The 72,089-nt window shown below is 32.1% G+C and overlaps 1 protein-coding gene across 3 annotated transcripts; it reads left to right on the top strand.

Moving 5' to 3' along the window:
* Window positions 1-30,949: 30,949 nt before the first annotated feature.
* LOC110098153 lies at window positions 30,950-61,038 on the top strand. Of its 3 annotated transcripts, none has more exons than XM_020824881.2 (4): window positions 30,950-31,182; window positions 37,675-37,822; window positions 37,917-38,813; window positions 60,943-61,038. In XM_020824881.2, the coding sequence occupies exons 3-4, from the start codon at window positions 37,917-37,919 to the stop codon at window positions 61,003-61,005; spliced, it is 960 nt and encodes a 319-aa protein (XP_020680540.1). In that variant the 5' UTR covers window positions 30,950-31,182; window positions 37,675-37,822; the 3' UTR covers window positions 61,006-61,038. The 3 variants fall into 3 exon arrangements, with proteins under 3 accessions (XP_020680540.1, XP_020680541.1, XP_020680543.1); XM_020824882.2 differs by having other exon boundaries at window positions 30,950-31,186; XM_020824884.2 differs by lacking the exon at window positions 60,943-61,038 and adding an exon at window positions 59,971-60,003.
* Window positions 61,039-72,089: the final 11,051 nt, after the last annotated feature.

Here is a 72,089-nt window from a genome sequence, read left to right as displayed (position 1 = left end):
TTTAACAAAGCCCATTTAGAAAGGGGAAATACGTTTAGGCAAAAACATAATGAACCGATTCATTAAAATTTTAGAAAGCAGTTTATAAAAAAAAAAGATGAGCATACTAGTACGTCTAAAGTCATTCCAAGTACTCACAGAATTATTCTTGGGAATAAGCACAATATAAGTAGAAGTAAAAAACATAGGAATAAAGTTACCATCAAAGAAATAAATAACAATAGAAAAGAGATCATTACCAATAATAAGCCAAGTTTTCTAAAAAAACTTCATCGTGAAGCACTCCATACCAACAACCGACTCACCATTCATACCAAAAATAGTCTCTTTAACCTACTCAAAAGAAGGAAATTTAGACAATCAAGTATTATCTTCATGAGAAATAAGATTAGGTATGATAGAAGGATTGTCTATAATAGAAGGATTAAAGGCTTTATTAAGATGATTATGAAAATGTTAAACAGCTAAATTAGCATTTTCAACACCATCCTTAGTAATTGAGCCATCAACATGATTAATTTTATGAATACAATTAACAACATGTTTTCTCTTAACCAAGGCATAATAATATTTAGTATTATAATCACCTTCAACCAGATGTTTAACAACCGCTTTTTACTTCCAAAAAATTTCCTCCTGAGCTTGTAATTTATAAGGGTCATCTTTAGCCTCTCTCAATAAATAGAAATTAGCTTCAGAAGGCACCAATTGACACTAAGTCTCATACGTATTCACCTTATCTTTTGTAGTTAAAATGTTGGAAATGAGATTCTTAAAAATATTATGAATCTACCAATTTAAAACATGCTTAAGCCTTTTCAGCTTAAACCAAAATCTTCTCATACCAGAAATAGAATTATAAGAATACAAAGGGGCATGGCAATTATCCTTAACAAAGTCCATAAACGAACCATGAAGTAACCACATGTTTTGAAATCTAAATTGAGAAGGAAATCCCTAGCCCTAGCCTTAATTTTAAAAAGAAGGGAGAATGATCAGAATGCATTCTGCTAAGATGCTCAATATTAGTAGACTCAAAAGAATTAAGCCAATAATTATTAAATAAAACCCATCTAACCTTTTCCATAAATGCCCATGATACCAAGTGAAATTACTACCAGAGAAACCAATATCAATGAAATTATAATCCATAATCATACTATTAAAATCATCTATAGAATGATAGATAGGAAGAGAGCCCCCTATGCACTCAGACGAGTTAGCTATAGTATTAAAATCTCCACCAACTAGCCAGGGAAGATTGCAAATACTAATAAAGTGTGTAATTTGTTCCCATAAATTTTTTTTGGTGCAATGAGAAGAAACGACATAAATAAAAGAAGCACAATATTGAAAATTAGAACTATCAATATTATAATGCATAACTTGAGTAAAATTACCAATAATGTCTACCTGAACAAAATCTTTCCAAAAACCTCAAATTTTATTGGCCACATTCGACATAGCATATTTAAATCCCAAAAATTTAGCAGTACCAAGTAACTTTTCAGAGGAGATAAGAGGCTAAAGCAAGACAAGAATCACACATTATAAATTTGGCATAAATTTTTAACTCTAAACTTAGAAGAAGGGCACCCAATGTCTCTAACATTCCAAATAATAGTATTAAACATTAAAATAAAGGGTAATAAGAAATATATGAATGGGAATTTTTGTGTGATTGTAAAATGACATTCCTTTCTTCAAACCACTCCTACCACACGCCTTGTTATAACTTGTATCATTATCATCTCTAGAAAAAATATTTAGCCAACATATTCATATCCTTTGTGTCATTAAAAGCATCACTAAGATAATGATCATTCAAAGGAAGCTTACTTTCATTAATCATACCTGACTGCCCCCTTGAAAGAGGAAATTCTCCTTCGTCATAGAAAACACCGTCTTCCACAGTAGTTTCATTATTCACTACATTACCACCTTTTCTCCTTCACCACATTAGTTCATATAATGTCCTGAACAATCACATCAGTTTGATCAATCTCCTCATCCAAACTAATATTTTTTAACGATCCATTCTCCATAAGAGGCGTAACAGAAAGGGAAACATTATTTAGATTAGTATCAATGCTATGTTCATTCACATTTTGACAAACAATAGGTAAAGAAAGAATAGAGTTAAGGTTAACTTCTTGCTCTTGATTTAAATCATCAAAATTAGTAGGATTCAGCTCAACCTGAATAGAATCCATAATTAAGGATTCATTAATTGGATCTTGCACTTGAGGAACATTACCCACACTACCATCAGGATAATGACCATCAGGATAATGAGTAACATTATCTAGTTCAACTGAAGGTAAATCATTTTTATGCAAAGGTTTCGAGGAATCCTTTTCCTTTCTGGAGGTGCGGGTGTAATTTATAACAAACATTTAAACCATGCCCATGCATCTTATAATGAGAATAAAAAATAGGTAAATTTTCATATTCAACTTTTTGAAAATAACTGCTAAGTTCTGAACCAATCCAGGCCTCATTGGGATGCTTATTCGATATATCAAATTCAACCACCACATGATCTACAGACGGCCATGAAATGGGCGTTCTAGCTTGGTAAGTTTACAACAGTGTACTAAAGATATAAGCCAAACTGAATAATATTTAAGAATTGAAAAATACAATCGTAGATTCAGGAAAGAAATCCAAACAGTGGCTATGGGAAATTCTTCATGCACATCAAAATTAGGTGTTCAATTAAGCAATCTCATTTGACAACCCTGAATGTAGTAGGACCTTCTCAAAAAAATACGACTATAACCAAAATTTCTTCTCAATTGAATCGCAATATTCCTGGAATCCAACAAACCAACTTAAAATAAACTAGACAATTTCATATTCAAAAAGAACTTATGAATGACATTCAGGTTTGGTCACCTAATTATGAACTTGCTGATAAAACTGAGTGCAAAAGGTGTAGTCAGCAAAAGAAAACATAGAATAATCAAGCAATAATGTAAGATAGCCTTTCAAAGAAGAGTGAACAAATGGAAGTTTGGAGGAAAAAGAAGATGAGCTAGATAAAACATCATTAAATAAATGGGACTTACCATTCAAAAGTAAAGCACGGGGAGGGATAGATGACGATGATGTTATCATCTCCCAAAGACCACAAAACCCAAAGACTCAACAATGAAACCTGGTGAAATCATGACCAAAATAAAACCAAAGAAATAGAACGAACAAGAAAATCCATGAAAAACATGCCAAAAATGAAGAAAATAGAGATCAAGAATAAAAGCTCTAGATCACCTTAGAATTGCCTAAGAGTAGAGAGCAGAGAGCCGTTAGAAGTGAGGTTGTTAAACCTTGTTGAATCTTCCTATGGCACACTGAGAGGGGGGGTTTGAATATGTTATTTATAAATTTATATTTTTTAAAACATTCACTTTTTAATAAATATATTAATCAAATACACAAGAGGAAGAAAATATTAAAGAGATAAATGAAATTTATATTTTTTTATTAAAAAATAAAAAAGAAAAATATTTTTGCACATTTGTAATTTAAAATTTTTGTTTTTATTTTTTCTTGCTCAAAAAAATTTGTACAAAGCAATCACAATATTTTTTCCTATATTTATAATAAAATAATAAATAGGAATTAAAAATGTGAAATTAAAATTGCTAAAAAAAAGAAACGAGCAAATCATAAATTTTATTGTGGTTCACTCAACCTTGACCTATATCCACTTCCTTGAGTCCTCCTCTCTAGGTTTTTCACTAAACCTTTTAGTAACTTTCCATTATCTTCCACAGTAAGGTAGAGAAGCTCTTATAAAATCACCTCTACCTTTCCATACTGTGGTTGAAAATTGGAATCCTTCTCACCCTCCTAGTGTGGCAGAGAATCTTGAATCCATTTCACCTACTCGAAGTTATAGAGTTGATGGATCCATTGATGCCAAGATCCTTTTCTCGGAGTTTCCCTAAAGTAAAACAATATCTCCTGGAGGAAGATAGTGAATGTTCATGGAGCAACCACATGTAGAAACCCTCTCACACACTCCATTGATCATACGAGGTTCTTTTATATTGAAACCTCACCTCTCTCTAAAGATAATAGCTCCCTCTTTAACCCTTTCTTATAGAAAAGCTCTTATAGGAAAATTGACAAAAGAATTTCTTCAATGAATTAAGAGGTGTTAAAATACTAAAGGCTCTTAAAATCTTAATTATTTAAGTCAACTAACATTATTTGTACAATACAATCTTGGATCGTATAGTTTGATTAGTTCAAATATCTCTGTTCATTTTCTATAATGAACACACACTAGTAAGATCAGCTTAAGATTCTTGAATAGATTATATAATATGATTAGTTTAAAAACTAGCATTCATTCAGGATAATCTCTATGACAATCAAACATCATCTATGCTGATTTTGTAATACAGTTCATATCATATGGTATGAATAGTTCAATCCTATAATGGTTCATCCAAGATGATCCTTGGGATGATTAAATATCATCTCTATCGATCATCCAAAATAATCACAATCATCTAATACGATCATGATCCTACCATACATTCAACTATTATGAATTAAACTTAATTTAATTATTGAATTACAAGGATTAGTTTAGGAAAAAATTCAAACATCATATATTATGAACTATTTCATACAATATGATTAATTCATAAATTAAAATTAAAATAATTTACCAAAATTAGAATGGTTTCTAGGGTATCTAATTTAAACTGATTATTCTATACGATTAGGTTTGTACATTATGATTAGTTTAATAGTTTTAATCTCTCAATTAGTTATTTTAATTTATTATTTGATATACAGACCATACATCATTATCATGATCTTATAGTATGAACTTAAAAAAAAATTAAATTTAAAATTTTCACTCCATCGTATGTGTGTGCATGTTTGTTAATCAAACATACACCTTTTATAGACTTGAAAAACATTAAACCAATTATTCCCAGTCTTGATCCTTTATTGATACATGATGTTTATATACCTGAAATATTGGTGTGTATAAGAAAATATGCAATAAAAATATGAAGAACAATATAGTAGAAATCCAATAATGTCTTTTATCATTAAATTCACAAGCTTGGTTTTCTAGATTGCAATAATCTCCCCCATTTTTATGGAAAATAATGTTGGTTGAAGTTCAATTTTATTTTATTTTGCTACTAAGATCTCCCCTTTGTAAGTAATATCTATAAGAAGATAGTGAGAATTTTTTAATTCTTAAAATTTAATAATTAATATAATAAGGCAGAAAATCAATATAAGAGAAAATAAAAAATTAAACTAAAATAAATAGATATATAACCTACCAACACCCTACTCCCCCTTTCAACGTCACCAAAATGATGAACTAAAAACTAAAGCAACAAACAAAATAATTATAAATAACAATAACAAACAAACTCAAACAACAAAATAGGTTACAATAAAATACACAATCCTAGAAGTAGGAGGGCCACTGATTAGGTGGTGGTGGTGGTGGCTGAAGGTACAAGTGAAGGGCCAAAAAAGGTCACTAAATAAGGTTTAATCTGACTGGTCTAGTGTTTGATCTAGTGGTGGTGCTACTAGACTTCCCATGTTGTTGTTAGTATTACTGCTAGATCTACTACTGGGGCAGCTCGTGCTATATCCTGAATGCTCATAGTGATAGTGAAGCCACTCCTAATGCCAAATAGTCTCTTTAGCATGTGTATTCTAGTTTATCTCCATAAAATTAAGTCTCTCCACTATTGAGTCATAGGCTTATGACTGGTAAGCAGGTGCTGGAAATGGTACTAGTGTTGACGATTCTCCCTCTTCCTCATCAAATTCATGTCCTTCTTCAATCTCATCCCCTTGATATTGATGAAAGAGAACACAGAATGAACTATCAATATAAAAGATAATGAATATGTTTTATAGTCTAGGATACATCATCTGGTATATTTGATCTAAGATAAATAATAATGGTCTTAAAGCTAGATTTTACCTATATTGGACTCCTAGTAGTCAAATGAAAGTATGATTTTTTTAAAATAGCCAATAATCATGTGGGCTTCATTAAGCTTTGTTCTAGATAATATCAAATACTTGACAATTTATAAAAGTGGAGTAATGTTGACTTGATCTCTTACCTTAGGTAAAATGGAGGTTAAAGGACATGATGGATGACACATGCATTCTGAGTGTGTGAGTGGATAAGTGGCTGTGTTAATTTAAAGAGGTAGGGAATATGTCTTCTAGTATAAGATACATAATCTGGTATTTCTTATCTAAAATAAAGGCAATAATGTGACCTAAAGCTAGATTTTGCCTACATCGAACTCCTAGTAATCAAATGAAAGTAATATTTTTAAAATAGTTAATAATAATGTGGAATTCATTTAACTCTATGCTATATAATATAAAATAGGTGATGATCTATAAAAGTGGAGTAATATTACATTGATCTCTATATTTAGGTAAAATTGAGGTTGAAAAACATGATGGATGACACATCCATTTTGAGTGTGTGAATGGATAAGTGGCTAGTGTTAATTTAAGGAGGTATTTATAAGGGTTAGATTTATGATAGACTAAAAATAATCTCACCTAAAGGATAGGCTATGGGGTTGGAACCCTATCATAAAAACATATAAATAATGAACAAGATCATGTTGGGTGATTTCTATGGGACAACTTACAAACATAGGATTGCATATTAGTTTATTCAACATTGACTCATAAGCTTACAATAAAATTTGTATAGAAGTTCAAAATTAAAAAAGGATAGTGAGACTAAAAAGAAACCAAAGTGTAGTGGATGCAAAGAGTTTTAGAACCTAATAGTTGAGAATTATTGCAACTCAAGAATCCATATTGAGAGTATGATTTTTTATGATAGAAAAATATTATTATTTTGTTATTTTTAATTTTTCTCCAAGCATGTAATGGATATTTTTTGTTTGCTTTTTGTGTGTATAAATATTTCAAGGAAATTATACTCCAGACTACTGAAGACTTCAAGATAGAGTAGATTAGGTTATTATGCAATAAAGTCTATAAATCTTTATTTTTTATTTTCTAGTCTGAGAGAGTGTGATTGTAATTCAGTAATTGTACACATACACACATGGAGAGAGAGTTAAAACTTAAAATTTTAAAAGTAATCATACTGTAAGACTTTCAATCATATTGTATGATTTGTCATTATTTTTCCTCCAAAATGCAGCTAATAAAATCATGGCTTGTATTTTTTAAATGTTCTTACTATATGATGTTAGTTCATATAGATGGATGATAGTGTATGAAATCGGGTTAATACTAGTTCATCCCAAATGAATTCATTTATTTTTATACTAGTCATAATGTATAATGTTAGTTCATACAGACGACCGATAGCGTATGAAATTGGGTTCATTCCAGTTTGTCCAAAATAAATTCATTCATTTTTAGTATTATTCATACTATATGATGTTAGTTCGTATAGACGACTAACTGTGTACAAGGTTAAGTTTGTGCACATTCATACCACATGAATCATAATTTGTATTAAATGTTTATATTGTATGATGATAGTTTGTGCAGATGATTGACAGTGCATGAAATAAGATTTATACCATATCATACTAGACAAACACATTAAGTTTTTTAATAATTCGTACAGTACAATGTCAGGTGATATAAAAGACTGATAGTGTAAAAAATAAGTTTTTTATAGGATCGTACCAAGATATTTAAATGGTTACTACAAAAGACCCATGTTTGTATTGTACTATTTGAAGTCAATTCACTTATAATTTTATTTTTTTTTTGGATATTTTTTCTTGTAATTCTATATAAAGAGTCCTAAAAACTGACACACAAGATCTTTGCTATAAATTTCTCTTGAGAGTGGCCATTAAGTTTGAGTATTTGGGAAAGATTATGAGAATGAAGTGTGAGAGATCTAAAAAGGGGGAGTTGTGAGTGATGCATAAGGTTGCCCAAAGCAATGATCTCTTTGCCTTCTTTTAATTCTACCCATCTCCTCTAGAAACATTTGAGAGAAGATTTTTAACACTATATCAAGCTTCTCTGCCATCACCAGGAGGGTGAAAAAGGATGTGACGATTCTCTACCTTCACCAGGAGGGTGAAAAAGGACGTGATTGTATAGTGCCATCACTTGGAGGGAGTAAAAGTCATCAATTTTCTCCCGCTCTGGGTTGGTGGAAGAGAGTTTGTAAGGTCTTCCCTGTCCTTCTATGGAAGCAAAAGGAGAATCATTATGATTTAGTGTAATACTTGGAGAAGTAGTCTCTAGGGAGTAAATATAGGTCTACTTTGGACCAAACCATTATAAATTTGGTGTTTAGCTGTTCACCTTAATTTTTCTGTATTTTTATTTTTCTACACTTTAAAGTTTTGTGGTTAAAAAATATTTTGAGGTAAACATATCTAAGAAAATACATATTTGAGGATCATTACTTAAGTTTTCTATAAATAGTTTTAAAAATTCAAAGAAATTTTTAAATGAATCAATTAATCCAAAAAACAATTAACCCCCCCCCCCCCTTCTTGGTTAGCCTTGGGACAGTTCAATGAGGTCTAATAACCTATATGAACTTTTAGGTGGTATAAGAGCATATTTAAAAAATTAAGGTTTAGAATACTTTTTAAAAAAGTGATCATGACTACATTTGGAAACCGAAAAGCTCCTGAAAGATTTTCTATTACTAGACCACTTTTATTCCATAACATCCCTATCAATTTTTGGAAAACTCTTATGTCTACTTTTTTAAATCACTTGACTATTGCATGTGGAAATTAATATAGGAAGGTTACACTAGACCCACTAGAGGTGTTGATGGCATTACAATTGAAAAATCATTCATTGATGGGACATTAGAAAAAAAACATAGCACAACTAAATGCAAAATATTTAAATAGTTTTTTATGTGCATTGAAACCAGAAGACTATATGTGTGTTTCTGCTTACAAAATTGGAAAATAAATCTGGGATAGATTTAGCATAACTTATGAAGGGACAAATGAGGTTAAACAATCTAGGTTGAATATTTTATTACATTACTACAAACTATTTTACATGAAACTGAATGAGTCAATATATGATATGTATACACGATTTACTCATATTATTAAATCAATGTATGCTTTAGGTAGAGAACAAACTAATTCATAAAAAATTAATAAAATCCTATATTGTTTATTAATTTCTTATGATGTAAAGATAACTGCCATAACAGAGTCAAAAGATCTGAATGTATATTCTATTGATAATCTTCTCGGATCACAAATTATTTATGAGCAATGAGAGAATCAAAGATAGATTGATGCAGGTGAAAAGTAGAAAGAGAAGAATATAGCTTTAAAAGTGGATAATTTAGAAAGTGATCAATCAATGCCTAAGGATGAAGAAGATATTACACTCATGAATAGGAAATTCAAAAGTTTCCTTAGAAGAAAGCAACAGAGACGTCAGAATTGGAATAAAGGTAAGTTCAATAAAAATGTAAAAGTTTTTAATGAAGTTATTTCTTATGAATGCAGAAAGCATGGACATCTAAAGAATGGTTGCCTAAATCTTAAAGCAAATCCTAGCAATGAGAAAGTTGAGAAGAAAATAAACATTAGGAAGGGAAAAAAATGCAAAGAGCTTTCTAGACTAACTCAGCTTCTGACTCTTCAGAAATAGAAGTAGAAGAGGAAGTGCAAAATTTATGCTTAATGGCAGATAAACTTGATCATTTAGATCAAGAGGAGGTATGTGACTTATCCTACGATGAACTATTTAAAGTTTCCAAGAAAATTTATAATATGTATAGGAAGCTAAAAAAGTTGGATGCTAATCTTAACCTCAAGCAATTGAATTTACAAAAAGAATATGAAAATCTTAGGAAAGATCATTCATCTATAGATAGAAACCACAAGACTTTATTGGATGAATTTGATCATTTGAATAAGAAACATGATTCTTTGAAAAAATCATATACTAAACATGAAAATGATTTTAAGGTATTTATTGCTAAATCAGATCAAAGAGTACATGAGTTGAATGTTGACAATTCAGTTTTAAAAAGTGCAAACTCATATCTTAAAGAAAAAATGAAAGATCTTAAAGAAGATAAGATAACTTCCACACTTGAACAATTTTATAATCCTAATCAAAAGCATATATCTTCAAAATCTAAGAAAATACATTATAAAGCACATATATTTGTAAATCCTTTTCCTAGTGTTAAATGCTTTTCATGTGGAATGATGGGGCATATTTCCCATTCTTGCACTATTTAGAGTAAAAAACATTTAGTATGAAGACCTAAGGTTCATAAATCACAATAGATCAAATATGCATCTAGAATATCATTGTCAAGAGGTGAACCCAAATTTATTTGGGTTTCCAAGTCTAACATTTGATAATTTTATAGGCAAGCTCTCATACATGCCCTCATGAGATCATTTGGTACCTAGACAGTGAATGTTCAAAACATATAATTGGAGATAAAATTCAATTCATATCACTTGAGGCCAGGGCAGGAGGCAAAGTGACACTAGGAGATAATACCACTAGGAGAGTGGTAGGTATATGTATGATTAACAATAAGAATAATTTCTTTATTAAAAATATTTTATTGGTTTAAGGATTAAAACATAACTCGTTAAGTATTAGTCATCTTTGTGATGGAGATTTTAACCTTAAATTTTTACCAACAAGATATATTATAAGAAATAATGGAGTTGATTTGTTGCATGGAAATAGCATTAACAATGTATACATGCTTGATTTAAATTATGTTAAACTTCTAATACTTTTCGTCTCAAAACTATCACTAATGAATCTTTGTTATATAGCATAGAAGGCTTTGTCATGCAAGCATGAAAAATCTTAAAAAGATTACCTAAAAAGAATTGGTTAGAGGAATACCCAAATTAGAATTCACTAAAGATACATGTATGATGCATGTCAATTAGGAAAATAAGTCAATACCTTCTTTCATTTAATTAAGTATCTTAGAACTAGCAAACCATTAGAAGTCATTCACATGAGTCTTTTTGGACCATTTAGCACTATAACTCTCGGAGGAAAGTTTTTTGATATGTAATTATCAATGATTATTAAATAATCACTTGGATTAGATTCTTATCACATAAGAGTGAATTATTTAATGAATTTAGAATTTTTCTTCTTAGATTCAGAGGAAGCTAGGTTGTGAAATTCTTTCAATTCATAGTGATCATGGAGAAGAATTAAAAAATGAAAAATTTAAAGTTTTTTTATAAAGAGAAAGAAATAGATCACAAATTTTTATATCTTTAATAGAATGGGGTAGTTGAAAGGAAGAACAGAACTTTGATAGAAGCTGCTAGAGCCTTCATAGCTGAATATTTACTATCAAAATACATTTGGACTGAAGCGGTTGATACGGTTTGTTAAGTTTTAAATAGGGTGAATAAGTTGAACAAGACAACCTATGAACTTCTTAAGGGAAGAACATCAAATCTCTCACATCTACATGTCTTTAGATGTAAAGTGTTTATTCATAATAATGGTAAAACCCTTTTAGGAAAATTTAATCCTAAATCCGAGGATAGAATTTTTCTAGGATATTCATGTTTTGGTAAATCCTATAGAGTTTTTAACAAAAAGACTTTGGATGTTGAGGAAACCAATCACATAGTTTTTATGAGTATAATATTTTTAGAGTGTCTAAGTTGGATGAAGAAGATGTTGAAGGGACAAATGAGGTTAAATAAACTAGGTTGAATTTTTTATTACATGACTACAATCTATTTTGCATGAAACTAAATGAGTCAATATATGATATGTATACATATTTTACTCAAATTGTTACCTCATTGAATGCTTTAGGTATATAACTAACTAATTTAGAAAAAGTTAATAAAATCTCATGCTATTTATGTATTTATTACGATGTAAAGATAACTACCATAAATGAGTCAAAAGATCTGAATGTATATTATATTAACAATCTACTTGGATCACTGATCACTTACGAGCAAGGAGAGAATCAAAGATAGATTGATATAGGTGATAAGAGAAAAGAGAAGAATATAAATTTGAAAGCGGATGTTTTAGAAAGTGATCAATCAATGCCTACGGATGAAGAATATATTACACTCATGACTAAGCAATTCAAAAGTTTCCTTAGAAGAAAGCAATAGAGACGTCAGGATTGGAATAATGGTAAGTTCAATAAAAATATAAAAGTTTCTAATGAAGTCATTTATTATGAATGTAGAAATCATGGACATCTAAAGATTGATTGCCTAAATTTCAAAGAAAATCCTAGCAAGGAGAAAGTTAAGGAGAAAATAAGTATTAGGAAGGGAAAGAAAAGAATGTCAAGAGCTTTCTAGACTGAGTCAGCTTTCGACTCTTCAAAAATAAAAGTAGATGAGAAATTCACAAATTTGTGCTTAATGGTAGATAAACATGATCATTCAGATCAAGAAGATGTATGCGACTTATCCTATGATGAACTATTTAAAGTTTCTGAGAAAATTCATAATACATATAAGAAGCTTAAAAAATTGCATGCTAATCTTAACCTTGAGAATTTAAATTTTCAAAAAGAATATGAAAATCTTAGGAAAGATCATGCATCTATGCATCTATAGATAGAAACCACAAGGCTTTATTTGATGAATTTGATTATTTGAATAAGAAGCATGATTCTTCAAAAAAAATCATATAGTAAACTTGAAAATGATTTTAAGGTGTTTATTGCTGAATCAAATCAAAGAGAACATGAGTTGAAAGTTGACAATTCAGTTTTTAAAACTGTAAACTCACATCTTAAAGAAAAAATCAAAGATCTTAAAGAAGATAAGACAACTTCCACACTTGAAGAATTTTATAATCCTAATCAAAAGCATATAACTTCAAAATCTAAGAAAATACATTATAAAGCACATAGATTTGTAAATCATTTTCCTAGTGTTAAAAGCTTTCATGTGGAATGATGGGGCATATTTTCCATTCTTGCACTATTTAGAGTAAAACACATTTAGTGTGGAGACCTAAGGTGCATAAATTACATATATAAAACATGCATCTAGATTATCATTGTCAAGAAGTAAACCCAAATTTATTTGTGTTCCCAAGTCTAACATTTGATAATTTTGTAGACAAGCTCTCATACAAGCCCTCATGAGATCATTTGGTACCTGAACAGTGAATGTTCAAAACATATAATTGGAGATACAACTCAATTCATATCACTTGAGACTAGGGCTGGAGGCAAACTGACACTAGGAGATAATACCATTAGTAGAGTAGTAGGTATAGATATGATTAATAATAAGAATAATTTCTTTATTGAAAATATTATATTGGTTGAAGGAAAAAAGCATAACTTGTTAAGTATTAGTCTGCTTTGTAATGGAGGTTTTAACCTTAAAGTTTTACCAACAAGCTGTATTATAAGAATAAATGGAGTTTATTTGTTGCATGGAAATAGAGTTAACAATGAATACATGCTTTATTTAAATTATGTTGAATCTTCTAATGCTTTTTTTCTGAAAACTATCACTAATGAATATTTTTTATGTCATAGAAGACTTTGTCATACAAACATGAAATCTTAGGAAGATTACCTAAAATGAATTGGTTAGAGGAATACCCAAATTAGACTTCACTAAAGATCACTTATATGATGCATGTCAATTAGGAAAATAAGTCAAGTCCTCATTTAATTCAATTAAGTATCTCAGACTAGCAAACCATTATAAGTCATTCACATGGATCTTTTTGAATCAGTTAGCACTGTAAGTCTAAGAGGGAATATTTTTTGGTATGTAATTGTCAATGATTATTCAATAATCACTTAGATTAGATTCTTATCACATAAGAGTGAATTATTAAATGAATTTAGAAATTTTTCTACATGGACTCAGAGGAAGTTAGGTTTTGGAATTCTTTCAATTCAAAGTAATCATGGAGAAGAATTTGAAAATTAAAAATTTAAAGTTTTCTGTAAAAAGCAAGGAATATATCACAACTTTTTTGCTCCTATGACCCCTTAATATAATGGGGTAGTTGAAAGGAAGAACAGAACTTTGATAGAAGCCGCTAGAGCTATATTGGCTAAATATTCACTTTCAAAATACAATTGAGCTGATGCGGTTAGTATAGCTTGTTATGTTTTGAATAGAATGAATATTAGATTGAGGAGATTAATCCTGTAGTTTTTTTATAAATCTAATATTTCTAGAGGGTCTAAGTTGGAAGAAGAAAATGTTGAAGAAAAAACTCAAGGAATTGAAAATTTCAATCTTAAAGAAATGATTGAAATAGAAAAAGCTTTGCCTAGAGAATAGAAATATTCTAAAAGTCATATTAAGGATGTGAACCAAGTGAAGGTGTTATAACTAGGCATGGACATAGCAAAGAAGTGAACTACACAGCCTTTATTTCATTGAATATAAACCAAGCACTTTCTGATGAATTTTGGATTTTGGCCATGTAGTAAGAATTAAATCAATTTTTTAAAAATAATATTTTGGAGTTGATTGAAAGACCTAAAAATCATAGCGTTGTTAAAACTGAGTAGGTTTTCAAAAATAAGATGAATGATTTAGGTGTATTGGTTAGAAATATAGCAAGATTAGAGGCCTAGGGGTACAATCAAATAAAATAAATTAATTTTGAGGAAACATTTTCCCCTATAGCTAGACTTGAAGCGATAAGGGTGCTACTAAACTATTCCTATTTTAAATATTTTAAATTATTTCATGTGGATGTTAAAAATGTCTTTCTTAATATGGTGATACCAAAGGATATTTATGTTATACCTAGGGCATGGTATGATAAGCAAATCACATTCCTACTAGAAAGATTATTTTTTAAATGAAGTGTGGATACCACTCTCTTCTTAAATAAAATAGAATATGATATACTCATTTTTTAAAAAAGTATTCATGATATCTTATTTGGATCCAATAATAAAAATCTTTGTAATAATTTTTCAAAAATAATGAGTAATGAATTTGAAATGAGTTTGATGGTAGATTAGGGTTACATTCTCGGATTTAGCATAAATTAGAAATAGGATGGCATATTTTTTAGTTAGTTAAAATATGTTAAGGACATCCTTAAGAAATATAAAATGGATAGAACTAACCCAATAAATACACCAATGAGTTCCTCGACGCTAATAGACAAGGAATTTAAAGGAAAATATATTGATCAAAAGAAATTTGGAGGAATAATTAGATCATTACTTTACTTAATTACTAGTAGATCGAATATCATGTTTAGTGTTTATCTTTGTACTAGATTTCAAGCTGATCCAAAGAAATCCCATTTGACTGCTATTAAAAGAAATTTGATATATCTTTTAGGAACTCAAAACTTAGAGATATGGTATCATAGGCAAAGCTCTTCTTTTGAAATCATTGGATATTTTGATTCATAGTTTGCAAGATGTAGGGTTGATTGAAAAGGAACTTCTAGAACTGATCAATTCAATAAAAACTCTTTAATTTCCTGGTCTAGTAGAAAATAAAATTTAGTATCCCTTTCTGTTGTTGAAGTAGAATACATTGCCTTAAATAGTTGTGTGGAATAGGTTCTTTGGTTAAAATAATAATTTACATATTTAAGATTTTTAATTGGCACTATTCTAATTTTTTGTGATAAGACAAGTGTCATATATATTTCAAAGAATCTTTTTCAACACCCTAGAAAGCATATAGATGTAAAGCATCACGTCATTAGAGACCATGTCACTAAAGATGAATTGAGCTACATCTTGTAGCTACTAAAAATCAACTTGTAGATATTTTCATAAAACCATTTGCATTTGAAATGTTTAGCACCTTAAGAACCAGATTGGATGTTATGGCTATTAATGCTTGATAATTGAAATTTTGTAAATTAAATTTCTAATGCATCTTTTTGTTGATGTTCATGTTTTTTTTTTATTAATAGTGATTTTTTTTTAATTTGTTTTTTGTATTTTCTCTACTTCGATTTATTTTCTCTTTTATGGTATTATTCTTTTTCTTTTTGTGTCTCATGGAACATATTAATTTGCTTTAATTTTGGACAACAATCATGATTATTTTTGTATGATCATGTTGCCAATTTCTGTGCGGATGAACCTAACTATCATGTATGATCATCATTGCTTGATCGTCTCAAATGAACACATGTTTGTCCCTATGATTATTTTGGTAAAAAAGATACTCAAAATGACTTCTCAAAAAATATAGTTTATGAGAAGTTATTTCATTCTTGACCGTTTCCATTAATATATATGAAAATGTTTTTGTCCCATATGAAATCATAATTGTGCGTACGCACGTAATATCGAAATATATGATCAAGCCTGATTCTTGAAATTGGAAGCTATCAGTTGAGTTTTTCTTAACAATATCTTTAAATCTCAAATCAGTTTGTGTTCAAAACTCTCTAAATTGAAAGTAGTAGTAACAAGTGGGCTCGACTTTGTAGAGGCTCGTCATTCATTCAAATCAACTAGATGATAACTTCCTTTCTAAAGAAAATGAAGAAGCCCACCTCATCTTCTTATCCAATAAGATATCAACTTTTCTGTAATGGGACTTTTTTGATTCTACTCAATTTTCCTTCATCCTCACCTTAATCTATGCATTCCATTATCAAATCTTTTATTATTTCCTTAATAATCTGAGAATGAGAGAAAATCATACCAAAATGTCTTCATGTCTCTTTAAAGCGTGTAGAAATCACTAAGGAGGATTTAGGCACTTTCTTGCATCTTAGAATTGAAGGGGTAGCACACATTATGAGTTCAAGAGCTAATTTCAACTGGTTTACCATAAATCAAACCCTTAAGGTATACCTTCAATTTATAACTTGTCATATGTACATTCTTTGAACCAAAATGTCAGGATCATCCAATATGTTTTAAGAACATCCATTATTCCTAAAGATGATGATTGTATCAACTCACTCATTTATTTTCTATTGTCACATATCTTATAATGTCAAACACTCCAATTGATGAAGCTCAATTGATTATAAACTACATCAATAATCTTACTGTCATTAGACTTCCAACCACTAAAAGGAAAAAGAATGTGGCTTTAGGACACTTGATCGCCTATATTGGAAAAGAAATATAATTTGATTCATCCAGACCCACCAAATAATCTTCTAATCTATTTCACTGATGCTTCCTTTCGTACTCTCTTTCACCAGGATTAAGGGGATGAGGGAGATGAAATTGGAGAAGGAGAAGCACCTACTCCTGCACCAGTACCTATACATGTTCTTAGACCTGAACATCATTTCTATAAAGAAATGGTCCAAAGATTTGATCATCTTGAGTCTCTTGTTGATCAACAATTTGATTATATCGAGACTCGCATGGACCAGCAGGATACTATATACAACGAAGATATGGGTTGGGTTAGAGGACATTTTGAATCTATTAAAACTTAAGTAGCTATCATGAATAGCTATTTGATAATGTTTAATCCTCCTCAGCCACCTCCAGATCAAAATCCTCTAGCATTTTAGTTTTTATTTTATGTTGTAGTTGATATATATATTTTGTTTCTTTCTGGTATTCATGTGATGACTTTACGAATTTTGTATTTCTATATTGGTTGTATTTGCTTTATATGTTTAATGAAATGCTTGTCTTGGGTTGGTATTAATCCTCTTAAATTTTCTTTTGATTTTTTTTGTTCAAATTACTAATATTGATCTAAGAGAAAATTTTAAAATATTATGCACTGCAACTTAATTTCCTAGAAAAATTATTTTTCCCTTCCCAAACTTTAAATAAATTTACAAATAAAATATAGATAATTAGATCATTTCAATGTTCTAATATATATGTATCCTATAGTTATAATTATTGCAAAATTAGTGACTTATCATTTTTTTTTCTTATTCAATGTGTTAATTTTATACTTAATAATAAAATTTTATTTTGTGGATTATTCTTCTTTATACAAGAAAGGTTTTTCTTTTGTTCAGAAGATAATCAAACAAGCTATAATTTACTAAGTTAGATTTCTATTTAATTAATTTTGTGATGATTATTCTATTTGATATTTTTGCTTATTTGAGTGAACATTAAACTCATTCAAATTTTCTTATCTCAATTATTCTTTAATTTGAAAATTGAGTCCTTTTTTCCATCATGACTTTAATGTTGTATGTGCAAATAGGTCATAATTCTCTTCTTCATCATCTATTAGATTTATCTATAGCAACTTTTTTTTCAGGGGATTTTTTTTATGACAAAAAAGGGGAGGTTATTGTCTGTGTTTGTGTGAAGTCATTTGATTTGTTTTTTTATTTTTCTTTAGGTTTGTGTTTTTATTTTTTTTTTAATTATTTTAAGTTTGTTTAGAATTTATGTTCTCAAGGGGAGGTTGTTTATGGTTTGGGTTTTCTTATGTTTTCTTGTGATTCGTGTGTTTGATTGTTTTGTGTTTATTTATAAAAACCAAAATTCTTTTATTTTTTTAATTCGTGTAGTAGTTTATTTTGTGTTTGTTTATTAAAACCAAAATTAAAAAGAAGGACAAAATTTTAATGATCCCCATAGTTTTTATTTTTAAATTCATTGATGTGGAGTTTAGGAGAAAATAACTTTATTTGTAATTCAAACAATACATTTTCTATTTGTTATTTATGTGTATTAACATTTCAGAAAAATCATACTCCAAACTGCTAAAGACTTTAAGATAGAGCACATTAGGATGTCATGAAATAAAGTATATAAACCTTTATTTTTTATTTTCTTGAGTTTGAGAGAGTGATTATAATTGGGTAACCGGGCATCCACACAGGGGGAGAGTCAAAACTTAAAACTTTAAAACTAATTATATTATACAACTTTAAATCGTACTATATAATTTGTCATGATTTTTCCACTAAGATGTAGTTAATAAAATTATGACTTATATTTTTGAATTGTTCATACTGTACGATGTTAGTTCATATAAATGACTAATACTGTATGAAAATGGGTTTATACCAATTCATCCCAAATGAATTCATTTGTTTTAATACTATTCATATTGTATGATGTTAGTTCAAACGGATGATTGATAGCATATAAAATTAGGTTTGAACCAGTTCATCCTAAATGAATTCATTTGTTTTTAGTACTGTACAATGTTAATTCAAACAGATGTCTAACAATGTACAAAATTGAGTTCATCTATGTTTGTACCAGGAAAAGTATGATTTGTATTAATTATTCATATTGTATTATGTTAGTTTGTATAGATGATTGATAGTATACAAAATAAGATTCGTACCATATCATTCCAGACAAACACATTCAATTTTGAACTATTCGTATATTAATGTAAGGTCATTCAAATGACTAACAGTGTACGAAATAAGTTTTGTATAGGATCGCAATAGGATTTTTGAACTATTCGTACAGACGATCCACGACTGTATTGTATGATCTGAAGTAGGTTCACTTGAAATTTTTACTTTTTTAGATGGTTTTTCTTATGTTTATATATATGAAGTCCTAAAAATTGACACTCAAGACCTTTGCTGCAAATTTCTCTTGAGAGTGGCCATTGAGTGTGAGTGTTTGGGAGAGATTGTGAGAGTGAAGATGAGAGATCTAGTAAGAGGGAGTTGTGAGCTATTCATAAGGTTACCCAAAGTGAGGATCTCTTTGTCTTCTTCTAATTTCTATCAATCTCCTCTAGAAACTTTCGAGAGAAGATTTTCAACATTATGTCGAGGTTCTCTACCTTCACCAAGAGGGTGAAAAAGGATGTAATATTTCTTTGCCTTCACCAAGAGGGTGAAAATGATGTGACGGTATGCTGCCATCACTAGAGGGTGTAAAAAGTGTCAGTTCTTTGCAGCACCAGGTTGTTAGAAGAGAGTTTATAAGGGTTTCTCTACCTTCCTATGGGATCAAAAGGAGACTCACTTTGATTTAGTGCAATACCTGGAGAAGGAGTCTCAAAGGAGTGGACGTAGCTCTAATTTGGACTGAACCACTATAAATTTAGTGTTCTTCCATTCACTTTAATTTTTTTGTATTTTTATTTTCTACACTTTAATGTTTTGTGGTTGAAAAATCTTTTGAGATAAATATATCTAAACAATAGCATATTCATGGATTATTGCTTAAGTTTTCTAAAAATGGTTTTTGAAAATTTAAGAAATTTTTTAAATAACCAATTTACCCCCTCTTGCCTACTCTTGGAGTAGTTCAATAAGGTCTAATAAACTACACAAACTTTTAAGAATGTTTTCTAAAATATTGGATGGCATGATTCATGCTTCTTTGTATCACGGATAGGATGACTCATCCTCAAATGTTTAGAAATGGTCATTCACATGATGATGAGAGGAACTGCCTGTTAACATATCAGATTACTTTCGACTTGCCATTTAGGAGCGCTAAGGATTAAAACAAATTAAGGCTAAGCGAAGTTGGTGTGATTCAAAAGTTTTGGCTCTCCCTTCATTTTAAAGTTTTCAATTGATCATATTGTATGATCTGAATCGCACTTGGAGATTAGAAAATGTCAAGTCATCCTCAATGATTTGTAAAAAAAAAGTGGTCAAATCGTATAGTACATATGAAATCATACTAAACAATCTTCGTAAAAGTGATCATCCCAAGGAGTCATCTAGTATGACCTTTGATAAAAAGGTTCAGTATGAATAGATGTTCATATAGTATGAAGTCACATTTAATTTCAAACTGAGCAATTTAATTTGTCTAATGGCTACTGACACATGTATCATACATTATAAAGAGGTGATTATATAGTACGAATGGCAAAAATTTATTTACTTTGGGTCGTTGATCTAATGGAAGGTGAGGATGTCAGGTTTAGTGCAGATTGTATAGTATGAAGTGGTTCATAAAGTATGATTATAATTTTTTTTCTTTTTTATTTCAAAATTTTTGTTTGTGTGTGATGATAAAAGATAACTTCTTTTAACAAGCTAATTAAACAAAAAAATAAACATAAAACTTAAGCAAAGCCAAATAAGAGAAAAAATAAAAAGCATATGCTAATAAAAAATAACTCTTTTATCCCAAATTGTTTAAACATGAATGTCAGTGATACCTAGTTTACTCCTTAGTGTGCTAAAAGTGTCATAATTTATTTGTTTTGGGAAAATATTAACCAATTGATTTTCAGGCGCTATATGATGCAATTCTATGTCTCCCTTGGCCACATGATATATAAAAAAATGATGTTTAATGTCTATATACTTTGTGCAGGAATGTTAAATTGCATTGTTTGACATGTATATAGCACTAGTGTTATCGCACATGATTTGTATAGTGCCTATATATAGTCCAAGGTCAACAAAATTATTATTTTATACATAAAACATAAGAACACAACTTCCTATAGTTATGTATTCCACCTCTTCGGTGGATAGGTCTTCTGAATTGTATTTTCTACCAGATTAAAAAACTAATGATTTCCCTATGAATTAGCAAGTGTCATAAGTGCTTTTCCTATCTATTCTATATCTTACAATGATTGAGTCTTAATACCCTATAATTTCAAATAAAGAATTATGCCAGGGATATCACATACCTAAGATTTGGGTGCCCAAAAGGTATCTAATAATTATTTTAATTACAGTCATATGAAATTCTTTGAGATCATCTTGGAATCTAGCATATATACAAACACTAAACATTATATCTAAGATATTAGCAATAACATATAAAAGTGATCCTTTTATCCCCCTATACTTTGTTGATCAACTAATTTTCCATTTACATCCTTGTCTAATTGAATAGTTGAGCCCATTGGTGTATTTATTCTTTTAGTACCTTTTATACCGCATATACTTACTTTAACTAAGAAAGGTACCATCTTCATTTTACTTCACATGAAATCCATGAAAATATGTAGCACTCCTATCATACTCATTTCAACCTTTACCCAAATTTTTTGAAAAAACATTACAAAGATGTTCATTTATTGATCTAAATAATATATCATCTATACATATTTGAATAATGAGTAAGCCATCTCTTACTTTCTTAAGGAACATGGTGGTGTCTATACTACCCTTAACAGCTAATCTATCTAGGAGCAATATATTAAGCCTTTCATACCATGTCCTAAGTACTTGCTTTAACCCATATAGAGAGTTTTAAGTTTATACATATGATTAAGAAAGGTTGAATTTTTAAATTTTGGGATCTCTATATAAACATCTTAACAATCACATTTGGAAAAGCACTTTTTACATTCATCTAATATAAGTTAAAGCCTTTAATGCATGCAAAAGTTAACAATAGTCTGATGGCTTCTAATCTAGCTATAGTAGTAAAGGTCTCCTCAAAATTAATACCTTCAATTTAATTATACCCCTTAACTACTAACCTAGCCTTATTCCTAACCAATACTCAAGAATCATTCATCTTATTCTTAAATACTCACTTGGTACCTACTACACTTTGGTCCTTAGGTTTGCAAACTATCTCTCAAACATTATTTCTAATAAATTGGTTTAACTCTTCTTGTCTAGCTATGATCCATAATTCATCAGTTAAGGCTTGGTCTATATTTGTGGTTTTTCCTTAGAGATAAATGCTTAACAACTAATCTCATTCCTAAGTCCATCTCGGGTTATAACCCCTACTGATGGATCTCCCAGGACCAGGATGAGCTCCCTATAGAGGCTACATGAGTATCTCCATTCTCAAGGCAATGGAACCTAAGGTTATTCTCTATCACCTAGTTTCATAAACTCTACACCTTTGTAATATCTGTGTCATCATCATCTCCTAAACTAGGCTCACCTAAATTTATCAGATTCATTACAAACAATATGGTTGGAATCCTCTAAAATTAAGGTCCTCCTATTGAAGATTTTTTAGTCTTTTCCTACAAAGGAATAACCTTTGAAGTCTCCTTTATCAGACATTGAATCAAACTTTCCTAGAGAAGATTTACCATTTATGAGGACAAATTATATACAAACAAAGACATGAAAATGAGAAAGATACATTGTCCAACCCTTAAGCAACTCATAAAGTGTCTTATTTAATTTTGGATCTAATTTTCACCCTATTCACAATATAACATGTAGTATTTATTATTTCAAACCAAAAGTATCTAAGGTGATAATAATTAGCTAGCATAGCCCTAGCAGCTTCCATTAATAATTTATTTTTCCTTTCAGCTATATCGTTTTGCTGAGGTGTCCTAAGGGCAAAAACATTTTACTCAATTCTAAAATCCTTACAAAAATATTCAAATATCTCTTTTTCAAATTCTCCAACATGATCATTATAGATTATAGAAATCATAAATCCTACCTTTCTTTGAATCCATGTGGAGAATGCTTAAATTCTTTAAAATACTCTTTTTTGTGTGTTAAAAATTTAAACCAAGTCAATCTAGAAAAATCATTTACAACCACATATCCAAAGGTTTTTCCACCTAAGCTAGCTATAGTGACAGGACCAAACAAATCCATATACAAGATTTTTAGTGGTTTATTGGTGGTGATGTCCTTAATGAAATGAGGAGAAAACCTAATTTGTTTTTGTAATTGGCAAAAATCATAGAGATGGTCCTTAAAAAAGTTTAACTTTGGTATGCTTCTAACTAGGTCTTTTTGAGTAATCTTTCTAAGTGATTTCATGCTTGCATGACATAGTTACATATTCCATAGCCATGATTCATCAACATTAGTTTTAAAATAAAGAGTATCTAAATTATTAATACAAGATAGAGCAAGCATGCAAACATTATTTACTCTTTTCCTTTCAAAACCATTTTATCATTTAAACTAATCATGCTTTTAGTAGCAAAAAAAATTTGATATCAAAATCCTTATCACAAAGCTAGCAAATACTAAGCAAATTGTGTTTTAAACTATATACTAAAATATTATTTTTCAATAATAAAAATATTTAGCTTGTCAATCATACATGAGCCCACCACTTTCCTAGTGGTGTTATCACCTAATGTTACCTTGCCTCCTGTCCTAGCCTCCAATGTCATGAATTTCTTCAAATCTCCTTTCATATGTCTTAAACACTCACTATTTAGACAAGCTCTCAATAGGCCTTTTGTGAGAGCATCCCTATAAAATCAATTAGTAGCTAGATTTAGGAACCTAAGTGAGTTTTGATTCTACCTTATACTTTAATGAATGAGTGAAATACATGCTATGTGGTGATGCAAATGATTTAGACCTCTATATAAGATATAATCTATGATGTATAGTGAAAATCTTGGCAAGTTGTCCTACCATGCCACATGAATAACACCTAACATTTGGTTATGCCTCTACTTAGATATATATGATGCAAATTATTTCTTTTGTTGTGGCTTTTATGCTAGTGTAGGTTGAGGCTTTTGTGTTAATACTAGAAGTGGTGTGTAATTTAGAAGTGCACAAACTTTCTTTTTTAAATATTCATTTACACTCTTGAAACTTTCAATTTCAAATATTAATGCATGCTCACTAGAGTACATTTCTAATGTAGCTGTCTCTAATTTTTGGATGCTTTTTCTATCTCAAGATGTTCAAATTTCAAGAATTCATGTAACTTTTTTAATTCAATATGCTTCTTAATTAATTCATCAAATTAATATATTAGAGATGCATGCTCCATAGCTAAATTAGAATGTTCAGCTCCAAGGCTACCATATTCCCTAACTATAATATTATGATCCCTTTTTAAAACAAAAAAAAAAACAAAAAAAAAATCCATTTTCAATATTAGCATGCAAAATTTTTAGCTTTCTATATAAGTCATAGATTTTTGAGAATCAATAAATATCTCATTATAGGATAATTCACATACATCATCTTGATCGGAGTTAACAATTGAGTCATTGGCCATTAAACATTAGTTTCTTACCTCCTCTTCAGGTTCTTGTTCGGATGAGTCTGAAGCTGAGTCCACCTAGAAAGCTTTATGCATTATCTACTTACTATTTTAAAGTTATATTTTTCTTCACCCTTCTCCTTAGAGGGTTCCCCTTTGAGGGTTGATATTTTAGGTTTGGACAATACAACCTTAAGTACCTTGGCTTCTTATACTCAATACATATAACATTAGATTAATTCTTATGGAATTTACCTTATTTACCTTTGCCCTTATCAAAATGAAACCTTTATTTCCAACTTAAGAAGATTTTGAATTGTCTCGTCATTAGGGCTACTTCATCATCTTTTTTGATCTAAAATTGTTACTACTTAAGTCACTTGTCTTCAGTGCAATGGACTTCTCCTTTTGTTTGTCACCAACATCCTGTAATATTTAACTCATGTTTCATTCCAATGCAATAAGTGAACCTAGTAAGTTGCCAATAGAGTTAATATCTAGATTTTTTGATTCAGTAATAGCAATGACTTTTGCATCATAACTATTAAGCAAATAATGAAGTATTTTATTACCATTTTATGAGTTTGATAATTCCCTTCCTAGAGCATGAAAGGATGTCATTATTTTAGTGAACCTAGTATACATGTTAGAAACTTATTCACTAGGTTTCATGTGGAAGAGTTCAAATTCATATAGTAAAATGTTTAAATGAGATTTTTGGAATTTATTGGTTCCTTTGTAAGTAATGCACAATCAATCCCAAATATCTTTTCCTAGTTATAAAAGTAGAGACTGTCTTGTAATTCTTAGATTTAAGTGCATAAAAGAAATAATTTAAGCATTTGGTATTATGTTAGGCTAAGTCTCATTCATCTACACTCCATTCAATGAATTGAATATCAATTTTAACCCCATTAAGTATTAATGATGGTACAAAATAATGATATTGAATCAAGTGCCATATTCTAAAATCAATAGACTATAAAAAAGTTAAAATTCTTATTTTCTAAAAATCAAATAGAATATTATTGAAAAATGGTGGATTAGTTATTGAATAACCCTCTGATGTATTTCTATTTCCAAAATGTGTCATGGATCTTTTCTCAAAGATTTTTAAATAACTAATTAAGAGACCTAATTGATACCAAATAAAAGTTTAAATGTGGTTGTTAAACCTTATTTAATTTCCCAATACCACACAAAGAAGTGAGGGGGGGGGGGGGGGGGGGGGGGGGGGGGTGGCGAGGGGGTGAATTGGTTATTTAAAAATTTCTTTTATTAGCCTTTTCTTTTTAAAAAAGATGTTAACCAAATACACAAGTGGAAGCAAATATCAAAGAACCAAGTGAAATTTGAATTTTAGATTTAATTGAAAAAGGATTAAAAATATTTTTATTCTTTTTATTTTTAAGATTTTTTTTTTATTTTTTCTTGCTCAATAAAATTAGTCCAAATAAATCACAATACTTTTATCCTAGATTTGTAAGAAAATAAATATTCAATAATTAAAAATGTGAAAAGTAAAACTTCTAAAGAAAAAGAAATAAACTTGCCAAAAATTTTATAGCAGTTTAGTCAATCTTGACCTACGTACAGTCCTCAAAGTCATGATCTCTAGGTATTGCACTAAACCTTTTAGTGACACTCCTTTAGCTCCCAAAATAAGATAGAGAATCCCTTACAAAATAACTTCCACCCTTCTATGATGCGATTGAGAACCTAAATCCTTTTTACCCTCTTGGTGTGGTAGAGAACTTGAAATCCTTTTCATTTCTTGGTGAGGCATATAACCTTAAATCCCAGCCCAATGAAATAAAGTATCCAGATCTTTTGACACCACAAGCCTTTTCTTTGAGTTACGCTTAACCAAAATAATAACTTTTGGAGGAAGATGGTAAATGTTCATGGAGAAACCATCTGTAGAACCTCTCTTACACACTTCCTTCATCTCACAAGAATCTTATCTCTTAAAACCTCACCTTTTTCTTACAAGATCAAAGCTTCATCTTCAAACACTTTCGTATAGAAAAACTCTCACATATAATTTGACACAACAGGCTCCAAAAACCATTATTTTTCAAGTCAATCGATAGTGTTCATATAGTATGATCTTGACCAGTTCAAATATCAATGAATGAAATCTATTATGATTAATTCAAGATTACTAATTAGATCATACAGTACAAATTATAGATAGTCTAATATGATTAGTTACAGTCACTTATTGCTCGTAAAAAAATCAGTGATTAAAGCAAATTGTTAATAGAATAAACAGTTAGGTCTATTGATTCAGTTATGATTGTTATCTTTGCATCATAAATGATATGTAAACAATATAGAATTTTATTAACTTTTTCAAAATTAATTAGTCCTTACCTAAAGCATGTAATTAAGTGACTATCTGTATAAAATGAGTATACATGTCAGTTATTGATTCATTTAGTTTCATGCAAAAATGTTCATAGTCATATAATAAAATATTCAATCTTTACTATTTCACTTCATTAGTCCCTTCATATGTTATGCAAAGTCTATCCCAAATTTCTTTTCCAGTTCTATAGGTTGAAATACACATATAGTCCTCAGATTTAAGGCCATAGACAAAACTATTTAAGAATTTAGTATTTAACTGAGCTAATTCCTTTTCCTTTATTGTCCAATCAATAAATGGTGTTTCAATTCTAATAATATCAAACAGTCTAGTGGGTCTACTGTAGCCTTTATGTACTAAAATCCACATGTGATGGTCAAGAAATTGAAGAAAAGTAGACATGGGTTTTCCAAAAATTGAAAGGAATGTTATTAAACAATTCTAGTCTTGTGGTCAAATATCCTTCTAGAGTTATAGTTTCCAAAAGTAGCAATGATCATTTTTCAAAAAGTTGTCTAATCCTTAATTTTTAAAAGTAGTCTCTAATACCACTTAAAAGTTTGAATAGTTTGTTAGACCTAATAGATTTATCCCAAGGCTAACCAAGAGGGGGGGGGGGTGAATTGGTAATTTAAAAAATTCTCTTAAATTTTCATAAAATCGATTTAAGATTTTTAGCAGAACAATAAATTTCACAAAAAAAATTGTTTAACCACTAAAAGTATGTGCAAAAAATAAAAAGCACTAAAAAATAAATGCAAAAGAACACCAATTTTATAGTGGTTCGGTTCAACTAGACCTAAGTCCACTCCGTGAAGACTCATTCAGGTATTGCACTATACTAAAGTGACTCTCATTTTTCTCCCACAACAAGTTGGAGAAGCCCTTGCAATAACCTCTCTTCCATCAAACCCTGGTGCAGTAGAGTACCGACATCCTTTCTCACCCTCCTGGTGATGGCAGAGTACTAACTTCCTTTCTCACCCACTTGGTGACTATATAGTACCAACATTCTTTCTCAACCTCCTAATGACTGTAGAGTACAAACATCCTTTCTTACCCTCCTAGGATGCCAGAGTACCTACATCCTTTCCCACCGTCTTGGTCCATATCTCCAAAAATATTCTCTCAAGAGTCTTCAAAGAAGTAGGGTAAAGATTTGAAGAACATACAAAGAGATCCTCACCTTTGAGCAACCTTGTGAACCCTTCCAAATCTCCACTTGCAAGATCTCTCAACCCTCACTCCCAAACACTCTCCCAAAACACTCTCTCTATCACTCCTAAGAGAAAATTTATAAAAGTAGTAGGATAGTCAGTTTTTAGGACTTTAAAATATAAAAGACCAGAAAAAACGTCCAAAAACTAAAAATTTCAAGTTGAACGTACTTGGATCGTATAGTAAAATCATACTTCATACTTACAAATAGTTTAAAAAATCCTTCTATGATCATGTATGAACTGATTTTGTACTCTATCCATCATATGTACGAACTGACATTATACTGTACAAACAGTTCAAAAATGAATTGGTTCGTCTGATACAATTCTGTATGAATGCATTTCATACATTAGTCATCATTTGTATGATTTCAAAATCATACATTCCATACTATAAAATCAAATTATGCTTCATATGATACGAATATGGACGAATCCATTTTGTACTCTGGAAGTTGTCTGTATGAATATAACTTTGTAAAGTACGAACAATTTTAAAAAATTATCTATTTGTGTGGGATAAATTGGTATGCACTCATTTCATACTCTTAACGTCTTCTGCATGAACTCCACTTCATACAGTACGATCAGTTAAAAAATGGTGAGTTTGTTCGAGATAAACTAATACGTATTCATTTCATACTTTGGATGTTGTATGTATGAATCCAACTTCGTACAGTACGAACATTTCAAAAGAAAATTTCCAAGTCATGATTCGATTAACTTTGTTTTGGAGGAACATATATGTCAAATTGTTCAGTATGATTCAAGAATCGTACAATATAATTAGTTTTAAAAATAAAAGTATTGAGTCATCCCCTTAGTGTGTGAGTGCACTGTTACCCAATTACAATCATACTCTTTTAGACTCAAGAAAAATAAAAAAAAAGTATAGACTTCAATTTCAAGAAACCCTAATCTAATCTGTCTTGAAGTCTTCGACAGTCTAGATTATGATTTTCCTGAAATATTAGTACATATCAATAATACAAACAAAATATAGCTAATATATATTAGGAGAAATAGTAATCAACAAAATAATATTTTGGTATATTCAAAAACTCACATGATATAAAAACATAGTTTTAAAATTTAAGATGCAACAACATGAACTTCAGAAAATTTGAAATTTAAATTCTCACTCCCTCATGTGTGAGTGTATGGTTGCTAAATTGGCATACAATATTTATAAAATATTTGACTAAAAAAGATAAAAAAATAAATTAATAAAAATATAGGCTCTTCTAAAACATCAAACCTATTCTACTTAGTATTAAGTCTTGATTCGTTGTTGCTGCATGGTATATGATTTACCTAAAATATTCATGTGCATAAGACAAATATGCAAAAATAATATAAAAAGAAATAAAAATTTAATAATATTTGTTATCATCAAAATTACAATCTTGAGCTCTTGGATTATAACAATTATATCTTGAATTCTAATAATTATTAAAATAGTATCATTCAAATTCTTATCTATAATCACATCTCCACCATTTTAAGTATGACTCATACTAGAATATCATAGTAAAAATTCTTAACTATTAATTTTTTTAGCATTCTCTCAAACCTATTTAATTTTATGAATGTACATAATATTTTCTTTCTATGAATTATAATATATATTAATTTCATTAATTTTCCTGCAAGGAAATCTATATTCCAACTTCCTATCTTAAGTTTAGGTTCATGGATTAACTTTTTTCCCCATATTCATCCCTGTTGTGAGAACCCTTACCTATTTAACACTACACTTGAGCACTGATGCAAAAGCTCTTGTACTTTTCTTGTTGTATTCAAGCTATACATCGCATAGCTTCCAGGGAATACCCTAGTATTAATATAATATATTAAATGATTCATATCATAATTATTCCAAGTGTTGTCTCTCACTCTTAGGGGCATGAGAGTGACTTTCCTCATCTAAAAGCCCTTCAAATTCATCAGTTGTCCCTCCAACAACTGGAATAATAGCAACAATTATCCCCTTCATCCCTATAGTAGGGTCTGATGACCAGATCCCCTATGTCAGTTCTCTTTTTCTTTAACAGAGAATCATCAGTAAGTTTCTCCAAGTCTATTGATGCTCACCATATTATCCAATAATGGCCTTACTCGACATAGGCTCTTCCTAAGGCCTACAAACCAAAAATAGCCCACGCTCTCTTAAAGGTAGGCTTTTCACTCTGGATGAATACGGACTGCCGAAGAAAAGGAGATGGGGAATAGATTTTGCGTTTCGATGGAAAATGGAGTTGTGCTGAACGTGATATAGCGAAAATGGTTCCACCAAAAATAATTTTTTTTTTTAATTTTGCCGTTTTAAAAATGAAGAATCAGTACCAAGCCTGAATTATGCACTGCGCTCATTGAACCCAAAAAAAAATAAAAATCTCCATCTAACAACACAGTTATTTTGATCATGCAATGCACCAAACAGCAAGCAGCAAACCCTTTTCACTGCAAAGCCCATCGCAATCACGTCAATTTCTTTTAAAACTGTTTATCTCGTGCTAATTCCATTATAATTTATGAAATTATTAAATTTGTTTCTGACCCCTCCTCTCTCTCACTCTCTCTCTCTCTCGCTCGCTCTCTCTGTTTCTCGCGTGCCATCGCTCTCTTCCTCTAAACGCTCTCGCGTTCGGACGAAGACTTCTCTGCTATGGTTATGGTATATCCATCCGCCGCTCAGTTCTTTCTGCTCTGTGCTCTATTATCCACCTCTCCGCTTATCGTCCTCAAGAATACCGGGCAAGCTTCATTCAGGACACCAGTGCTTGGTAGGTAGCCATCTCGTCCCATGCCGTTCTTTCCGCTATAGTGGGCTGGGTCTAGCTTTAAGCCTCCAGTTTCTTGCTTTTTTCGACTCTTGCAACCCTACCGTCGGCCTTGACTGACGCTTCATCATTTCTTTCTTCAACCACTAGATACTCCCACTCCCCTAACCCTGTCCGCCCCTACCCCGTTTTTTCTTCGCGCTCTGCATGTCAAAGTTGAAAATAGAATTCTTACTTGTAGATTTTATTCCATTAAATCTATGGATATCATAATTACTCTGCAACTGTGAGATTTTTTTCCGGTGTAAACTAGTTTCGATGCAGGAGGTGGTTGGGTTTTGAGCAAGTTTAATTGTGTAGTGAGATATTTGCGCTACCTGAATTGTTATTTATATCAACTTCTTTTAAACTCACGTCTTAGTGATTGGTTACATTTTAGATCAGCCTTGAGCTTTTGCTATTCCCTGATTTGTTTCCGTCCAATAAAGTCGGATTTGGGCTATTCGATTCTGTATTTATTTGTAATTGTAGTTAGTTAGAGACATTTTACAACCGTAGAGCGCATGTTTTTGAATTCGAAGTTCATTTTGGATTCAATGTGAGTATTCTTCTCCAAACATATTTTTACGGGCAGAAATATGACAAAATGCCATAATTTTTTGTCCTTCACATAAGACATACCTTGATATTAGTGACACGTATGTTTGATTGCATAAATAACAATGTTGTACTTCATTTTTACGATAACAACAACAACAACAACAACAACAACAACAACAAGCCTTTATCCTATTATTTGGGGTTGGCTACAAGAATACTTTTTCTCCGTTGTCATGTTAAGAGTTAAATTCTCATTTAAATATAATAAAGAAATGTTATTTCTAATATTTTTTAACCAAATTTTTTTAGTTATACCTCTACCTTTCTTAATATAAGACAAATCTAATACATCTATTTTTCTAACCGGGTCATCTGAAGGCCGCCACTTTATGTGACCAAATCATGTAAGGCGACTCTCTCTAATATTATTTTCAGCTAGAGGTACTCCAACCTTTTCACATATATGATCATTTAATGTTCTATCTCTTAGAGTAAAGCCACTCATTCACTTGAGCATCTTCATCTCTACAACACTTAACTTAATATTATGCTTTTCTCTTTCAAAAAGCATTGTAGGTATAACCACCATCTTATAGGATTTTCCCTTAAGTTTTAGGAGGACTTTTCTATCACACAACAAGCCCCATGCATTCCTCCACTTCAACCATCCAACTTGAATTCTATTAATAATATCCTTTTTTATGTTTTTTTGATGTTTATGGGAAGATTTTGAGAGCACATGTTTGACATTTTTTTTAAAGGATATAATTATATCTTAAATATTATTTCTTATATATTGGGCATAAGGCTAGTTATAGGCTTATAAACTCTACAGAAGATAGACTCAAACTTGAGACCTCTACCCTTAGAACCATGGAGCATACGATTTGTTCCAAAACATTTGGGTAGTGTGTGGCATTTATTGATTGCACAAACTTGGATTGTGTTATTGGGCCAATACCATCAAATATGCCAAATAATATATTCGATAGAAGAATATACTACTGCTCGGTATAAGTGCAATGAATTTCATTAGAACAACATGAAGTGATATTGATGCTATCAAATATTCTGTATTTTTATTGAACATTAGTATGTTTTTTTCTTTTGTTTTTTTAGCTATCCAATGATGGAAAAGCATTCAATGATCATGGTAGGTTGTGCTTGGGGCTTGGTAGACCTTTGGTTTGCTGGCTCGATTGGTCCTTGGCTGCTGCTGGTTCACGGGTTGGCTTATGGTCTACGGTTTTGGAGCCTATGGTGATGTGTGGAAGAGGATGGTTTATTGGAGTTGAGCTTAATTTCTAAAGTTGCTAGCTCATTAATGATGAGCTGAAGTTTAGTAGCTCATTAATGTTCTAAAGTAAGCTCATAAGTTGGATTCATTATTGGAGTGGTCTTGTCCCTTCTGCTCCCCTTTTCCTCTTTAAAATTTATCCTTGTCTCATGGGATTCCGTGGCTATTTTTTGGGCTTCCTGTGCTGGTTGTTTTCCGTGCCTTGGCTCCTTGGTTTCCCCGTTGGCTGCTGCTTTCGTGCTGGGTGGCCTTTTTGTGTCTTTTGGCGCCTTGGTTCTGTGCGGGCCTCTTTGCTGGCATGTAGATGTTGACTCACAATACATATTTCTTATGATTTAGTCCTTAATTTGAGAGCTTCTACATGCAACTCATGTAGCCATGATATGAGTATTTATTTTTATTTTGAAAATTTATCTTATTTTGGATAAGCCTTGCAATTTTGCTAAGAAACAAGTGTTATCCCATGGTTGATTTTTTAAGATTGTTTAAATTTTAAGTTGTAGATTTTTTTTTTTGTCCAATGAGCCTATCATATAAAGCATATCCAAGCCATTTCCACACAAATCAAGTGAAGAAACTTTGGAAAAAAAACATATATTTCTAGTGCCCAAGTGAAATAAACAGTCAATCACATGCATATAAAAATCAAGTTACTTGATTGGGCTAAGCATATAAACTTTGGCTTTGAGGCCAAACAGAAGAAACTCTTATTTTATTTTGATATAATAGAAAGAACTAAGGTCTTTGGACCTAAAGTTAGAGGATTATTTACTTGATTAGGGATCAAGTAAATGAAGGTGATGAGCAATGTTTAAAATTGCGTATTCGGGTATTGAGGCGTTTTTCATTCGTGAGGCGAGGCGTAAGCCTCAAGGCGTTTTGAGGCGTAAGCCTCAAAATCAAAAGATTGCGTAAACATAAAATTAGAAATTTTTTAAATACTAATGAGTGAATAATATAAAACATAAAAAATCATAAGATATGAAGTGAAATCAAAATATCTCAATAATAAGACAACATGAAATATAGTTCAACTCAAAATTCTATCTTTCCCAAATCCCAATATTCTTTTCATTAACATATAATTCCAATTTCTAAAAATAAATAACAATGACATATCACATAACAACTCATAAATCATCAGAACTGTCATCACTAAGGGGTTCTTCATTTGAATCATCATTATGATGAACTGCTCTTTCCCCTTCCTCCTCTCCTATAGAGTCCAATGTCGAGCATTTACTTCAAGATTTATGTAAGTTTTAATATATATAGCGTGAGGCGTAAGCCTCATACCAGTGAGGCGAGGCGGGCCTTAAGGCGGGCCTCAACCAAGTTGAGGCCGAAGCCTCATAACAAAAACTCGAGGCGTAAGCATCGAGGCGTTTTTTACTAGAATTGCGCAAAGGCGGGCCTCAAGGCGAGCCTCATATTGCGCAATTTTAAACCATGGTGATGAGAGACCTAAAGCTTTGGAGCTAAGGTGATGAAAGATTCCTATAATTTTTAGTCTAAGGGAAAATATGATACAATTTGAAGTTTTTGTACAAAGGGTTGGGGAATTTCCTTTTGTCTTGGAGCTATGGAAAATAGAGTGTAACCTATAACTTGGAGACTATGGGGGTTAAGGGGGTTTTCAAGGATTTTGGGACCATAAGAATGAGGGATGGTTTGTATCTTTGATGTTACAAATCAATGACGTGTCTTTCAATTTTGTGCTCAAGGGAATGCATATTTGATTTGCTTAATTTGGGTAAAGCTAATGCAGTTGACGATCAGGACATAGAGATGTAGTTTTTGCAATCAATCATAAGAGCTCTTTGAACTTTTATATTCAAAGAGAGAGATTCATTTGCTTAATTTGGGCTAAGCAAATGAAAGAGACGAGGATTTTGGTTCTATGTTTAAAGGCAAGTATTATTCATTAATTTTGGCTCAACGAATGGGATGGGCAACCTAGGATTTATCTAAGATTGTGGTAGTTCCTAGGAGATCCTAGAGTTCATGCAATGATGTTTGAAATCTTGGGAGGCTCCAAAGTATCATACATGAGGGAGGAGGGCTTTTGAAGGAGGGTTCTTAATTTTTTTAGAATGATTTAAAATAATTTAAAATGATTATCATATGTATGACTTTAGGAAAATTTTAGGATCAAGTTGGCATGATCTATGAATCCTAGATGTGCATGAAGATGACTTGTAATTTTTGTTTAGGAGTTTTAGAAATTAGAGCACATAATTATCATAATCCTAAATTTCTAAAATAAAGTTGATTGATTTCACCTACTATAGGACTTACAACATAGCTTTGATGGTCTATGAGAATGCTACATGATGTAAAATTCCTATATCATTAAGTTACTTTTGCTTTAACTTGTGATTTACTACGAGAGGGATGCACATTGCATGAATCAAAGCCTAGGCATCGTGGTTCAAGTTGGAATTAAATGTTGACTCCTAACCCAAGGTTTGACTGTAGGCAAAGGTTCGGGACGCAATATGAATGTGATTTCATGCATTATAAGGTCATTGGAAACGAGCCCAATAACCTGGCACACATCACCACCCTCTTTAAGCTCTCAAATAGGAGCAACCCATGGAAAATCATCAGATTTTCATGGTTTTGTGGAGAGGACAACAGACACATGGGATTTTGGGGATCATGGAACAAATTTTCTAGGGACCTAAGGGCTTGAGGAGTGTCATACATACATCCACAATGGTCAGGAGACCTAAAGCTTCCTAAGTTTTAGACATATACCTCATCAAAGCTCGTCCGATGGTTCCAACCATAACACCTTTATCATTAAGAGATAAATGCGACTGAATCTGGGAACAATCGTTGTTTGGGTTGCTCTGGACGTCGCTTTCGTCGTTACCTCACTGGAATTGATATGAGAGGAAGGAGAAGATCTTTGATTTTTTTTTTTATCATGAAAAGGAGAAGCTGTAGTAGCTCCTCTTGATTTCGGACGACGAAAATGGTAGCTCCTTTCCTCTATCCCCTTGCGCTCCACTTTTCGGCCTTGGTTCCATCCAAACTTACCCCTAACGCTTAGGTCCTTGATTTGACCTCCCGAGACTGGGAAGGAGCGCTTGTAGAAGAACATGCATGTGAATAGAAGCCCAGAAACGGAGACTTCAGCGAGCTGCTTAATATCCCTCGGCTTCATCTAGAAGAAATGAACCCTAGTCACTCTCTTCTGTTCGATTGGCCTAGGAACACATGCCAAGAGTAGGTGATTGGTCATCTTTTTGTCCTAGGAATCACATGAAAACAAAAGGTTTGATCTCTTTGTTTAGTCCTAGTATGCACGCATGAAAGTCACTGATCTCTATAGATGCTACACGTAGGAGGAAGTCCTTGGTTGTCTCACTCAAGTTCTTTTTTTTTTGGGAGATGAAGAAGAGAAACAAATGACCTCATTCCCTCATATCTAGACTCCTTGAGTTGTCGTAAATTCCAGAATTCTCGGGATTTGTAGGGGGAGGTAGATCACGTTGGTTAAGATAATCTCAGCCAATGATACAATTTTTTGATTTGGGAACATGCAAAGTCAAAAATAAGACTAGGGTTGAACCAAATGAGCCGGATTTTGTTGAATTTGAGTTCAATCCATGCTCAATTAGTTTCAATTGAGTTTAAAATTGAGTCGGTTTGAATTGGATTTGACCAAATGAGCTGATTTTGACTCAATTTGAGTTCGTGTTCTAATCGACTTTAGTATAATTGGCTTGATTGGGTTCGATCTAGTTGATCGAGCCCAACTTGACCCAATTAATCTCAATTTGGCTCGATTCGAGTCGAGTCGGCACGAATATTCGGTCAAGACAAGTCTTGGATCTTGTTTTGCAAAGTGCAATTCATGATGATGCCATCTCAAATTTTGATTTTGTGTTATGATGAAAGTGCTCTGTTTGTGCTATATCAATGCATTAGTTAGCTTTTGCATTACTGGGATATAATCTTAGAGATGAAATAAATATTCCTTTCAAAAGTTGCAATACTGAAATAACTATTAAATTTATTGTTAGTTGGCTATATATATATATTTAAATTATGACCATTATCCATAATTGTTTCTTACCACACCATTCTGGCTTTTTATAATTAATTTTTGATTAAGTATTTATATGAAGTTAAATAATCTGTTTATTTAGATCATCCCAAGTTTCTCGGAAACATACTTTAAAATTTAGCGTTGTGGATAAGAATAAAAACTGAGGTCTCCGTAATATATGTTGAATGGAGATTCTTGACTTGGAAATAATTGGAATTTTAACTGAGCAGAATTTTGCTTCGACTTACTCTGAGTCTGGCTTGTTTCTGGTTTTCCATGTATCAAAATTTGTGTTGCCATGCATACATGAATCAGACTTCTATTTATATTCACCCATTCACTAGTCTTCTGTATAATAATTATTGTCTTTCATGTTCTCGTGCTTATGTGTAACCAACTAATTTTGTAATAAGAGAATCTTGAAGAGGGGCTTTGAATCAGTTTCTGTTGTAATAAGTTCTGACTGACATATTTCCTTGCATTTGATGCTTTTTATTTCATGAGAAGCTCATTATCCTAGCTGTTTGAAACTTTGAAGGGTAAGGCAGATATAATCAGTTTCGTTTATTGCAACGTTGAAGCACAGCCAAGTGTTAGAATTTGTGTCGACTGTCAACAAAGGCTTTCGTATTTGTGATTTGCTATCGACTTACTTGATCTACTCTGCAGCTTCAGCACGTTTGATCGTCAGTAATTCAGCCTGAGTTTCATGAAGCTTTTAAGTCTCATTAGTCTCGAAATCTATATTTTTCATGACCTTTTTCCTACCATATTACACAGATGGATACTAGCGAACAAGAAAGTAACGGAAATCATTCAGCAGAGCCATTTGATGATGATTCACACTCTTCATGTTTGCCCGAAAATTGTGATATATATGATGAATCGTTTCCATTTCCTCGTGTAGGAGAGCAGTATCAGGTTGAAATCCCACCAGCAGAAGCAAAATCAGTGCTGTTTCAGATCTCATATGATGATGCCAAAATGCCTGCCATTGATAAATTTGGAGTAGGATTAGCAATTCCAGTTAATTGGGTTCAGTGTGCAGTTGATAATATCAAGATCAGATATGAAAAAGAGGAATCTTCCAATGTGGGTATTGTTGGCATGAAAGGATCAGCACATTTACTTGACACTAGCAGTACTCAAGTTGATTGTAAGTTCAACCCCAGTGGATCTGCTCTTGAAAACCCAGAACTTGCTGGCAAACTTCTTCAGAGATTTGCATGCAATGTTGAATTTCTCAACTCATTACATCAGGATATTCATGTTGCACCTCCAGCAAATCATATGGTGGGTGATAAGGGTCAGAAGCCTTCTTGTTTGTCTTTTCTGCAGAATAGGAATCTTGGGGACTTTTATCCATTGCCTGGTTTGTCAACTCTATCTTGGAGTGATGCAGAAAAGCAAAGTTTCCTTCTTGGCCTTTATATATTTGGAAAAAATCTCGTTCAGGTAAAGAAATTTATGGAGACTAAAAGGATGGGCGATGTATTATCATTCTATTATGGAAAATTTTATAGGTCTGATGAATATCATAGATGGTCAGAGTGTAGAAAAATAAGAAACAGGAGACATATACATGGCCAACGCATTTTTAGAGGATGGAGGCAGCAAGAACTCCTATCACGTATTTTAAATACCACATGCAAGGAACATCAAGATGCTTTACTTGAGGTATATTCTTTCCTTTCTTGATATAGATTTTGAGACGACCATTATTTTAAGAAAATTTTAAGATGTAATTGGCTATTACCTATGCTATGCTTCCTTGTAAATAATATTTTCATTAATAAAGCATGGATACTGACGTGAGACGCTAATATAGTGACATCACCTAGCCAAAAATAATTTATTTTATAAAATTTTAATATAAAATGTGTAATAAAAAAACATGTGTCAATTATTTTAATAGAAAGTATCAAAAAATTAAGTATAATATCATAAATATCATATTAAAAGCTTAAGAATAAAAAAAAGGATACTAATAATAATTTAATTGCAATTACATATAAATCTTTCATTAATTATAATTAATTGTCAACAAGCCAAATTGTCATGACATCATGCATCGTTTGCAATTTTTATGGAAGAAACAAATTTCTAGTTATTTCTAGAAAAATAATAAAAAGGTGAGCATGCATTTTGGTGGAAGAAGTATGTGATAAAAATTATAAAACCTTAACCACTCAGGCCTCTGGCTTAACTCTCCAAGGGTTTTACCTATAATACTGATATGGCAGCAGAGGAGACAGAAAAGGGTGGGGCGGACCTGGCAAGAACCAAGGTGGAGATTTGGGCCCCCTTGTGGGGCTCAATAAAAAATTAATTTATTATGTTAGGAGAGGAATTAAAGGGCGGATAAATTAGAAAAGATTTTCTAATTGAATTTAAGAGGGAAAGATTTCCTAATTAAATTTAAATCAAGTGGGAAATATTTCCAAATTGAATTTAAATTAAAAAAGGAAAATTAATAAGGAAACAAATATGTTTTTTAGGCAATTTGACAGCTTATTTATGGAGGGATCTAGGGTTTATTTTGGGGCATGCATGTCTTGAGTTTGTTGTAGTTTTCTGTGGTTTTTCTTTTGTGAGGACTTCCTAGTGGCGATTAGGTTGTTTGGGAGAGTCGATCCACCTCTCTAATTGTAAATCGCTTGTATCTTTTATTTCTTGTTGTGTTATTAATAAAAATTAGCCTCTATTCCCACTAAATATGCTATTTTTGGCTTGCTTTTTGTGGATTTCTTTGGTTACTGAAATTGACTCTAAGGCATATTAAATTGGTATCAGAGTCGTGTCTTCGACCAAGATCTCAAGTTCTCGCTGAATTCTGTTGCATGTCTCCTCCATTTTGGCTGTTTTTGGCTTTTTAAAGACTATCTCGTCGTTTTCTGTTGTTTGATTTTGTTGGTTGTAACCTGGATCCATAAATGATAGCAAAGAAGATGGAGGCTGTGGAAGGAGAGATGGAACAATTCAGGGCTGAGATGCACGAAAAATATTCCGGGATATAAGGGAGGTTCACAACGGTGGAAGGGAGACTATCATCCATGGAAAATCGAATTGAGAATTAATTCGAGAGCATGAAATGCATGATAAAGAAGTTGATCGAGATGCAATTGAAGGCTTCACTTGCTACTCTTAGGGATGATTGGAAGGGAAAGAAAGTTCTGGAGGAGGATGTGAAGTGGACCACCCTGGGGAAACCCAAGGGGAGGTGCATCAGGGTATCCGGAAGAACGGGCAGCGAGAGGAGGGGAGACCTACCCCTTTTAGAGAACATTCGGGTAGTAAGAAAAATGGACAAGAGAAGCCATGTTTGGGCCGAACCATGGGGTCCAAATCCGCCAAGGGAAGAAGAAAGAGAATTGCACCACCACTACACGGTAGGAACCAATGGAGGAAGAAACCATTGGGGGATGGATGCAAGATCAAGGAAGCTAAAGATGCCAGTATTTGAAGGGAAAGATGCTCAAGGTTGCGTGCACCATGTGGAGCATTACTATGTCATCAATGGTCTGATAAAGGAGAAAAAACTCATGGTGGCAGGACCATGTTTAGAAAAAAAAGCCCTAGCTTGGTTTCTATGGAGAGAAGCTACGTATCCGATCTATTCCTAGGGAGAATTTAAAGATTGTTTGTTGGAACGTTTTTGAGACTTTCGGCAAGCGGACCTCCATGAGCAATTCTATGCCTTGACTCAAGAGGGGGCCATGATGGAGTATTGGGAAAAGTTCGAAAAGATTCTTCAAAATCTTGCTATTAGTGTCAAAGATTCTTCAAAATCTAATCTTTTTATTTGCGTGTAATCTTGTGTAACTAACTTAGCTTTATTTCTAGTAATACTTTCCGAGTCATCTAGCTTTTTTTATTGACCCATTTAGTTCTAATTATATTTTGATTATAGCGTGTTGGGACTAGCTCCCAAACATTAATTCTTATAAATTGATTAAATTTCTCTTCCATAATAATTATCTAAAAATTATCTTGTAAATCTCATTTATATTTATAGGTGCAATTTTTGAGAGAAATGCTGAATGTTCTATCTCTTCCCTAATGTTTCTTGTAGTCCTAATATCTTGAGAAAGGTCATGAATCATTAATTTTGTTGGTAATTTTTATTATATCTTCATTCATTTTTTTTTGAAGACTAAGCAATAAAGCTTTATTGAAAAAAGGAAAGCAAGTAACTATCTACTACAATCATCCGACTCCTTTTTCAACAATTTGATGAAATAAGGAGGGACATCACTCAAGCTCAAATCGTTCCACAAAAAGGAACCAAAGCAAGCATAGTTAGCACAAAGATCCGCTAACTTATTACTTTCCATATTAACATGTTTAAAAATAACATAATCAAAAGCTTTAAAAAAAGAAATGTCATTTTCTTCGTTACCTCCTTTATTCACGAAATCCTTGATGAAGTTGATCACATTCATGTTGTCTCCTTCCACGATAAGTCCTTTATAGTTTGTCATCCAATCCTTGAATATTAGTTTAAGAGCAAGGATAGATTGAAGTTCAACAGCAGAAGCATCCCAATGAATCATAGGCTCTCCGAAAGCCAATAAAAATCTCCCATGATGATCTCTAAAGACCCTCCTACTCCGGCCTTGTAAGAATTGTGAAGAGCAGCATCTATATTCACTTTAATCCAATCAAGTGGAGGAGAATGCCAAGAATTCAGCAACCAATGTGGTTGATTAACACTCTCTATACTTGAATTTGCGCAGCCATTATTGTTGAAAACTGCTGAATTACACACTGCTTGAGAAGCAGTCATTACCGCATTGATTTTTCTTCCTTCATGAATATAAATATTCCTTGCCTTCCAAGATTGGAATATAGAATTACAAAACAGAGTTTTCATCCATGAATTTTGCAAATCCAGCCATAAGAAGCAATCTTCCATGGAGCTAAAATATGGAATCCCAAAACCCCATTTGTTTAAAACAGCCACAACTTCTTTTATCTTTTTGCAACGGAATATGATGTGCACATTATTCTCCACTTCATCACATCCTCTAGGACATTTATCATAACCTTGCATCCTCCTGTAGCAAAGAAAATGATAAGTTGGAATTGCATTGTTGATCAATCTCCACCAAAAAACCTTCACCCTTGGATTGATCTTCATTTTCTCAAATCGTATCCACATAACATTTTCTGTTTTTTCAGCATTCATTGCTTCAGAAGCTAGTGCATAAATAGTTTTCCCTGATAGCTTGTAGATGAGCTCAAAATTATCCTCACCGTTACATAAAACAGTAGGGTTATCAGATTAATTATATCATCTCCAAAATATTCTTTCATCTTCTGAATGTTCCATGCTCTGTTCTTTATAAAATTCTCCACCATTAAATTATTACATTCCATTGGTTTGATAAAAGTAGGCCAAAGCTGGAAGCTTTTATCCACAACCCAAACATCTTCATATGCATTTATTGTTTTTCCATCTCCTACTGTTCTTCTGATAATTGGCTTCAAGTATTTGAATCCATTGCAAAGTATTTTCCATGCAACCGAGACATTTCTTCTCCCAGAATCCTCTGCCATATTACTCCCATATTTCGGAAATAAAACTTTATGTAGTAAAGATTCTTTCTCTTGAATATATCTCCATGCAAGCTTAGATCTCAACGGCCCAGCTTTATTAGAACAAGAACTAATGCCCATACCTCCATATCTTTTAGGTTTGCACAAAATATCCCAATTAACATAGTGAAGACCTGCATTTCCATCACATTTGTTCCATATATATCCTCTACATAGTTTGTCAATTTCTAACAGCACTTGTTTGGGAACCAATGAGTTTGTAGAATGAAAAGTAGGATAAGATAAAAGCACTGATTTAACCAAAGATATTCTTCCAGCAAGAGAGATGAGTTTACCTCCCCAAACACCAAGCATGCTCATCACTTTATCAATAAGAAATTGATAATCATATTTATAAATCCTTCTTAGCATCACTTTGATTCCCAAATACATGAACTCCTTTATTTCTCTGAACTTCATTTTTTTACAAATCTTTTTCTTCAACCTTGTCTTCACAGAAAGTCCAAAAAGAATACAAGATTTCTGTAAATTCATTCTTTGCCCCGTCCAACCACAGAAATCCATAAGAATCTTTTTAACAATTTTGATAGATTTTAATTGTGCATTAGAAAAGACAATAATGTCATCGGCGTACAAAAGATGAGAAACTTTTGGTCCATTTGGAGAAATTCCAATACCAATAGTATTTCCATTAAGAAAGAATGCATTGGAGAGAAGTTGAGTACACATAACAAATAAAAAGGGAGAAAGAGGACAACCTTGACGAAATCCACATTTTGCTTCAATCTTCTTGGAATAAGATCCATTGATGAGAATAGAAAATTTGGGCTCCATGACTCATTCAATAATCAAGTTAGCCAAATTGATAGGGAATTTAAAGTAATCAAGAATTTTAACCAAGGTTTGCCACCCCATAGAATCATATGCTTGCTCCATATCTATCTTGAATGCTACCATTCCTTTTGAAGATTTAGAATGTCTAAACCTGTGAAATATTTCTTGTGCCACTAGAAAGAGTGATCTCCGTTTCAAGAAAGCCACTTGTTCTACCGAAATAATTTTTGGAATGACCAATAAAATTCTATTGAGGATTTAGCCACTATCTTATAGACCGAATTACATAGGCTAATTGGTCTATAGTTTGAAGGAGATATAGGAGCTTTGACTTTAGGAATCAAAACAATATTGGTGGCTTTCCAAGATTCATCCATCTTACCATATTTAAAGAAATGATTAACTGCTTCCCACATGTCCATTTTTATAATATGCCAATAGTGTTTAAAAAAAGAGTATGACATACCATCTTGACCCGGAGCAATGTTCTTCCCTAGCATCTTGATAACACCCTCCAATTCATTAAAAGTAAACTCCTTGCTCAACAATTCTCTATCTTCACTGTTCAAGGTAGATATTGAAGCCGGCCAATTCTCTAGATCACATTTCTTTTTTTCCCATTTCTTGCTGAAATATTGAAACAACACCTCTTCAACGTCTTTTTGTTCTTCTACCAAAATGCCTTGTTCATTTCTGATTTTATGGATGAAGTTGATATTTCTTCTTCCACTAGCATACGTTTGAAAGAATTTGGAATTTGTGTCTCCTTCCACCCACCACTTGATTTTAGAACGTTGTTTCCACCAGGAATCTAGTCGAGCCATTACAGAATTAAGTTCTTCCAACTTGACTTTAAGCTCCCACTGAATTTGATCCGGGATGAATCCATCTGTTGATTCCATCTCCTGCAGTTTTAATATATCTGTTTTAAGTTCATCCTTTGATAAATTCAAAGATTTGAATTTGGCTTTACTCCAATAATGAAGGTTCTTCAAAGTTCTCTTAAGCTTTTGATTTAAAACCTGAGATGGATTTCCTGAAGCTTTCCTTTCCCATGAATTATTTACTATTGCTATTGAAGTAGGTATTGTAGTCCACATTTCTTCAAACCGTAAAGGTTTCTTCTTTGTTGTTATAAGATCCAACAAGTTCAACAAGATCGGACAGTGATCCGATGCCATTCTTGCCAAATGCCTCACAACCAATCTATTTGAAGAAAAGGCTTTAGAATTGACTAGGCATCAATCCAATTTTTCAAGAATTTTCTCAGCTCCCTTCTTGTTGTTACACCAAGCAAACTTTGGCCCCACATATGTCACTTCATGCAAATCATTTCCCATGATAAAAGACTTCATCTCTTTAGGTCCCAAGCCAAATACAAAGTCTCTTCCTCCCTTTTTTTCTTGCTTGGATAAAAGACAATTAAAATCCCCCCCTATCACCATAGGGAGGTCTTCAATCAAATGATGCTCCAATCTCTCCCATAGAGTCCTTCTCTTGTAAACATCTTTGTTCCCATAAATGGTAGCAATTCTCCAAGTGCCTTTATTAATAATTTCCAAATCTCCAATTAGCATTTGAGTTGAAGCTTCCAGCAATTTAAAAGTTGCCAAACTTTGTCTCCAGATAACTAAAATACCTCCAGATAGTCCTTCTGAAGGAACATGATAAAAGTCCCAACCATCCCCTACAATGGAATTCACAATATTTTTATCCACCACCATCAATTTAGTTTCAACTAAACCAAGAAAAAATAACCCAAACTCCTTAATGAAATCCTTTGCAAATAGAGAAGCTTTAGATTTCTTTGTTCCTTACAATTCCAAAAACCGATTGAAGACATTAATTGTCTAAGGGGAAGAGATTCCCCGCCCTGGTTTCGATTTCATTGTCCCCATTCCTGCTCCTTGGATTAATTCTTATAGGACCTAAGCTTTTTAATTGCTTAGAACCTTTTTTCTTAGATTTGCTTGAACCTGCCTCTGTCTTGTTGGTTTGGACTTCCAAATTGCTATCATTGATCTCAACTTTTTTTACATTAGAAATTGGAATTAAATATGTAGCCGAGATTGCTACAGATATATCATCTACTACTTCAACAATTTCTCCTCCTTCTCTCAGATTGAGTAGAACATTAAACTTGTTGAGATTGCACCCTTCATTTTTTTGAATAATTAAACAATTCCTGCCAGTTTCTACCAGATCTTCATTACTCTTGCTATTAGGCTCCTCTGCATTTACTGAAATCTTATCATCTTTACTTTTACCAGCAACATTTGAATCAACAAAATCCTGAATCTTTGAATGATCTCCTTCTTTCACATCAGATTTATTTTTAACTGTAAATACTTGCCTTGGTTTGTACTGGAATTTGAAATTCCCATTCTTTCCATTTCTCCCATTTTTCCTCCCATAATCCACGTGAACCCATGGCCCATATACACCTTTATTATCAACATCCTTGATTTTGAAATTCTCTTTATCTTCTGATCCCTCTACAGCTTCTATTCTTGTAGAATTATAAGATCTATTAACTGGCATTTCTTCAAAATCTTTTGAAGTATGTACAGGTTCCTCCTTGCATACCTGACAAAATTTCTCCACATGGACAATCCTTCCACATTTAAAGCAAAATGATGGTAGCTTTTCATAACATATTTTTTGATAAAATTTTCCCAATTCTCGTTCAACCCATACTCCTAAAGGAAGTTGGCCTTCAAGATTAAGCCTTACACAAACACTGGCATATTCCCGCCGCCCCCATTGAAACATATTTTCATTGATAAGGAAAGGAACACCAACCTTTGAAGCTATCCTGCAAACATTGATCTTATCCCAGCATTGCAAAGGTAGATTAGGAAGCCTAATCCATATTGGAGCAGTTAATCCTTTCAAAGATGAAGGATTGAAATCAGGAGACCATTTGTCCAAGCCAATAATGCTTCCACTTACGAACCATGGACCATTCTTCAAAACTGCCTCCATAGCCTCTTGTTCTTCAAAGGCACATAATACCCATCCACTGCCAAGTAGCGTCATATGGATCCTACCAAACTGGTTCCATTACTTCCTCAATTCCATACTAATGACATGGTATGGAATGAAATCCCGAAACACTTTGACTATTAGAGCTTTCCTTAATCTGTCAGAGTTTTCCAATTCATTTTGCTTATGCAGCTTCACAATCCCATCTTCAGAAAAATCCTTTCCATAATCAAAATCAACTGTTTTGAAATTAGGCTTCAATTTCCATGCATTTACTACTGGTTTGTCCCGATGATTAGCCATGAATAGCTCCTTTTCTTCATTGGAATTGCAATTACCCTGCATTGCTGACTCACAAATCCAGACATTTTCCAGATCATCCTTCTTCTTTTGAGTTTGAACAATAGCATCTTCTTCTCTGATTTTCTCAGATATATTTTTAGCAGCACCTGTTTGTGATGTTTCAATATTTTCTTGAACTTAACCACTTCAGAAGAAGAATTCTTAACAGATTCCAGAATAATTCCAGTTTCTTCATATTCTCGGTTTCTGCAAATTGATGAATCCTCATTACAAGACTTGTTTGTATCATCAAACAATACATTTTTCCCTTTGCCAATACAATCATAATGGATTTTAGGAGATAAGAGACCTCCTTCCCTGATCATTAGAGGTTTAGCAGATTTAAACCTCATCTTCGTCTCACGTTCAAACAGATTGTTCGCATCGCCAAAAGCCGGAGGCGAAACACCCTGGTTGTTGCGAGGAAGGATCTTCAATGTCGTCGTAGCAGGAATACGACTGTCGCCAGAGCCAGAAGAATTCCGGCGTACCTCCGCCGCCATCGGAGGCGAGCTAAAGATGCGGGAAACAAAATATTCAAATTTCCGAAAGCTTCTCTCTCTAGAAAAGTGGAGCCTCTCTCTCTAGGGGGTTTTTCCTAAGTTGCGAGAAAGGATCTTCAATTATCTTCATTCATTAGGTAATGAATTATCCTCATTTTCTTTCAAAATTTTTTTCTTTGTGTTTTCAATATTATCATCATTCAAGTCAATTATTATAAAATTTATTGGGTTTTCATAAAAAATGACATGACTGGATTCTTCAAGAATTAGCTTTAAAGATTGTTGTTGATGCTAAGATTATTAATATTATAAGTGCTTATCCTCAAGTAGGTTTGGATATGATTTCAAAATTAAAATTTTTGAAAGAATTAGAAGAATCAATACGAAAGATATCTCTTAAAGAATTTTTTTAAGGAGATTTAAATGTCCATGTTGGTAGAGAGTTAGATGATTTTAAAAATATTTATGGTGTCTATGGGCTTGGAGCGACTAATAAAGGTGGTAAGTTCATATTAGATTTTTATTTTGTAATTGCCAATACTTTATTTAAGAAAAGAGATGAGCATTCCATCACTTAGAAGAATGAATATAGTAAAACTCATATTTATTATTTTCGTATAAGAAAAATATATCGTTTAGAGTGCAAAGATTGTATAGTTATTCTAAGTAAACTTATATACCCAACATCGCTTATTAGTTTTGAAATTTAAGATGAAGGGGCAGAAAAAAATAAAGTAAAATGTTGTTCTAGGATTATATGAGTTCATTTAAAGAATATTAACAAAATTTATTTTGAGAGTAATATACTAGATGTTAAGATTTTGTCTTTGCATGAGGAAGCTAATGTTATGTAAGAAAAAGTAGCTAGTATTATTAAGAATATTATAAAAAATGTACTTGAAATATCACCAAATAGTAAATATAGTTTGTGGTAGAATCAAAATATACCAAAAAAGATAAAAATTAAGAAGATTTTTTATAAAAATTGGTTTAGATAGAAAAATTTTAATAATTGAGAATGATTTAAAGAGGTTCATAAGGAGTCTAAGAAAGCAATATGAGATGCAAATATTTTAATTTTTAATCATTTATATAGTAGAATAGATATTAAGGTTGGTGAAATATATATGTATAAGTTAGCCAAACATAGAGATAAGTGTAGTAAAGATTTAGTTCAAGTGAAGTGTGTTAAGGATGAAGATAAAAAAGTGCTTATCTATGATGCACGGACACTCCGTTTTAAGAGGCAGTGCAGTGTCGGACACGGACACGCGCCCGACACGGCGGGGACATGTGTCCGACACGTTTTGATCGTGTCCAGACTGTTTTTAAGAAAACTTAAGTCGGACACGCGTGTCCGGCTATTCATAACTTAAAAAAAAAATTAAAAATAGATAAGCACCGGTTCGAGCGAAAGCACCGCAGTCTTCCCGAGTCCGCCCTAATCCCTCTTTTGCATTCATTCGAGTGAAAGCATCGCAGTCTTCACGCGACTCGCGAGCAGCAGCACCCGCGCATCGCCGCATCCAGTTTCCGCACCGTCGCCGAACCATCGGTTGGAAAAAAAAATCCGTAAGTTAGATTTCGAAATTTTTTTGCCATTCTTCATTTCTCTCATTTTTTTTGTCATTCTTCATTTCTTTAAGTTAGATTTAGAAATTTTTTTTGCCATTCTTCATTTCTCTCATTTTTTTTGCCATTCTTCATTTCTGTAAGTTAGATTTCGAAACTTGGTTGTTTTAGTTTTTTTTTTTTTATTTTGATTTTGGTTAACAAGAACAAAAGAAAGGTAGAGAGTTTACAACTTGCAACCCTATTCTATTTGTTTTTACCTAAATCTCCACTTTTAGTGTTTTGTGAGGCCAAACAATGATGTTTTCAATTTTTACCTAAATCTTTGTTTTTACCTAAATCTTCATTTACTGTTTGTGAATTTCTATGTCCTAAATACACCTGTGGTTGATCAAGGTTTTGCAATGCCTCAGCTTGGATAGTTTTTGAATGTATAAAAATGCTCATTTCTTTCTGAAACATGTAGATTAGCTCATCATTGTAGGAAACAAGCAACTCACTCTTATTAGAATAAGCTAGCCCTATAATATGAACGTTGGTAGAGCCAATCAGATGGCGAGGGCGAAGTTGTTAACAGGTTGGTCTAAACCCTTTCTTTGTTTTTACATTATCATTGTACTAAACATCTTTATGTTATAAGCTAAACAAGTTATCATGACTTTGATTTAATATTGTTTGCTATTTTTAATATAATATTACCTTAATTTTTATATATTTTATTAAAAATTATTATGCCGTGTCCACGCCGCACCCGTGTCCTATATTTTTAAAAAATGCCGTGTCCCGTGTCCGTGTCCGTGTCCGTGTCGTGTCCGTGTCGCCGTGTCCGTGTCCGTGCATCATAGGTGCTTATATTAGAAGAGGATATTCAACAAAGATGGATAAGATATTTTTATAAACTCTTCAATGAATATTATGAGAATGCGATTGACTTTAGTGACCTTATCACCCTAAATGAAAATAAAGATTTTTATTTTGATCTATGTATTAATTAAACTGAAGTTAGAGATGCTTTAAATAAAATAAAGTATGAAAAAGTTGTTGAACCTAATGATATTCCAGTAGAGGTGTGGAAATGCTTAGGAGATGAAGGAATTTCTTGCATTACTAAACTTTTTGATATTATTTTGAAGACTAAAATAATGCCAGATGAGTGGAGAATGAGTGTGTTGATTCCTACTTTTAAGAAAAAAGGTGATGCAAAAAATTGTGTAAATTATATATTAATTAAGTTAACGTGTCATACTTTAAAACTATGGGAGAGAGTCATGCAGCATAGATTGCGGAGTGATAATAATGTTTCTCAAAATCAATTTGGATTCAAGTTGGGTAGGCCAACTATGGAAGCGATACATTTATTTATAGGTTTGATTATAGCTTCGATTGAGAATTATAGAGAGAATAAGGAGGATCTATATATGGTATTTATTGATTTAATGAAAACATATGATAAAGTTCCAACATAAGTGTTATGAAGAGTTCTAGAAAAGAAAGGGGCTAATAATGCTTATATTCAAGCCATCAAGAATATATGCTGGAGCTGTTACTTGTGTTCAAACACAGGGTTGTTTGACCAAGTATTTTCTATTTTAGTTGAATTATATCAAAGATAAACCTTAAGCCTATATCTTTTTTCTTTAGTCATGGATGTTCTCACTTGACATTTGTAAGAGATTATACTCAGGTGTATGCTTTTTGTTGATGATATTTTTCTTGTTGATAAGACTTGAGAGGGAGTTGAAGGTAAAGTTGAATTACGGAGGTCAACCTTAGAGTCTAAAGGCTTTCTTTTGAGTAGACTAAAATTGAATATATAGAGTGTAATTTTAGTTATAATAGTTATTATGGATGGATTGTTACATTGGGTGATCAGGTCATTAATAAGAGTACACATTTTAGATATCTTTGTTCCATTGTTCAGAGTTATGGTGAAATAGAAGGGGATATTATTAGTAGAATTCATATTTGATGGTTGAAGTGGAGGAATGCATCGGGCTTATTATGTGATAGAAAAGTCTCCCTCGAACTTTAATGAAATATTTTTTAAGATGGTGGTTGGATTTGCAATGATTTATGGTGCAAAATGTTAGTCATTAAAAGAGAAGCATAATATTACATTAAGTGTTTTAGAGATGGGGATGCTTAGGTGGATGAGCATTTTTAATCTTAGAATCAGGATACAAAATGAGCATATATGTGAAAATGTTGAAATAGCTCTAGTGGAAGTTGTTGTATTAAATTTGACTTATGTTATGAAAGGTAGAGGTAGACCTAAAAAGACTTGGTTATAAAATATTAGAAATGACCTTTCTTTATTAGATTTAAATGAGAATTTAAGATTTATTACGGCACAATGGAGAAAAATGTTTCATGTAGCCAACCCTACGTAGTGGGATAATGGCTTGATGTTGTATTACAATAAATGTATGTATTTACAACATAACGAACAATATTAATTGCATCTACCACCCAAAAAAAAATTAGAAAGACTATATTCATTTATCACTGATTTTTATAATTCTATAAATGCATGATTCTTTCTTTCAACTACATTTTGTTGGGGAGTCCTAGAGGATGAAAAATTATACCTAATTCTATTTTCATCACAACAATTTTCAAAATTTTTATTATTTTTTATCATGATCTGTTTGAATTCTACGAGTAGCAATCAAAAGGGATGTCTTTTTTTACAACAATAGTTATATCAAATATTAGTGTTTGCATATGGTTTAACATTATGTTTATGTGACATATAAAAAGAACTTTTATTTGATTTATGTGACATATAAAAAAATATATTTTTTATTATTTTATTTGATGAAGCATTAAATTGAATATGTGATTTCATACATAATTTTAGTCTTGCTTTGGATAAAATATTTTATCTTTTAAATTTATAAATAATTATAGAATGATCCAAAAAAAATTATTTTTAGTTTTTAAATCATCACACTCATTTTTTAAATCATTGATATGCATATCTAAATTTTTATGTCTTTTTTTTTTAAATTTTATATTTTCTCTTTAATTTTTAATATTCATTAACCAATTCATTAAATGTATCATCTAATTTTTTATAGGATATATCATTACATACCTCTTGAGAATCATAATCAAATTCTCCTATTCTCATAAGATACATTTTGACCTCTTTATTTGAAGAACTTGATTCATCTTAATTTTGGTTGACCTATGGAGCATTCTTCTTCTTCTTGAAATGCTTCTTATTTCTTTTTTGTCATTTATTCTTTCCACATCCTTCTCTTTCTTCTTTGAATCAATAATTTTGGATAATCTCCTTTTACATGTCCAGACTTCTTATTCCTTCACTTAGAGGAAAATTTCTTAGCTTGAAATTTACATTTTTAAAATTTTTTGTACCTTTGATTTTTCTTCCTAAGGTTCTAAGTCTTCTTGAAAGAATGGTCATCTCATCACTATTTTCATTAGAGCTTGAGGAACTAGACTCATCATTAACTGGTTGACTAGTAAGGTAATGGTTTTGTCTTTTTATTTCTCTTTCTTAGAAGAGCTATCCAACTTATCCCATTGAACTATAATCTATTTTTTGTGCTATCAGAAAACTCAAATGTTGATCAAGTGGATGAGTAGATAAATCTTTAACCTCACTAATTATAATAACTTTAAAATTACATTTTTTTGGGAAGATATCGAAGAATCTTATAGACTAAGTTTTGAATCTTATATGTTATTCTCGGAGAATTTAATGGGTTAATTATTTTCATAAATCAAGTATACATATCAGAAATAGATTAAAAAAAAAGACATACGAAATAACTTTTTTTTTTTTACATACGAAATAACTTATATTTATGAACAAGCCTATATATGTGAGCATCTCTAGCCTCACTAGTACCTACATATGTTATAATTAATTTATCCCAAATTTATTTTGCTGAACTTAACAAAAATGTTTTCAGGTAATTATCTAAATGAAGTGCACAATGCAAAGTATTACACGTAATAGAATTTAACTCATCTAACTCTCTCCTTAATGCAGTCTATTAATCAAAAAGTTTTTCAATTTTAATTCAATTTATTTCTTTGGTGGATGTATGATATTGACACATATGTCACACACGAGAGTCTTGTCTTCTTCAAAATGTGCTAAATCTATTCTTCTAGTAATCAAAAGGAACATCATATAATAATGACGGTCGATGAGTGGATTGTCCTTCGGAGGCAAACTTTTAAGAAAATCATATGTCATAATTTAAAAGTAAATCTATTACAGGGTGTTAAGCCTAAATAAAGAGTCAAGATTTTGATACCAATTGTTGGATGACTATGACAAAGCAAAAGGAGAGGGTGGTCAATTGGAGTTTGAAAATTTTATTAAAACATTAATATAATTTTGATCTTAATTATTAAGAGAATAAACAAACTCAATTTTAAAGTAATGATAAAAAAATAGATGCAATTAAAGAAAGTAACAAGCACAATATTTTTACATGGTTCGGTTTGGATTTCAATTTGACCTATGTTCATGTTAGCTAACTCTTGGGTTATAATCCACTAATTATATACCTAAGTACTGTCCTTCATTGATGAGTACAATCCAATTTAAGTCATCTTATGGATTGTGATGAATGTTTATACATATAGTGTATACTTTACTCTATAGATTTTTTTAAATTTGATTACATAGATTAATCATATTGTATATATTTCATGTTGTAGCATGGGAGATTCATAAGGTATTACTATATATATATATATATATATATATATATATATGGTGGATATATTAAATTTTAAAAAATATGCATACAATATTTTGAAGGAATTAGATTTAGATGGTAAATCTAGGTTAAAAGTAAAAAAATTTGTTTGCTAGCTTTATAGATAAGAAAGTTTTAAATATTAAAAAAATTAATCCAAGCTTCTTAACTAATATTTCACCAAATAATAAATATTTTCATGAAAAGTATAAGTTGAATACTATTTGAATAACAAAGAAATATTTAGTAAAAGAAAATGAACTCAATAACATCAAGAGAAGTTACACGATTTAGTTCGTTGAAGCTTTTAAATCGAGGATTTGATCTTGCAAATGTAAATAGTACTTGGAATAATGCTCGAAGTTTCTCGTCTTAAGATTTAGCATGAAAAGAAAGAAAGAGAGAGAATATGTTGGAATTTTCATGTTTTGAGCAGCTCTCACATTAAGAGAATGATAGGTATTTATAGAAAAAATGCAAGTAAAAATAAATTGAAAGAAAACTAATAATCTACCATTGCTTTGTAAATTAATAATATAATATTTAATTACGAATTTATTTACATTAAAAAAAATATAAGTTTCAAATGCTCGATCACATGGACAAGTCAAAAAATCTTCATATACTTTAAAAATAATACATAAATGGTCATTTTGTAATTTTTAAATCTGGTAATATTTGAAAGATTATGGTAAATTCAAAATATAGCTGCAAAGTGGGTCGTGTAAGCTATCAATTTGTATCTATATAATCTAAAAAGGTATTCAAATGATAATTTGGTTGTAATTCAAATATAATAATAATAATATTATTAAAATAAAACTTATGTATATTTTAATCTATTTAATACTATATTAAATATTAATGCAATATTATAATGTAAATCAGATAAAATCATTTTTATATCAATAAATTTTTATAAAACAAATCATATGACATTGAGTGCTGGGCTCGATCAAGGCCTAGAAGTGGTCGAGAATTGCATTTCAAGCTTACAGAGATTGTGAGTTATACTTTTCAGATAATTTGTGGTCATCCAAAGACTAGGAGCTTCTATTTTGAAGCTCTCTTTTAATGATATTAGAGATTTTGTAATAAGTGAGACATACCTGGAAGCATATGTAGGTGGACTTGAAAAACCAGAAGAATTCTAAGAACCTAACGAAGTAAGAGGGTCAAAAGAGTTTAAAGAAGAACCTATCGAAGAAGGTTCCACCTATTTGTTACAAAAACAACAATAATATTAATCCTTTATCCCACTACGTGGGCTCGATTACATAAAAAGTTTTCTCCACTATGCCCTATTAAGTGTCAAATTCTCATTTAAATCTAATAAAAAATTTCATTTCTAATGCTTTTTAACGAACTCATTTTTGGTATACCTCTATCTTTATTAACATAGACCGGATCTACTATATCGACGCTCATAATCAGGCTATCGGAAGGTCATCATTTTATGTGACCAAACCATCTAAGACGACTCTGATGTAAGATGACATACATATGTAATGTTAGTGAATTTGAAAATTACATGCTTATGAATAGAACTTTAACAATTCATTAACTTCCCATGTATCTAAGCGAAAGGTTAAAGCTAACAAGAAAGTGATTAAGCTCAGGCAATCAATTACATGATAACTTTAGGATTATAAAATAATCAATTTAAATCATACCATGCTAATGTGAGGCCTTCAAAGAGATTCTCTAATTTAATAATTAGAATAGTCAATAGTCACAATAAAGATCCACTCATACACACTCTTTATATGGGCTATGTGGATAAATCTGCATGATCAAGTGATGCCATGATTGAGGAGGAATCGAAAAGGTATACAGTAAGAAAGAAGGTTTACCATCCTCGTGTTTCTAATGCTTGTTCGATCATTTGCTAGAACCTGGCCGTCGATGGTTTGGTGTCGACTCTTGACTCAATCAAAAGGGTTTGATAATTCTTGTTTAGTGGGATCTTCAAGTGGAGGACTAGGAGTAGAGAGGATGGGTGGAGGTGTAACCGGCCCGAGGAGGAGATTTATGTTCTCCTTCTTGAGGGAAGAACAAGTTAGGAAGAATAATTGTCCTTGAAGAAGGGGGGCATGTGGTCGGCCATAGAGGGGGGGGGGGGGGGGGGAGGGGGGAGGGGGGGTGTGATAGGTGAGGTTTAATTTTGAATTTAGAGGGTAGAATAAGGCATGGACAGTAATTTAGATGTTCAGAATTTAATTCCAGCCATTAACAAAATTCTAGAATTACTTTCTTGTCTAGGTGGCATGCAAATTAAGATAAGAATCAATTGAGATTGATTGAGATTTAATGGCTGCTTTAAGTGGGGGGAGTGATTGTGGGGAATTTAAATTTGAATGACCCCAAAATAAGGATAGAGGGGAGGGGCGGCAAGCCTTGATGGAGGGGTTGATTGCGAAACTCAACATCGAAAGTATATAATTGTGGAGAGAGGGGATGGGGGCGACTAGGACTAGGGGAGGTGGAATAATTAGAGGATTTAATGGAGTTGCCAATTTTAGAATACTAAACGAGAAAAGTAGATTTAACGCAAATCTCCATTTAAAATTCAAATTATCATGAATGGGGAACTTTTTTTAACATTACTCATCTCATTTAAGAAAGAAATTTCATATTTAAGTAAATTAAAATCTGAATTTAAATATTTCTAAATTTATGATGTGCTATGTTTGGAAAGTAATGATTACTTGGTTTGCAATTTTGGAGGCAATGTGGAGAGGTGGGTGGCCGGGGGGCTAGGAGGGGGGTTCGGTAGTTAGGGTGGGAAATCGGCCAATGGGAGGAAAGGGTGGCCGACGGTTTAGGAAGGGAAGGGGGGGTGGCGGTTTAAGGTGGTAGTCTACCAAGGGATGGGTTATGGAGGGCTCAGCGGCTTAGGTAAGAAGTGGGCTGACGTCTAGGGGAAAAATAGCAAGATGAATTGGAGGTGGAGATAAATCACGAGCCCGTTTGCTTCATGCGGCTAATGGGTAGTGCTTTGCCCTCACCAAGGGACTTGAAACTCTCACAAGAACTCTCACAACTCTCTAAGAAACAAAGTGCAAAAAATTTTCATCATAATAATCATCATCCTCTCCAAAGAGCGGGAGAGGTCTATAATTAGATGACTTATAATAAAATATCTAATGATAGAAGTGCCTCCTAGGGTCATATAATCCTACTCCCTCAAAGTGAGGGTAAAAATGGAAAAATACATAATAAAAAACAATTCAAATAAATGCTCAGAAATAAAGTTGTCCAATCGTAGCCGTAGACTTCGGCCCCTTCTCTGATAAACTTTCCACGGTTGGATGTCTTCATTAGACTCTTTCTAATCTTATCTTCCACTAGAGCTTCTTCAACCATTTGATGTATATATACTCATTTTGTGTTCTATTTTGCTAAGTGTAAAGCCACTCATTCACCTGAGCATCCTTATCTCTGAAACTCATAACATGATTTAATGCTTCTCTTTTAGTGGTCAAAATAGAATTTTAAATCTAATACCTCTACTCTCCTAACCAGGTCATCGAAAGGCCGCCGTTTTATGTGACCAAAAGAGAAGCATTAAATCATGTTAAGAAAGGTAGGGGTAGACCTAAAAAGACTTGGTTAGAAAATATTAGGAACCTTTCTTTATTAGATTTAAACGAAAATTTGACTTTTAATAGGACACAATGGAGAAAAGGATTCATGTAGCCGACCCCACGTAGTGGGATAAAGGCTTGTTGTTGTTGTTGTTGTTTTAGTGGTCAAAATTCCATGCCATAAAGCATTGTAGGTCTCATTGCCATCTCATAAATTTTTTTCATAAGTTTGAGAGGTTTTTTCTATCAAACAATCGGCCCAATGCATTCCTCCACTTTAACCATCCAACTTAAATTCTACTAATAATATTTCTATCTATTTTACCATCGTTTGGAAGAGTAGGCTTGAGATATCTAAAACTTGCTCTATTTATGACTTGATCACCCAATGTCATAATCCTACCACTAGATCTATTACTACTAAAATTTCACTCAATGTATTAGGTTTTTGATATACTCAAATAAAAACCTTTAAACTTTTAGGTTGACCTTCATAATTTAAGTATTTCTTCAACTTATCTCTAGTTTTATCAACAAAAAGAATATGATTAGCAAAAGCATACCCCAGGGTGATTTTCCCTTGAAGATTATTTCTTTCTTTGGTGTTAGTAGGTAGTTCCTAGAAGAAATCCGAAGAGCATATGCAGATTTCAAGTTATTTTGAGAACCTACGTGTAGATGCCTAACTATTAGGTTTCATGTGCAAATTCTGTCGAGTGATGACCAACACCTTGGTTCCAAGGTAGATTCTAAGGTAAGGAACTAGTTAGCATACAAAAGAAGCCATTCAGGATGACTTTATAAAGAGGGTACCTATAAATCATTGACAAAAGGGAGATTTCAAAAGATGAATTTCATGTCATCTATAAACTAACCATAGGAAGCTCGTGACGTGAAGCAATATCCTCAGAATGGGCATTGACAAGGCATTGGGAGAGGGCGAGTTCTTAGTGGACATTTATTAGAAGAGGCTTTTCAAATTGAGTACAACAAAGTGCTGAGGGGGATGTCTACCAAGGGCTAAGTTCCTAGGACAAGAGGTGATTCCATAGAAAACTGGGGTGATAAAGCCCTTGACAAAGGGTGAGGTCCTGTGATAAGTTGTTGTAAGGAGTTATATTGAAAAAGGTTGGTCTTAAGTTGTTAAAGATAGTAAAATTCTTGGAGAAGTCATCATGAGAAGCAAGTTCTTGCGACAATCATTGAGCAGCAACATCCTATGAAATAGGGGTCATCAATAATGAGTATCTTGGCATAGGTCATCAAAGGAGGCAACTTCTTCGGGAAGAGGAATGCCGGCTAAGGTATGATCAGAATAGTTAGCCTAGGGGAGCAATATCCTAGGAAATAGGAATGCCAGCTAATGGTCAACTATAGTATGTGACTGACAATAGGTGAGTTTTTTGAGACAGTTTATCAATTAGGTTAACTTCTGAAGAAAGATGAATGTTGAATCGACTAGAAAGGTTGCTGACAGGAAGAAAATTCTTAGGACAAGCTGCTGTAAGGGATGACTTACTAACAAAGTGGGATTTAGCTAAGGATCAACTCAAGAAGCTCACTAACAATGTTCAAGATTGGTTGGGGACTGATTAGATTGCTTTAGGATGCCTAGAAGCTAGCCGCATGGAGTCGAGTGGCTAGAAAGGGAAGACAACTTTGGATAGCCTAGGAGAAATTTTGGCTTAAGTTTGCATTGGTTGGCCTATAGAAAACTAAAGCAAAGAAAAGATTTTTCAAAGGGGGATTCTTATCAGGGTTTGGTGGTTCTAAGGAAGGTCAAGATTTTCTAAGGGCTCAAGGTTGGACTTTGGGCATAAGAATGACCAATGAGTGGAATTAAACTAGGCTATGGGACAATTTGTTGAATTATTGACTTTGGTCTAGAGTTGAGAGTATTCTCTAATCCTGTTAAGGGGTTTTTGCCCACCTTTTTAATTGAGGTGATAAGGAGGTTCTCTGAAGGGACTTAGGTCTTAGCTAGGGCAATTCTAAGGTTAGTGTGATTAGGTCAAGAATGGAACAACATTATTTGGTTGTCAAAAGGCAGGGTTAAAACATAGAGATTTTAGAGGGAAAAGTCAAATTTTGTCTTGTGCAATGCTATTGAGCAAAACAAATGATTATTTGATAAAATTTCTATCAATTTTGCTTTCAGAAATGTTGCGATAAATAAATCTCTGGTATAATTTTTTTGCAATATGTAAATTGGTTAAATGATTAAAGTAGATGTGGTTAATAATTAACAAAAAATATCAAGTACATTTTTTAAAATATATATTGTCTTGAAAATAATCAATGTAAGATGAACAAGAAATAAATTGACAATGTCAAATGAAATTAAAATTAATTTAATTATATCTCCTTCTAAATAATTTTGAAAAAAAGTTATATTGCAGTACTAAGTAATATTCTTGATGAAAAAAGTACCTTACAATGTTCATCCACTAAAAGAGCACACTACTTTATAAAGTTCCTAAAAATGATGGTTTTAACTAAGCAAGATTATATTTTTGATATATTTACGGTATTAGTCAAGGGATTTTTTAAAACCCTATTTTTAAAAAAGTTTGTTTCATGAAAACATTACTAATTAGATTTTTAGCTTTTTGATGAATCCTGTATTTTAGCATTTGTACAGTGGAATATTTTCATCAAGTAATTGTCATGTTTTTTATCAACCATCTTAAAGTTTATTCTCCTTTTTAAGAGTACAATGAAGCAATAGATGAGCAGCGAAGAATGAAAGTTTTGATCCTAAAGGTTCAAAGATGGTCGATGTTCTACTCTGTTGTTTTGATCTAGAGTATCATTTCTCTAGTTGGGGTGAGCTTGATGAATTTTATTGTTGGATATCACTCCTTGCTGATTTTTTTATTATCTTCTACTTTAGCCATCACCTGAACTCTATCGGAATGCCTTTAATTTTGGTCTTTCTAATCTCAGTAGAAGACGCTACTCCAATTCACTCATTTTGTTTTTTCAGTATATGATGCTCTGGTTGAACTTTGGCATACCAGCTAAAGACACGTGATGTCATAGATGAGGCAACATTTCTACCTAATCCAAGTCCAACAAAACCAAATTCTTGTCCAACTTTATCCACTAGGAACCAAATAAACTTTTTCTTCTATCTTACACTCTTTCATGATGGCAATATTTCATGAATGGGTATGCATATCTAATGTGTGCTACTATTTTATTGTAGACTTGTATTGTTTAGATGTGTTATTGGCTAATATAACATTTGCGACCCAATTCAAACAAACACCAGCTGATTTCATTCTCATTCCATCTCTGTCTGTGATTAAAGTTGTTTGGGTCATTAGAGTTGGAAATTTACTGGGCGTGGCCATGAATGCTTTGAAGACATTTAGAATGGGTTAGAAATTATTTCCAACCAAATCAATCAAAAGATTTACATGATTGTTTTAGCTGTATAATGTGCATTTTTTTAGTTTACCATTTCATGTGTTATAGCACAACCTAGAAGGTGCTAAATTGGTTTTTCTAAAAAAAAATTTAATTTGATACAAGGCAAAAATTTTTTTCTCAATCAATATAAAACTCAAATAATTTTCTCTTTGTAGAAATAATGTGGCATATTCATGTTGATTAATTCAAGATTCAATTTTTACAAAGTGATCATTTTTCTGAGTAGATCGCCATCTTTTCTTCACAGGAAATTATTTCAAATCATTCACCACATGCAATCTATCTTTCAAAGCATAGTCGGTTGTCATAATAGGTGTTTGCAATAAAGGATTGAAAATAAAGGTATACCAAAGAAAGGAGAATGCAAATTGATCTACCTATATCTGCCCTTTTCAATTGTTATTTTCATTTAGGATATCATATATCTATTTGTTTCATTTACTTTCGCTATATAATTTTAAGAAAAATATTTGTTACTAGTTGTTCATATTATACAATCTAGTTCAATTCTAAACTTACTATCTGTTGACATAACCATACCATGTGATTGATCATTTTTCAAATAGAAACATATCATGTAGTACGGTCTATATTGTATAGCAGAATTACTTCAAAATTTGAGTAAACCTAATTAATACAATTGATTCTATCGATTTGATTAAATAATCAAGCATATCATATAGTGTAATGTCCATCTTACATCATGATTAGCTCAAAATTTGAATAATCTCAATCAATGCAAATTTATATTGTTAATAATTTTTTTAATTAAAACATATAGTATGGTTCGATGTAGATCATACGATATGATCTTAGGATAAATTTTCATTAGTTAAAGTATCTTATAATTCTAACAAATATGCTTATGTAATTTGAAATTGAGCCTAATGTACATTACGATATTATTTTGTTACTGGTTGATTGTATTGTATAATTAGTTATGACTTTCCTACTTTACCTTAATGCTTGATTAAACTAATATGAAATATTCAACACCTAATAATATAATAATACAAGACTCAACAAATAAATAAACCGATCTTGCAATTTGAAGTTTTGATCTTGATTTCCCTAGGACTAACTCGAGCTAATTAGACCATGGGCTTTTCTTGGGTCATGCTAGTGCTTTAGAATATATTTTGCTAATGATTTATCCTTTTAACTTCTACCTAAAGTACATTAGCTCATACCATTACTAACCTTAATTCACATCATTAGCTCTATCAAATTATACTTGTGATCATCAAAACATTAAACATAAGTATAAGCTCATGGGATTAACATATGTAAGCTAATGTTTCCATCTTGATGTGACTGCTGTCTTTGATTTTGCCAATAGAGTCCTGCAAGGACTTATTTTTCCATATGCTGAGGCTGTTTGAACCTTATATTTACTCCAAACGCTACCATTCAATGCATAATAATATAATACTTCTGACACTAAATGCTTTAATGTCAATATAAAGCATAAGAGTTGCAATTAAATTCAAATAATTTGTTTTTGATAGAATCTGCTTTCTGCCCATGATTTTATTTTTGAGATTCTTATTCTAAGCCAAATACCTGAGAGCTAAATTACGTCATGCCTCTAACCATCAATTCCTAGCCGAAAATGCACTTGAATTAATTTGGCAATATATTCCCTGGTTGCATTTGTTTTCTTTCTCCAAGGAATTACCAATCACAATTTAAGGTGGTTGTTGTTGCCAGGTCTCAGTTGACCCGATGCTATTCAAGTTTTAAGCAGCTAGAAGTACTTTAGATGTCTAGTAAAACGAATGACTTGGTTAAGTGGTATTGACTTTTACGTCCAAAATTTATGTTTATGTTTCAGATTTCATTAAAAAAAGGGTTTAGATTAAGTTTGTGGGTTTGAGAGTCATGCAGAGGAGACCTGTCCCAAGTATGATTTCGTGGCATTTTTATACTAGATTTGCTCAGGGTAAACTCAGTTCGGAATATTGGTGACATGTAGAATTTGTTAAGAGAGTTGCTATTTGCATGTTTTACATTCTTGCAACTTGTATAGTTTTGATGATTCCAAATATTATTGTTTTATGTATTGATATCTCCTAACACTTTTTGAAAGATTTGTTTTTGCTCTTGTGTGAACTAACATTTCAGGAAAATCAAACTCCAGACTACTGAAGACTTCAAATCAAATTTAGCATGAGAGATTTTGTGAATTGAAGCTTCTACTTTTCTTTGAATTAAGTTTGAGAGGGAGTGATTGTAATTGAGTGAATAAACACACACACAGTTAAGGAGATCTTTAAAAATTTATACTGATCGTACGGGACGAATATAGTTCGTACAGGACGATCAAGTTAGTTATCTCCTCTAAAGAGCAATGGAATGAACAGGAGTTGAAGAAAATTTTTCTAAGTTCTGATCGTTCAGGATGAATGATTAATCGTCCCAGGATGAAATGCTCTCTGGAAAATTTTCATCCATACGAACTCAAATTCATCCCAGGACGAATTGTTCTACATAAAAATTTCGTCAAGACGAAGTGAACCGACTCTTCAAATTTTGGCGACGTCCTGCAGTTTTTTGGGAACCGACTTATGGTATAACTGTTCGTACTAGACGAACCTAGTTCGTACGGGACGATGCTCGGGTACGATTACAGTTCGTACCAATATACATTTGGTTCGTTTTCACACATTTAAGTAAAATCGTCCAGGACGATCGACGATCGTACGGGACGATCAACTTCGTGTTGACTTGAAAATTTGCAGTTTTTGGACGATTTTTCTTGTTTTTCATATAAATAGTCCAATTTAGATTGTCACTTAATCTTTTTTCCTACTGATATTCGTGCCTATTGAAAGAAGAGTCAAGGAGAGAGTGTGAGAGTGTTCGAAGGAGGATTCTTACTACTGGAGCGTGAAGGCTTCACTTGGTGTTCAAAGGTAAGAATCTTTACTTTTGATTTATGTTTACTTTACTCTTTTCTCTCTTTCTTCTAGATTTCTCGTGAAGAAGATCTGTCATGGAGATCCGAGTCTCTGCCGACACTTGGAGAGTATGAACAGCCGAAGGGTTCTCTGCCCACACTAGGAGAGTGTGAAAGGACGAAGGGTTCTCTGCCTACACTAGGAGAGTGTGAAAGGATGAAGGGTTCTCTGCTTACACCGGGAGAGTGTGAAAGGACGGACGGTTCTCTGTCAACACTAGGAAGAGTGTAAAAGGACGACGGTTCTCTGCCGCACCGGGTAGTAGTGGAAGAGAGTTTTGTAAAGGCTTCTCTGCCTTGCTGTGGGTGCAAATGGAGAGTCACTAGTGGTATTAGTGCAATACTCGGAGGGTACCTCCGGGGAGTAGATGTAAGTCAAATTTGACCGAACCACTATAAATCTCTTGTCTTTTATTTTTCCGCTGTTTTTTACTTTTCTGTTTTACTATTTCAAAATTGTGGTTGAAAAACGTTTTCTATAAAATTCACTAAAGTTAATTTTCTCGGTTTTAAATTTTAAAAGAGGGATTAAATTTTAATTACAAATTTACCCCTTTTGGTTAGCCGCTGGGACATAAGCTTAGGTTTAAAAACTTAATTCATATTGAACAAGTTTCAACAAGTGGTATCAGAGCTTAGTTTCAAAATCATAAGTTTAGACTATTTTTTGATTAACGTAGTGGTTATATTTGGAAACCGAAATACACCTGAGGGTTATTCTATAACTAGACCTCCATTGTTCGACAATATTCCTTTTGATTTTTGGATAACACGCATGTCTACATTTTTACAGTCACTTGATTATCGTATGTGGATCTTAGTTCAGGAAGGGTATACTAAACCAACTAGACTAGTTGACGGAGTTAGAGTTGAAACACCTTTTGTGGACTGGACAATAGAAGAACGTGACTTAACACAACTAAACGCTAAATGCTTGAACAGTTTCTTTTGTGCACTTAAATCAGAAGATTACATGCGGGTTTCTACTTGCAAGAGTGGAAAGGACATATGGGATAGACTTTGTATAACATATGAGGGAACTAATGAGGTTAAGCAATATAGACTTAATATCTTGTTGCATGATTATGAACTGTTTCGTATGAAAGCTAATGAATCTATTTCTGATATGTATATATGATTCACACAAATAGTCTTCTCTTTACATGCATTAGGAAGAGAACTAACGAATACTGAAATGATTAATAAGATTCTTCGTTGTTTGTCTACTTCTTATAATGTTAAAATTACAGAGTCTAAAGATCTAAACATTTACTCTATTGACAATCTTTTTGGTTCACTAATTGCTTACGAGCAAGGAGTTAGCCAAAGAAAGATTGATGCAGGTGAACCAGGAAGGGAGAAGAACATAGCACTGAAAGTGGAAGAGTCTGAGAGTGAACACTCACAATCTGAGGATGAAGACGACATCGCATTAATGACTAGACAATTCAGAAGCTTTCTGAAGGGAAAGCAGAAGAGATGTCAGCAATGGAATAGAGGTAAATTTAATAAAAATGCAAAAGTTTCGAATGATGTTATTTGCTATGAGTGCTGGAAACCTGGACATATAAAGACAGATTGCCCAAAACACAAAGCCACTCCTAGCAAGGAGAAGGTTGAGATGAAACTTTTTGTAAAGAAGGGCAAGAAGAAATTCCAAAGAGCTTTTTGGGCGGACTCAGCTTCGGACTCGTCAGAGACAGAAAAGGAAGAGGAAGTCACTAATCTGTGCTTAATGACCGATAGTCTTGATCAGTCAGATCAAGAAGAGGTATGTGACTTAAGTTATGATGAACTTTTTGAAGTTTCTGAACTATAAGTCTAGGAGGGAAGGTATACGGCTTTGTGATTGTGGATGATTACTCTAGATTTACATGGGTTAGATTTCTATTTCATAAGAGAATCATTTGAAGAATTTAGAAATTTTTCGACTTGGATTCAAAGAAAACTTGGCTGTGAAATCAAGGCTATACAAAATGATCATGGAGGAGAATTTGAAAATAAAAATTTGAGGATTTTTGTAAGGAGAAATGAATTGATCACAATTTTTCTGCACCTAAAACCCCTTAGCAGAATGGGGTAGTCGAAAGGAAAAACAAAATTAATAGAAGCCTCCCGAGTAATGTTGACAGAATATTCACTTCATAAATATTTTTGGGCTGAGATGGTTAGCACTGCATGTTATATTCTGAATAGGGTGAATGTGAGATCTTGTTTAAATAAAACACCCTATGAATTGCTAAAAGGCAGAACACTTAATTTGTCTCATTTACATGTTTTTGGTTGCAAGATGTTTATACATAACAATGAAAAATCTGCTTTAGGAAAATTTGATTCAAAATCGGATGAAGGAATTTTTGTTGGATACTAAGTGTTGGAAAATCTTATAGAGTATTCAATAAAAGAACTTTGGTAATTGAGGAGACCACACATGTTGTATTTGATGAATTTGGAAATTTGGAAGAGCCAAATGTTATAGAAGATGAGATTGAGGATAATTCCCAAAAGATTGATAAAATAAATTTGAAAGAAAATGTGAAAGAAAATTTGGAGATAGAAAACCCTTTGCCTAGAGATTTGAGATTTTTTAAAAATCACCCAAAGGAGTTGATAATTGGTGAACCTAGTGAGGTGTAAGGACTAGGCGTGGATTAAATAAATAAGTCAATCATTCAGCCTTCATTTCAACAATTGAATTTACTAATATTGATCAAGCACTTTCGGATGAATTTTGGATTTTGGCCATGCAAGAAGAGTTAAATCAATTTGTAAGAAATAAAGTTTGAGAATTAACTATAAATCCAAATGATCAAAGTGTAGTTGAAACTAAGTGGGTATTCAAAAATAAAATGAATGACTCAGGAGTGGTCATTAGAAATAAGGTTAGATTAGTTGCTAAGGGGTATAATCAGATTGAAGGGATTGATTTTGAGGAGACTTTTGCCCCTGTAGCTAGACTTGAAGCAATTATGGTTTTGTTAGTCTTGCCTGTTTTAGAGGATTTAAATTGTATCAAATGAATATAAAAAGTGCCTTTTTAAATGGGGTAATTCTATAAGATGTTTTTGTAGAACAACCACCAAGTTTTGAAAATTCTAAATACTCAAATCATGTTTTTATATTAAAAAAAGCATATGGATTGAAACAGACACCTAGGGCTTGGTATGAGAGGTTGAGCACCTTCTTACTTGAATGATCATTTGAAAAAGGAAGTGTGGATACAACTCTCTTTTTGAAGAAAGTTGAGGATAAACTCATTGTACAAATTTATGTAGATGTCATTATCTTTGAATCTTCAAATAAAAATCTTTGTGATGATTTTTCTAAAACAATGAGTAGTGAAATTGAGATGAGTCTAATTGGAAGATTTAAGTTACTTTCTAGGATTTAGCATTAAGAAAATTAAGGAAGGTATATTTCTTAGTCAGTCAAAGTATGTTAAGGACATCCTTAAAAAGTATGAAATGGACAATGTTAAACATGTTAGTACATCTATAAGTTTCTCAGTTCAGTTGGATAAGGACTCTTAGGGAAAATCTGTTGATCAAAAGAAATTTATAGGGATTATTGGATCTTTGCTTTACTTGACTGCTAGCCGACCTAATATCATGTTTAGTGTTTGTTTGTGTGCTAGATTTCAATCAGATCCAAAAGAATCACATTTGACAGTAGTAAAAAGGATTCTAAGATATCTGTTAGGAACTCAGAACTTAGGAATTTGGTATTCTAAGTTTGTAACTTCATTTGAAATAATTAGTTATTCAGATTCTGACTTTGCAGGTTGTAGGGTGGATAGAAAGAGCACTTCTGGAACATGTCAGTTCATTGGAAATTCTTTAGTCTCTTGGTCCAGTAAAAAATAAAATTCAGTAGCTCTATCTACTTTAGAAGCTGAATACATTGCATTAGAAATTTTTGTGGCACAAGTACTTTGGTTGAAACAACAGTTGATTGATTTAGGATTAACTATAGACACTATTCCAATTTATTCTGATAACACTAGTGCTATTTGTATTTCTAAAAATCCTATTCAACATTCAAGAACCAAATATATTGATATAAGACATCATTTCATAAGAGATCATGCATCCAAAGGAGAAATTGAACTCACTCATGTTTCTATTGAAAATCAACTTGCAGATATTTTTACAAAACTTTTAGCCTTTGATACTTTCAGTGCATTAAGAACAAGGCTTGATGTGATTGATTTGAATGCTTAATTAAAAATGTTTTCTGCAATATTGATATGTGTTTTCCAATTAATATGTGTGTTTTTTATGGGTTTTTGATCTTTTGTTTGTGTATTTCTGTATTTTAGTTTTTTTGTTTTTGTGATTTTATGTATTTTTGGTTGTGTTTGTGTTTTAGTTTTGATTGAGAGCATGATTTGAAAATTTTGAGTGACAATCGTCCGGGATGAAATTTTTTCGTACGGGACGAATTGTGTAGTGTGTCAAAGTGTCGGATTTTGAACCGTTTGCGTGCAATTTTTTTTTCAGTTTTTAATGTTCACTTTGTCTGTACGATCATCATGATCGTCCATGACGAACTTGTTCAAACGACGGGACGATTGAATGTCAGTTAAATGGATAAGGTAGTTTTTAATGCTATATTTCGTACGTACGAACCTTTAGTTCGTCCGGACGAACACATGTCGGTTCAATGCGGGGGGCGGTTTCAACTGCCATTAAAACGATCATAAGTTCTGATCGTCCAGGACGAACACGTGTTCGTCTATACGATCATTTTGGTCAAAAGTCTGTACAAAAGGATGCTTCGTAAGTTGTGTGATTACGAAAATCCGTTTTATTTTAGACGCATTCATTCGTCCATATGAATTTTTTTCGTACGGGAAGAATCAATTTCGTACGGGACGAACGTAAAATTTCGTCTGTACGAACAATCTATTTTTCAATAGATAGACGAGCTTTTGAACTCAACAGTCACACTCTCACTTTACTTTCAAATCTTTTCGTTCCTTAGATCCTATCAATAGCATGTTCAAGCAAGCGTTAAAAGATTCTAGCCAAGGGTCCACCTAAGAATTCTTCTGAGAACTTCTTTTCTAAAGCCAATGAAGAATCCTTTCTTAGGTTTGTCTCCGCGAAGATCACTCCCTCTAGAATTCTTATCCAGGAATAATTAACTTTTCAGGTAATGAACTTATTTGCCTCAACTCAGTTTGGCTTTATCCTCACCCTAGTTTATCTCTACAACAAAGAAACCTTTCACTATTTCCTTGTAAACATGTCTTTTAACTCCGACCATTCTGTAATCCGTTCCTATGTCTTTAAGAAAAAAAGTTGAAATCACCAAGGCTGACTTAGGAGTCTTTTTAAACTTAAGGACTGAGGGAGCTAGAGCACATACCTTGATCACCACTTCTGATTATGAATGGTATGAAATTAATACTGTGATTAGAGGAATCAATTTTAACAAGCATATGCCTAAAGTATCCGGTCTCGTTCGTAATGCTCGTATCATCCAGCATATTCTTAGAACTATAATTTCTAAAGCTGGTGATAGAATCAACATTACTCTTCTTCTTTCTATGGTAACCTTTTTGATCACGACTAAAGAAGCTTTAGATGAAACCCAACTAATCCTTGACTATCTTTATGGACTTTCTAAAATTGGTCATGTCGAGCATAAAAGAAAGAAGAACATCGCCTTAGGACATATAGTTGCCTACATTCTGGAGAAGAAATACAATTTGGTTCATCTTGATCAAGAGTTTGAAGAACCGCTCTACTACAACGACGGATCATTTAGAGCAATCTTAAATAAAGATGAACCAAGTAAAACACATGTCATTAGTGATATTGAGGAAGAACATGAAGCTGCACCTACACCTACTAATGAACCAAATTATCAGGATTTGGTTCAAAGATTTTATCGTTTAGAGACTCACTTTGATCAAATTGAAGCTCATATGCAGCAATAGGATATACAGTACGCTCAAGACATGGGGTTTATGAGAGAATAAATGAATGATATTAGTACCAACGTGCTTATAATGAGTACTTATTTTAACATCTTTGGTACTGCTCCTCCAGATCAGGGTCCTTCTGAGTGACACTCGTACTAGATTTTATGTGTTTCTTTAGTTGTTTTCATTTTTGTGGGTTAGGAAAATGTGATGTACTTTCTTTTCCTTAGATGTTTTATTTTTAAAACTTATGATGTATTGATATCATATTCTTAGATTGCAATATCTTTCATTTTGATATCAATATAAGTTATCCTGTTTTGACTTTAATCTTGTTTTTGAAATGTGTGTTAGTCTATATGACAATCGTTATAATTTTTTATCTTAAAACTGCTATACTTTGAAATGCAAGTTAAAATTAAATTCATTATAAAATCTAATTTTTCTAAATTTATAATTACTTATAACTTAATGTAATTAAGATTGTCAATTTCATTATCTTATTTAGACTATATTAATGTCTAATATTATTATTGCAACTATGATGTTTTCTTATTTTGTATTTTACTTATCAATAAATATTTATGCACTTAGAAAAATTTAAAATATTTTCTTATTAATTTTGGAAAGATCAAAATTACTCTTGAAAAAATATATAAATGTACAAAAATTAAAAGGAATGCGCAATGGTTCGCAAGTTGAAAAAGAGGTACAAAATAAGCCCACAAGTAAAAAGATGCACAAAAATGTTCCACAAATTTGAAAAAGATGCGCAAAGCGTCACATGTGGTAGTTATTTCTTTCCATTATCTTTTAATCTCTTAATTTAAATTGATCTTTTGTACATTTATATTCCATATTGAAATTTGAAATTTATAAATTTTTTATTCATCCTTTTTGCAATGATTTTCTCTATTTTAGTATATAAATTGACTCATGTTTTTGATATATACTTTTTATTTATCAATGTTATATCACTTCTTAAATTCTATGAATTATTATGATTTGCCTAATATTTTGATTTTATTTGCAAAATTTATTTCAATCACTTTCAAAGATCAATTATCAAAGGATTATCATATGATTGCTTACATTTTTAATCTTTTTGTTCTTCTCTTTTTGTTGTTGTCAAAAAGGGGGAGAAAATATTGTTTGTTCGTATCTTTTTACTCGTATTTTTTTTTATCCTTGTTCGTATCGTATTTCTGTTTCGTAGATTGTTGCATTTAAATTAACAAAAAAAGGAAAAAAGTTAAAATTGTTGTGCAAAGGCTCCTTATTTTCTATATGATCATCAATTCAGGGGGAGTTTAGGATATTCTTAGAATTTGAAATTATACAAATAATAATTTCATATTTTACATTCTTGCAACTTGTATAGTTTTGATGATTCCAAATATTATTGTTTTATGTATTGATATCTCCTAACACTTTTTGGAAGATTTGTTTTTGCTCTTGTGTGAACTAACATTCAGGAAAATCAAACTCCAGACTACTGAAGACTTTAAATCAAATTTAGCATGACAGATTTTGTGAATTGAAGCTTGTACTTTTCTTTGAATTAAGTTTGAGAGGGAGTGATTGTAATTGAGTGAATAAACACACACACACAGAGTTAAGGAGATCTTTAAAAATTTTTACTGATTGTGCGGGACGAACATAGTTCGTACGGGACGATCAAGTCAGTTATCTCCTCAAAAGAGCAATGGAACGAACAGGAGTTGAAGAAAATTTTTCTAAGTTCTGATCGTCCAGGATGAATGTTTAATCGTCCCAGGACGAAATGTTCTCTGGAAAATTTTTGTTCCGACAAAATTCATATTCATGACAGTACGAAATACTCTCTGGAAAATTTTTGTCTAGACGAACTCAAATTCGTCCTAGGACGAAATGTCCTCTGGAAAATTTTCGTTCAGATGAAATTCATATTCGTGCTAAAACAAAATGCTATTTGGAAAATTTTCGTCTAGACGAACGCAAATTCATCCCAGGACGAATTGTTTTCTGTAAAAATTACTTCGGACGAACTCATATTAGTCCTAGTACGAAGTGATTCGACTCTTCAATTTTTGGCGACGTCCTGCAATTTTTTGGGAATCGACCTATGGTATAACTGTTCGTACCGGACAAACATAGTTCGTACAGGATGATGCTCGGGTACGATTTTAGTTCGTACCAATATACATTTCGTTCGTACCAATATACATTTGGTTCATTTCCACACATTCAGAACGATTCACGATCGTACGGGACGATCAATTTCGTGTTGACTTGAAAATTTGCAGTTTTTGGACAGTTTTTCTTGTCTTTCATATAAATAGTCCAATTTAGACTGTCACTTAATCTTTTTGCCTACTGATCTTCGTGCCTATTGAAAGAAGAGTCAAGGAGAGAGTGTGAGAGAGTGTTCGAAGGAGGATTCTTACTACTGGAGCGTGAAGGCTTCACTTGGTGTTCAAAGGTAAGAATCTTTACTTTTGATTTGTGTTTACTTAACTATTTTCTC

This window comes from Dendrobium catenatum, unplaced genomic scaffold, assembly GCF_001605985.2.
Source record: "Dendrobium catenatum unplaced genomic scaffold, ASM160598v2 fragScaff_scaffold_621, whole genome shotgun sequence".
Lineage (NCBI taxonomy): Eukaryota > Viridiplantae > Streptophyta > Magnoliopsida > Asparagales > Orchidaceae > Dendrobium > Dendrobium catenatum.
The sequence above is the reverse complement of the archived record's forward strand: the minus strand, read 5'-3'. Positions and strand labels throughout refer to the sequence as shown.

What these genes read in the sequence shown, in the direction of transcription:
- LOC110098153 (XM_020824881.2), top strand. Translation starts at nt 37,917, where the DNA reads ATGGATACTAGCGAACAAGAAAGTAACGGAAATCATTCAGCAGAGCCA. An exon ending in ATCAAGATGCTTTACTTGAG is followed by an intron (nt 38,814 to 60,942) that starts GTATATTCTTTC and finishes TTTTCTTCACAG; the next exon opens with GAAATTATTTCAAATCATTC.